General features: G+C 36.2%; 5 protein-coding genes across 9 annotated transcripts; all 5 read right to left on the reverse strand.

Annotated features, from left to right (window-relative positions):
• Positions 1 to 10,950: 10,950 nt before the first annotated feature.
• Positions 10,951 to 11,724, reverse strand: LOC121259625. The gene has a single exon (XM_041161262.1). The coding sequence runs from the start codon at positions 11,722 to 11,724 to the stop codon at positions 10,951 to 10,953; it is 774 nt and encodes a 257-aa protein (XP_041017196.1).
• A 1,185-nt stretch (positions 11,725 to 12,909) lies between these two features.
• On the reverse strand, positions 12,910 to 15,657 carry LOC121259132 (transcription factor bHLH18-like). Of its 2 annotated transcripts, XM_041160630.1 has the most exons (6): positions 15,385 to 15,657; positions 15,063 to 15,190; positions 14,300 to 14,935; positions 13,810 to 14,181; positions 13,509 to 13,617; positions 12,910 to 13,473 (listed from the first exon to the last, which is right to left on the reverse strand). In XM_041160630.1, exons 2-5 carry the CDS (start codon positions 15,096 to 15,098, stop codon positions 13,555 to 13,557), a joined length of 1,107 nt encoding a protein of 368 aa, XP_041016564.1. In that variant the 5' UTR covers positions 15,099 to 15,190; positions 15,385 to 15,657; the 3' UTR covers positions 12,910 to 13,473; positions 13,509 to 13,554. The 2 variants fall into 2 exon arrangements, with proteins under 2 accessions (XP_041016564.1, XP_041016565.1); XM_041160631.1 differs by lacking the exon at positions 15,385 to 15,657 and having other exon boundaries at positions 15,063 to 15,376.
• Positions 15,658 to 26,278: 10,621 nt separating this feature from the next.
• Positions 26,279 to 30,313, reverse strand: LOC121260591 (COMPASS-like H3K4 histone methylase component WDR5A). Its single transcript, XM_041162532.1, has 2 exons — positions 29,560 to 30,313; positions 26,279 to 26,829 (listed from the first exon to the last, which is right to left on the reverse strand). The coding sequence occupies exons 1-2, from the start codon at positions 30,232 to 30,234 to the stop codon at positions 26,536 to 26,538; spliced, it is 969 nt and encodes a 322-aa protein (XP_041018466.1). The 5' UTR covers positions 30,235 to 30,313; the 3' UTR covers positions 26,279 to 26,535.
• A 1,109-nt stretch (positions 30,314 to 31,422) lies between these two features.
• LOC121259752 (kinesin-like protein KIN-8B) lies at positions 31,423 to 43,458 on the reverse strand. 2 transcript variants are annotated; one of them, XM_041161481.1, is made up of 15 exons: positions 38,340 to 38,660; positions 38,170 to 38,241; positions 37,935 to 38,051; positions 37,483 to 37,571; positions 36,423 to 36,567; positions 36,234 to 36,329; positions 35,732 to 35,823; positions 35,042 to 35,290; positions 34,824 to 34,974; positions 34,298 to 34,360; positions 33,981 to 34,217; positions 33,551 to 33,655; positions 33,356 to 33,469; positions 32,384 to 32,968; positions 31,423 to 31,872 (listed from the first exon to the last, which is right to left on the reverse strand). In XM_041161481.1, exons 1-15 carry the CDS (start codon positions 38,385 to 38,387, stop codon positions 31,849 to 31,851), a joined length of 2,187 nt encoding a protein of 728 aa, XP_041017415.1. In that variant the 5' UTR covers positions 38,388 to 38,660; the 3' UTR covers positions 31,423 to 31,848. The 2 variants fall into 2 exon arrangements, with proteins under 2 accessions (XP_041017415.1, XP_041017416.1); XM_041161482.1 differs by lacking the exons at positions 38,170 to 38,241; positions 38,340 to 38,660 and adding an exon at positions 43,335 to 43,458 and having other exon boundaries at positions 37,935 to 37,984.
• On the reverse strand, positions 43,061 to 60,678 carry LOC121259754 (probable sphingolipid transporter spinster homolog 2). Of its 3 annotated transcripts, XM_041161485.1 has the most exons (16): positions 60,470 to 60,678; positions 59,390 to 59,521; positions 57,860 to 57,961; positions 57,580 to 57,684; positions 57,399 to 57,474; positions 57,203 to 57,277; positions 56,396 to 56,498; positions 56,157 to 56,222; positions 52,935 to 53,016; positions 52,628 to 52,725; positions 52,278 to 52,354; positions 52,004 to 52,117; positions 46,597 to 46,716; positions 45,122 to 45,250; positions 44,010 to 44,088; positions 43,061 to 43,611 (listed from the first exon to the last, which is right to left on the reverse strand). In XM_041161485.1, exons 1-16 carry the CDS (start codon positions 60,526 to 60,528, stop codon positions 43,475 to 43,477), a joined length of 1,554 nt encoding a protein of 517 aa, XP_041017419.1. In that variant the 5' UTR covers positions 60,529 to 60,678; the 3' UTR covers positions 43,061 to 43,474. The 3 variants fall into 3 exon arrangements, with proteins under 3 accessions (XP_041017419.1, XP_041017421.1, XP_041017420.1); XM_041161487.1 differs by lacking the exon at positions 44,010 to 44,088; XM_041161486.1 differs by lacking the exons at positions 59,390 to 59,521; positions 60,470 to 60,678 and adding an exon at positions 58,250 to 58,437.
• Between the last annotated feature and the right edge of the window lie 4,010 nt (positions 60,679 to 64,688).

Raw genomic sequence — 64,688 nt, forward strand, 5'->3', positions numbered from 1 at the left:
ATGAAAACATGGATTTTTCCACAAAACATCATTTTCCCCGAAAATGATAAATTTCCAACACACACCAAAATCCCATTTGGTCCAAATTATTCGTAAAACATTTTCCCAGAAAATGATTTACCCAAAAAAATCAACTCGCACTATTTTCCCAGAAAATAGTGCATTAATCCCAAATGCACCATGCATTATTTCCATATGCACCATGGTCTCCCCTATGGACCATCCGCACGTCCTGGCTTCGCAGCGGTGCTCAGTTCCGCGCCCAGCGCGTACGTGGCCAAGCACTCACACTACGCAACGAGCGATGCCCAGTTCCGCGCCCAGCGCGTACGTGGCCAGACATCCTCTAGTCCCCGCCAGCAGAAGGACCACGGAGTCGGCACGAGACCATCTCGTCCGATCCCATTGTCGCCCGGCGACAACCCAGGGGACGTTACTCAGTATATTCCGCTCCCGAGTAACCAGAGGAGCTCCACCGAGTTAATGCCCCATCTCGGCTTGGGGTCGTGATACACACGCACCAAAAATATCATCACATAAAATCATAGCTTTTCAAAGCACATGAACATGAATGCAATACACGAAACCCAGTTTTCTTTTACAAACATGATCATGCATGAAATGATGAAATGCACATGTACCAACACAATATCCAAACAACCCATCAACAACAAATATCCAATCAACCAAATCAACCAAACAACTCCAATCACAAATCCATCCGACCCCCGAACTCCTCGGACTCAGTCCGGCATGCCAAAAACACAGTGAAATGGGTTAGTGCAAAAATACATTTAAATTACGAAAGTTCTTTGGAGAAATACTTACAGTGCAATATAATAATTTTCCGAGAATTGCGAAGTTGAAAAAAGCGACGTTTGAGCAACACCACAGTGTAAAATACACTGTGGCCGTGGGTCACAATTACCAACTTTCCAACGAGGACAAACGAAGACCCAAGATTGATAGGGTAGGGCCTAGGGAGGTCGGTGAAGCTAGTGGTGGTGGTGGTTTGCCGTGGGTGGCGGCGCAAGGGGCGGTTTTAGGCCCGAAAAGTGCAAATCGGAGATGGACTTGGTGGGGCTTCACCGGTGACGGATCGGAGCTGGGGTTGGGTCCAATGGGTTGCCAAGAGGCCGGGGATGAAGTGGTAGGAAGATGGTGGCCGGAGGTGGCGCGACGGCGGCGCAATGGAGGAAAACGTGCCGCGGCGTCGTGGGTTTCGTGGGCTTCGTGGAGGCTAACGGCGGCACGAACGGCGGTGATACTGGTGGGGTAGGACGGCCGGCGGCTGGGGAGTCTAATGGGCTGGGCGGTGACGACCACCGCCGGCGGACGGCGGCGCTGGGAGTGGATAAGGGAAACGGGCGGAGGAGAGGGGAGGAGAGAGAGGGATCGCGCGGGAGAGGAAAGAATAAGGAGAAAAGAAAAAAGAAAAAAAAGAGGAAAAGAAAAGGAGAGGAAAGAAAAAGAGGGAAAAAGAAATGAGGTCCAATCCTCATAACTTGGGTCACAAAAATGATCCAACGGAAACGATTTTAAAACCACAAGTTAAATAAAATAATTTAAACGTAATGGTAAAGTCAAATTGAAATAATTAAATCCCACGGTAATTAATTTAAATATTAAAAGCAATTTAAATGCACAACAATAAATAAATATTAAGAAAGCACATAAAAATTAATTTTCACCAAATAAAAATCATAGAAATAAACTCACAAAAATCCAACCAATTTAAAATAAGAGAAATTATTTTAATTACATAAAAATAATTCCTTCAGTAAAAATACACTAAAATACGGGGTGTTACACGCACCTTAGCATAGATAGCATATTCATGCAAGCACTTGGTGAATCCATTCTCCTGAAAACAAACATTTGTCAATTCGACTATTCCATGCCTTTGGAGCTTGTTTTAAGCCGTATAAGGCTATCTTTAACTTCAGCACTTTATCTTCTTGCCCTTTAACCACATAATCCATAGGTTGCTCTACATAAACTTCTTCCTCAAGGATTCCATTCAGGAAAGCCAATTTGACATCCATTTGATAAATCCTACACTTCTTTTGAGCTGCAAGAGAAATAATCATCTGGATCGTCTCTAACCGTTCAACAGGGGCAATGACTTCTCCATAATCAATACCGGGACGTTGGCTATATCCATATCCCTTAGCCACTAATATTGCCTTGAATCTTTCTACCTCTCATTTGGCATTCTTCTTTACTTTGAAAATCCACTTCACACCAATGGGCTTTTGTCCCTCTAGTAAAGTCGCCAATTCTCAAGTATCATTCTTCTTGATTGATTTGATCTTCTCATCCATGACAATTCTCTACCTTTTCTCTCGTACCGCTTCTTCAAAACCTATTAGTTCACAGTCGGCAAAGTGACAAAAAAGAGTTAGACCATCATTTAAATTCTTCGTTACCTCATAAAGATCTTGGAGACTTCTCATTCGGGATTGTCTTTTATTAGAACTTCCTTCATAAGAAGATGATAAAAGAGTACTAGGAATTATTTGTGATTGAGGAGGTGTCGTGAGTTCTTGTATATCATTTCCTGATCTTCATCTTCAGGGAACAGAAAGAAATCATATCTTTCATTTTCTTGATCACTCCAATCTCATAAACCTTCTTCGTCAAATTTCACATCTCTACTAACGATTATTTTCTTAGTTTGGATTATAAAGTTTATAGCCTTTGGATCTTTGATCATAGCTGATGAAGATGTGTTTCTTGCTTTTATCATCAAGCTTGGATCTTTCTTGATTGGGCAATACACATAGCCAATACTTCCAAAAACTCTCAAATGGGAAACATTTGGCTTTCTTCCACTCCATGTTTCTTGGGGAGTTGAGTTTTATACACTTTTTGTAAGATAATGATTTGACAAGTAAACAACACAATCAACCGCTTCTGCCCAAAACTTTTTAGGCATCATCTTCGTCTTTAACATGCTTTGAGCCATATTGAGAAACGTTCTATTCTTTCTTTCAACCACCCCATTTTATTGAGTTGATCTCAGAACCATTAAAGCCTGATAGATCCCATGTGCTTTTCAAAACTCATTAAATTCATTAGATATAAACTCACCCCCTCTATCTAATCTCAAAACCTTAATCTCATTGACACTTTGCTTTTCAACAAGTGTTTTGAATTTTTTAAAAGCACCAAACACTTTAGATTTTTCTTTCAAAAAATATACCCACATTTTTCTGCTAAAGTCATTAATAAAGAGGAGGAAATATCGATTTTTATACCAAATGAAGAAGGCTTGATCGGTCTACAAACATCGATATGAACAAATTGGAGTGGCTTACTTGCTCTTGTAAATGATTGTTTTGGAAAGCTCTTCCAAAATTGTTTATCAATAAGACACCTTTCACAAAGTTGATCGGATTGATCAATAGGCGATAAGTCTTTCACCATCTCTTTTTGAGCCAACAACTTCAATCTACCAAAATTTACATTCCCAAGCCTCAAATGCCAAAGCCAAGACGTATCTTTTAGACAAGCTTTGAGGCACTTAGCCACACCAGTTTGAATATCAAGCAAAAATATCATGTTGCTTGTCATAGACACTTTAGTAATCAAATTTTTCTTCTCATCTCTTAGAAAAATACTACGATTTTTCATTTCACTCTCATAGTCTTTTTCCAAGAGTTGCCCTAAACTCAAAATGTTGATTTTCATACTTGGAACATAATAAACATTTGACATAAATTGATAGCTCCCATTTTTTAACCGAATTAGAATCGTACATTTTCCTTTGTTGAGAACTTTTGACAAATCTCCGAAAGTGACATTCCCACTCACCAATTTGTCAAGCTCCACGAACTTGCTTTTGTCTCCGCACATATGATTGCTTGCAGCATTATCAGATACCATAAATTCAATTTGCTAGTTTCTTCTCCTTTGTAGGCTAGTAGCAAAGTGGGCTATGCTTCCTCATTTTCAACGTGATTCGCCTTCTCTTCAGCATTGCTAGGAGAACTGCAGCACCCCGAAGCATAGTGGCCATACTTTTGACAATTGTAGCATTTGATTTTGGACTTGTCATATTGTTGCCCATTTTGTCTTGAATAATTTCCTCTGCCACGACTTCTTGAGGATTGACCTATCTCTTCATAGTTGACGTTTTGATTGTTTTATCCACCTCTTCCTCGTCTTCTTCCCCGTTGACTTTTATCATGCTCTCCTTCCTTCTCTTTTATAGAGAGCGTTGTGGTGAGAACCTACTCAATAGGCTATTTCTTCTTCTTCTTGAGTCTCTCTTCATGGGTTTGGAGAGATCCTAAGAGTTGATCAACAGTCATCATCTCCAAGTCTTTCGACTCTTCGATAGCCACCTCAATATAATCAAACTTTGAATGCAACAAACGAAGAATCTTCTCAACCACCCAGACATCCTCTAGCGGTTCTCCATATCTCCTTATTTGATTCACAATAGCCAACAATTTTGAAAAATAATCCGCAATCGACTCAGATTATTGCATACGAAGAACTTCGAACTCACCTCATAGCGTTTGGAGCCGCACTTTCTTCACTTTATCAACTCCTTGACAGGAGATTTGTAAGATATTTCATGCTTGCTCGGAAGTAGTGGCATTGGTCACTTTCTCGAATATTGCTTCATCCAAACATTGATGGATGAGCGTGAGAGCTGTTGGTATTTCTTCCGCAACCTTTGTAGACCTCCTTTTGATTAAGACTCAACGAAGCTTCATCTCTAGACTCCTCATAGCCTTTCTCTACAATCTCTCATGCATCTTGAGATCCAAGCAAAGCCCTCACTCGAATGCACCAATTCTCATAATTCTCCTTTGTCAAATGTGAAAATTGAAACGAAAACGTTAAGTTGGTTATCTTCAAGATCTAGAAAATTGTGACTCCGATACCAGTTTGTTGGAAGAGAAAAATAGATATTCTATTCTAGAGGGAAGAAAGGAGAGACTATTTCTGAAATTTCTCTAACTAAATTACTTCTCAAGTGGCTTACTTTGTGCCAATGCACATATGGGTTTTTATAGGCTTGTAGATTCACCTAGCATTTACTCTAATACATGAACTTTTTTAATACACAAACACCCAAGTACATGAATACCCCAAATACATGAATTACTTCTTTCAAGATGAACCTTCACTCTAGTTCATGAATCTTCCACAAGACAACTCTTCATCTAACATTTACTAAATTAAGTTATTATTCAATAGTATAGCAGTATAGTTTCTTCTTTTGGCAAGTAGTGTGCATGCACTACAAGAGAAGTGCCCTTCTGTTGCGAAATTCAATCGTCATGTAAAGCCCAAAAGCTGTGGCAAAAATTCATTTACTGCGTGTTATAATCGCTAACAAATCGCTGATGTAAAAGCGTTACAGTTGCTCTATTAACCGCAGTAACGGTTACGCCGCAAAATGGACTGAGTTTTCATGGCAATTGAGACGCCAGGAAAAGCTCTTAAACACTCTACCGCAAATGGAATCCATCTAGTTGTTGTAATCGTTGCAAACAACAGTGGACTACCTATGGGGTTGAATCGTCGGAAACAACTCAGTACCAGCAGCGGGGTTGAATCGTCTCAAACAACCCATAACTATGATGGTTTGTTTTGTCGTAAATTACTTCAGTTTCGACGCTTCTAGATTCGCTGGAAAAATTTGGCACGGTTTGTAATCACCGTTGATTATCGAAATTTGTTTGTGAAAAATACCAATATTGGCCATGTTAATTCCGTCAAACAATACCCCAAGATCAGGATCAGATGAATGGCGAGGTGTTATGTCGCCACAATGGATTCGTGGCAATAAGGGATATTGCAAAAGCTGCACACTGCAAAAGTTCTTATAGGAATTGTTTGGCACTAACTGCTCATCGGTCTTGTCCATTTGCAGCGAATTGTAAGCAACTAATCTCAAATTTCAAGAGCATCAATTTGGAGCATTTTTTTTTTCCATGTGGCAATAGGCTGGCCTGTTTTTGTTTTTCTTATTTTCATTAAAAAAAAAAAAAGCTCTCAAATTGTACAATGTATCTCCCAAAATTCCATTGGATTTTCACTAAATTACCATTTTTTTCATATTTTATTCATGCTTGACATTTGTTATAATGATGTACTTTATTATCCTACATGTGCTAATAAACTATATAAAGGTTTTCATGCATCCAATGACTAATAATAACACTTGTCCAAGTTAAGGAATTTACCTATAGAGTATAAATAAACTTTTGACCAAGTCATACATGTATATAGTAACTTCAAGAACAAGATTCAAGCATTCATAAGTTTCTTACATTTTCCCACAATACATATATACTTGCTATTTCAACATGCTAGCAATCCTACAATTCCTATCAATGTCTGCACAGAAGTATTTCTACATTTGTTACTAGGATCTTGGCTAGCACAACCAAGTCAGCAAGCAATGGATGGTTGTTTTACCTAGTGCAAAAATAGAGCAAGGGGATAAAGTCAGCCTTTTAACATTGATTTTATCTTCCTATAGGTACTAGAGAATCATTAAAGTATCTTATCATGGAATAAAGTATATAGCACAACATTTTTATCTTCCTGCAACTGTTCATAACACGGCAGACATGTACTTAACATGACATTTTTATTGCGTACATATATCAATGGAAAATGTCTCTTATTACGGTAAATTGTGGTCTGTGGAAAAATAAACTGTGGCAAAAAGCCACTAATGTTGTAGTGATGATATATAATGCTAAAGATGAATAGAGTAAGTAGTGAATTTGAATACAGAATATACACAGAGAACCTTTTTCCTCTACTTTCTTTTCTTCCTTCCTTGTTCTATACTTTCTTGCACATGGTAGTTTACAAGTAACTGCAGATTGGGCAGCAAATCAATAGCACAGGTGGGCAAAGTAGCAGCAGCACTACACAACAGCAAGACAATTGCGGCCTTGGTCAGCAAAACCTGTTGATAGTTAGCAGAAAAGGGAATGCAGAGGAAAGGCTTAGAAGAAGATGCGAGAAACAGAATGCAAAAGTTGTGTATAACATAATTGTATTTGATAATCAATCAATTTTTTACAAATGTGTATCGCTATTTATAGATTACAAATTGTAATAAAATGAATAAAAGAATGTATTGACAGCACATGGCATCTAACAGAATTACATTTCTCATTTTACTACTTTATCCTTATCAGGAGGAACCATAGGCATCTTGGGTCCAATTCCATCTTGTAGCTTCATCAGCCCCCCGTAAGATGGAAAGTAGATGTTGATCACTTCCATCTTGGACAGTAACCTATTGAAGGCAGGAGAATGAATTTGTTTGGTGAGTAAGTCTGCTAACTAGTCTAATGAAGAGATATGTGCAGTGAAGACTTGCCCAGTTGAGACTTTATCTCGAACTAGACAGCAATCTAGTTCGATGTGCTTCGTGCGTTTATGAAACACAGGGTTCTCGGCGACGTGCAATGCTGCTAAATTGTCACAATATAAAGTTGCGACAGCAGGAATGTTGATGCCGAAATCTTTAAGTAAATACCTAAGCCATGTAAGCTCACATACAAAAGTGGCCATGACCCTGTATTTAGACTAAGCGGAAGAGCGTAAAACCGTATTTTGTTTCTTAGATTTCCATGCAACAAGGGACTTGCCAATGAAGATGTAAAATCCAGTAGTTGATTGCCACGTATCTAGGCAATTCACCCAATTGGCATCTGAGTAAGCCACGAGTTGGAGCTGGGATGTGTTGGAAAAAAAAAATTTCCTTGGCCTGGTGTACCTTTAATATACCGAATGACTTTGATTATGGCATCATAGTGAGGTACTCGTGGATTCTCCATGAATTGACTCAGCAAATTCACACTGTAACTTAGGTTCAGACGTGTGTTTGTGAGATAGAGTAGCTTGCCAACTAACTTCCTGTACAGAACAGGATCATGAAAGGGTGCTCATTCATCCTTTTGAAGCTTGAGATTAGGCTCCATTGGGAGAGGAGATGATTTGGCCGCAAGAAGTCCAATCTTAGATAAGATATCCAATGCGTACTTTCGTTGACAGATTTGAATTCTAACCTTTGATCGAGCCACTTCCATGCCAAGGAAGTATTTGAGTGACCCTAGGGTTTTGATTTTGAATTTGGTGGATAAAAAATGTTTAACGGCATTGTTGGAGGCAGTGTCTGAGCTCATCAAAATAATATTGTCGACATAGACGAGGAGAGCAATGAAGGATGCTCCTGTTTGCTTAATAAACAAGCTGTAATCCACTTTGGATTGTGCAAAACCAAATTCAGCAAGTGGTGACGAAAGTTTAGTGTTCCATTGCCGAGAGGCTTGGCGTAAACCATAGATGCTTTTCTGTAATTTGCAGACTTTGTCGGTGTGAACAGAGGAAAGACCAGATGGGAGCTTCATATACAATTCTTCATCGACTTTCCCATATAGAAATGCGTTATTCACATCCAATTGTTGCAAGTCCCAGCCCTTGATGGCAACTATGGCAAGTAAAGAAGTTAATTTGGCAACTGGAGAGAATGTGTCATTAAAGTCAATTCCTTCTCGTTGGGTAAAACCCTTTGCAACCAATCGAGCCTTGGCACGTTCAATCGATCCATCAGCTTTGAACTTATATCGATAAATCCATTTGCAGTCAATCGGCTCCTTGCTAGGAGGTAAATCAATGATGGACCATGTCTCATTGAACTCAAGAGTAGTGAGCTCTTATTCCATTACCTCACGCCATACTGGTTCTTTGAGTGCTTGAGTGTATGTAGTAGGCTCAGTGTATATAGATATTGATGCAGTGAAAGCATGAAAAGATGGAGACAAAGAATGATAGGATAAAACAAAAGACAATGGAAAAGAGATTTTTAAACCTGTGATGAAGGAAGATTTAGTAACTTTCGGCTTGGATGCTGACTGTAGTGGAAGCAATGCATAGTAATGAAAGTCTTTGAGGTAGGCAGGAGCTGTTCTGTTCCTTGTGGATCGACGAGGCATGGGTGTAGGAGGGGTAATGGTCTGGGTGAGATGTGTAGGTGGAGGTGATTCGGTGTTGATGTTTTCTAAGGAATGTGAAGTCTGGGTGAGGTGTGTAGGTGGAGGAAATTATGTTGTGGTGTTTTCTAAGGGATGAGAAGGAATGTGTGAAATAGAATCCTGTAGAGTTGGGGTGAGAATGGAGACATTAGGGTTAAAAAAATTATGGTCATAGTGAGGGAAAGAATGAGGGTTATCTGTATGTTTGAGAGGGAATATTTGTTCGTGGAACACAACATCACGGGATAAAAAAAATAAAAAAATAAAATGGTTTGTGGTGATTTCGAGAAGTTTGTAGCCCTTAATCCCGTATGGGTATCTAAGGAAGAGACATTTTCGGGCTTTATGATCGAATTTAGATCGAGTATGACTGAAGGTAGAGGTAAAACATAAGCACTCAAAAATTCTAAGATGAGAGTAAAAGGGTTTTTTGTTGTAGAGTAGTTCAAATGGTGATTTATTGTGAAGGTTTGGGGTGGGTGTTCTGTTTATTAAATATACAGCAGTGGTGATGAAACAAGTCCAATATTTTGATGGAAGTCCTGACTGAAATTTCAAGGCTATGGCAACGTTTAGAATGTGCTCATGTTTGCGCTCAACCAAGGCATTTTGTTGAGGTGTTGCAACGCATGTACGTTGATGCAACACTCCTTTGGACTGATAGAAACAAGGCATGTGAAACTCGACACCGTTGTCTGATCGAATTGTTTTTATTTGGCTGCCAAATTGAGTGGAAACAATGGGAAAAAAATTTTGAATGGAGGTACGTACTTCGGATTTGGTTTAGAGTAAATAGATCCATGTGCAGCGAGTGTATTGGTCGACAATTGTAAGAAAATACTTGGTGCCATTGTAAGATTGGACTTAGTTAGGGCATCAAATATCAACAACAATAAGGTTAAATGGTTTGGAAACCATAGTTTCTGATTGAGTAAGTGGCATCTTGTGCTGTTTTGCAAGTGGACAGATTTCAGAAGGAAGATTTGAAGGGTTTGTAGGCTTAGAATTTCCCTTTTGCATGTCATTTAATATATGTTGTGTCATTGAACTGTAGCCGAGTCTATAATGCCAAAGTGTAAATTCATCTAACTTTAAAACATTTATTGTATTAGCATAACTGAAATGTAAGGCAGGAAAAAAAAGAATGTAACTTTGTGAGGCTTGGTCTTGAAATTTACAGATGATATAGGCCGTTATGCACCTTCCCCACTCCAATTGTTATCCAAGATGAAAGATCCTAAATATAGCAAGAGTTAAAGAAAAACATTAGTCAACAATTGGAATATGCAGTTAGTGATTTAGCCGAAATCAAATTGAAAGAAAATTCTGGCACACATAGAACATTTTTAGAACCAAATAATTAGAAATATGCATGTCACCAACATGAGTTGCTAATGTGGTTGTGCCATTAAGAAGCTTGATGGTGTGTGAAACCATGGTGACATTATGTGTAAAGAAGCATGGGCTACAAATCATATGATTTGTAGTTCCCATATTGATTATCCAAAAAACAACAGCATTAGTGACGTGATTCAATGAATGTGTGAAATTGCAAGATAAAATACCAGACATAGGGGATTCAAATGCCGAGAGATTGGCATGAACGTGATTGGCAGTAGGAGAATGAGAAGATTGGAGTAAGGCAAGAAGATGGTTATATTGCTCCTGAGTAATAGGTGGTCCATTGCCGACTTGTTGCTGCTCAAGAGAAGACTGATCAGCATGTGATTTATATTTGGCATTATTTTTGTGCCCGGGAGGAAATCTATTGAGTTTGTAACACTTCTCTTTGGTGTGCCCTGGTATACAGCAGTGAGAACACACAGGTAAATTTGGATTTGCTTTGAAACATTGCTGCAACGAATGTCCCGAGATGTTGCAATGAGAACAAAATAATCAATCTATGTGAGAAGAAGATGGATTGCGATAGTCAGGTCCCCATTCCAATAGGTGCTGGTGAGGAGTGGAGTTGTCTGTGCCTCTCCTCTTGTTGAACAAGAGATAGAACACAATTTAAAGTAGGGAGGGGATCATTAAGTAGAATCTGAGCTCGCATTGAATCATAAGAATCATTTAGTCCCATGAGGAACTGCATGACCTTGCGTCTATGAGTATAATCCGTTAATGTCTTCACTGCTCCACACGTACATGATGGCATAGGCTCATATATTTCAAGTTCATCCCAAAAACTCTTACTTTTATTATAATACTGACTTATCGAATCATCATCTTGTGTGAGTGAGGAGATAGATTTGGTGAGATGAATTGAGAATTTCAAGATTTGGTGAAATATTCTTGGAGCATTTTGAATTGAGAATCGTTCACAAAGATCATTCCACACACTAGCAGCAGTTTCTACACGCACAATACCCGATCGATGTTCAAGGCTAACTAAGTGTTGTATCCAAGCAATCACCATATCATTACAGCGTTCCCAAGGAGCATACAAAGGATCTGCAGAATTGGAAGGTTTGAGAATTATGCTATCAATAAATCCGAGTTTGTTTTTTATATTAAGAGCTCGACGCATGACTCTTGCCCAAGTCACATAGTTTTCAGTGGTGAGTAAATCTAGAACCAGTGGGAAAGAAGCTCCTTCACCAGGCTGGATGTAATTGGGACTAGCAGGATTGTGAGGGTTAGTCTCAAGATTGGAAAGCATATTTGAATCAATGGTTTCAGTGTTTGGAGGTGTCTCTGTCATGGCTCTGGTACCATGTTGATAGTTACGCAAAGAAGGGAATGCAGAGGAAAGGCTTGGAAGAAGATGCGAGAAACAGAATGTAAAAGTTGTGTATAACATAATTGTATTCGATAATCAATCAATTGTTTATAAATGTGTATCGCTATTTATAGATTACAAATTGTAATAAAATGAATAAAAGAATGTATTGACAGCACATGGCATCTAACAGAATTACATTTCTCATTTTACTACTTTATCCTTATCAGGAGGAACCGTAGGCATCTTGGGTCCAATTCCATCTTGTAGTTTCATCAAAACCATCACCACTTCGGACTACAGATAACAGCAAATATTTAACCCTCCCAGCAGGTGACACAGCCACTCATGAGTACAGCAGCAAATTCGACAGCACCACATGTCTGGCATCAACCAAGCAGCACAAACCTGGAAACCAGCAATACAAAGCAGCAAGCAGTACCAGCACCCATGAATTAATTTATATATAGTAGATAAGCAATCCTCAAGATGCCCCATGCCCTCAAAAGCCTCCTGTTTTGTATTGAGGTTCGGTAGCTTCTTAAGGAAAACAACTTGGTTTTAATTCATAAGGTAAATTAATTACGAGGTAATTTAGATGTTTATGAAGCCTGCCTGATGCATCACAGGGGCGAGGTCAACATTAGTTCAAGCTGTGTGCTTGCTTGCGCGAAGGCTTAAAGTGCTTTTCGCTAGGTCCAAGTTGTACGTCGACCCTACAAACATTTCTATACACTTTGTGGCAACTAGGCAGAGAACTTATGATCATGCATAAAATGATGGGGTCAGGTTTCTCATTCAACAACGATGTCCCCGTATTGATGGTTTGTATTCCTTCAAGAATAATATAATCTTAATTAGAGCCCTCCACTTTCCTTCTCGATGACCGCTTTTGCTTTATCAATCCAATGATGGCCTCGACTCGTGAATAGAATACTTCTAAAGTTAGAACAATCAGCTGGCCCTCAATAATCAATGCCTGTTCGAATTGTAAATAACAACATGCAATATCGGCACAGATATACTTCAAAAGGCTGATCAGCTATATATCTAGTCTAAATCATTCAAAAGAATAGACGTTGCATGTGAAATTTTGTACCGTTCCTCAAGAGCTAGCATGAGCCTTAACATTTAAGATAGGTATACTTGCAGAGATGTATCAACAAGTTATGTATTATGTAATTTGGTGATCAGAGCTTACATTGACTTGAAAAAATCCAGCTGAAAAATACAGTTATAGAAGTACATTTTACAGAGGGAACATTTAATATAAACGCCCTGGAGACATTCCCCCTACAAAAAACTGGATCTAACTCCTAAGAGACTTCCTGCTTTTCTCTGCAGTAAAAGAACACAGGCTACAATTCTGCCTTCTCTAAAAGTACCATGCCAGGAAAACAAAAAGGGAAGATCAAAGAGATTTGATTAGGAATATAAGCCTAATGAAGGCTCAAACCTCGAAATATTCCCGGTTATGATAAACTATAGCCTTGAGGTTTCTGTTTACAGAGAGCGGATGATTCAACGTGGTCAATGAGTCAACCAAGAACAAGAAAGAACCATCCGGAAAATTAGAACCCTCACGAGAAGCTATAAGCTTTGGTAATGGCAAATGGTCCCAAAAAGAATGAAAAATAAATAAAGGAGAGGTCCACATGGCCTGATTTCTCTTGAGAGATAGAACGTGGATTATTTTTGCAAAGATCTTGATGTTAAAAGAAAGAAGTCTTCTGCTATCAAAAAAAAGAAAGAAGAAAGAAGTCTTTAGTGCACGAGCTGCTTTTGGTCTACCATGTTGAATTTACATCTAATTTATAAAGCCACACGTAGGGTTTTCACCAAGTCCTTTGCGGTCAAGTCGAATTCATTGTCCATCTGCAAAAGAATCTGGATTAGACTAATGTGCTGGGCTTTCACCAAGTCTTTTCAGTTTAGCTTTGCAAATAAGAGTACGTTTTTTTTATTTAAAAAAATCCCTGAAGAAATGAAAAAGTTGTAACAGCATAAAAAAATGCTTGTATATTTTGACCCTATAATGAAAAGATGGAGATTAGAACCTGAAATTACCTGAGCAATTACGGTTATGTCAAGTGTGGAATTCCCAAATGGCAAGACACTGCTATTGACAACAGATAGATGAAGGTTCTCTATTTCGCCTAGTATTTTCACAACAACTCCTCTGTTTTTCTCGCAGTGAATTCGGATGAGTACATCCTTGTCTGAAATTCTTGCTTCTATTTCTGGGAGTGCTTCGTCAGAGCGACCTTCAAAGTTCTCGTCACATGAAGAGGTGTCATCATTCGCAGAAAGCTGAGACTTCTTCACAAAAACAACTGATTCCACAGTCCTCTTCTTGGTCTGTTCCTCAAGCAAGTTTACACGTTCTTGAAGCTCTTTAACGTACTTGATAGCATCTCCAAGGACTGAAGCTTTGTCCATCTATATAAGTAAAAGGTATTAATGCAGTGTTAGTTAAAAAGCATACACTTCAAAAAAAAAATCTTAATTACCTTGAAGCTAAAATGAGTTATTTAATGGAAGAGAAACATATATATACCTTCTTAAGCCCAGGAACAATGGCTGAAAGAGCTATGAACCGTAGGCTGAGCTTTTCTCTACGCTTTCTCTCTGCCATTATGTGATCTTGAGCGTTTGAATGTGTTGATCTAGTCACTGAGCTGGCCCCCTTAGTACCCTGCCTGGCTTTTGGAGCATGGTTTTGGTTCTCTATGGAACCCCTGGAAATCATAGGTACGTGTATATTTACTGGAGACACAACCTCATGCTTCGGCTTCAAAGAAGAATCAAGATTGCTACAGAACTGCTTAGGCCGGTTGTCTGGAAGCGAATTCGGATTCCCAAATGAAAGAATATGGGGGGAGGAAGAAGGTTTTGGTGATTCATGCTGTGTGATGCCAGAGACGTTCCAAGTACTGTCAATCTTTGTTTGTTTGGCTGGCCTCTGAAAGCTGACGTTCCGAGACGTTTCAATGGAAGAATTACTAAGGGTGGTGGTTGTGGTGGTGATATTGGTGTTTTTGGTACTGAAGGCAGGGTAAGAAGAATAGCTTTCTGAAGAGAGAGATTGCTGAAAGTTCTGTTGCATTGCAGTGGCGATGTCGTTCGTGGTAAATTCATCATCAAGAGTACTGTTCATGTGGCATTGGTGGATGTACTCGTAATCATCCATTTCCTATAGAAGTGAGACACCCCAAAAACGATTAATTGGGAAATTTTCAAAGATAACAAAGCCATGGGAAATTCGAAGTTGATAGTGCTATCATTCTTCTGATATAGATTCATATATATGACAATCTCACCAATTCGGAAAGCCATTTCCCGGATGAGAGTTCCATTAATGCGACTCCTTTATTTGCTCAAGATGTGGAAAGGTTGATCCTCGAAAGAGTAGGATAGGCGCGAGAATCTTAGATATGAAGGCACTAATCTTTGAATGAGCAAAAGTAAAAAGGGTTTCAGATTCCAAATATCTTGATTAGGCACAGAAAGAAAGAAAAAGAGAACCCTTGTCAATAAAAATAAATAAAAAACTTTCATGATTTTTGCAGAGAAATAGTGAAGAAAATTAAGAAAATGGAGGCCTTTATGAATAGAAGAGGAGATATTGAAGCTTCTGCTTACCTTTCTTCTGGAAAGGCTACCGCTAAGAGTTGTAGTTTTCCAAGTGGCCCATGATAACGTTCTCCATCTCCTTCACCTTTTATACTGGTAGATGTTGTACTTTGACCCATGTGCACGACATCCTTGTTCATTCAAACTAAGGCTGGCTCTCTCTCTCTCTCTCTCTCTCTCTCTCAGAGTGAGGTGGAATCATAGACATGACTAATAAAAATGGCAACTTGATCTACGAAGAGATATATAGTGGATGCCGAAATTAGAAAGAACAAAAAAATACTGAATATTTCCCCACAAGTGGAGGCCGAAAGAACTCAATTATTTAGACGTTCTGAATTCAAAAACATGAATCCTGATCTTCTAATTATTACGTGTGCAAAAACACAAAGTTTGCTGATATGTTTTCTCGATCCTCTGAAGTTCACAGCTCAATATTACTGGCCGTACGTATGCCTTCTGGCGTTGCTGTTTTCTTGACCTTGTTAATCAAGGTAGGGTTGGCATTATAAGCAAACTCCTCTCTTTTTTTTAATCTGTGGTACTGTAAATAACCGCGGCTATGGTCTGAACCACCATTAATATTGCGTAGGAAAATTAGAAACGCATGCAGTACAGAAAAAGCTCATCTGAGAATTAATACTCATGTTAATTATAATGCAATACACCAAGTTTAATGATCCTATATATATTAAAACTAGTCCATTTTTTTGCTCGATTGAGGGCAAGTAAATCCTTTGTAATTTATAGAAGCAAGTGATCAATATATATATGTAGAGTCCTATTCAAACAAAGTTAATATAACTTGAAGTACGTACATGATTATTATCTAAGGATATATTATGCTGGCCGGATTGGGGTCAGAATTTCGGTTGCTTTGCACTGCAAAAGTACTAGTACTTTGTCAGAATTTTTAGCGGATCGAAGGCAAATCTAACACTCAAATTCGCACGCATATGGTTTATATATGTTTATTTATGCTTTCAGGGTGATATTGATCACATGCATGGTTTATTTTTGTTCATGTTTTTCTGGGGAATAAATAATTATATATAATTAAGTGCATGCATGCAATATAATAATCGTATATATATATTTCCTCCCTTTCCTAAGTCGTTGCCTTTATTCTTACTACTGTTTATGGTCTAACTCTCATGAATTCAAAGTACGGTATCATGGGATGAAGAAGATAATTCAGAGCAACCCGTCACACACGAAAATATGGAGGCCGTTTCAAATTTAATGATGCTGATCTCCATAACTTACGTGCATAAATATATATTGTAAGCTGGCTAGCTACTTGCTATATTTAGTTAGTAATTAATAAATTAGTATATATATATATAGCTGTACGTATAGTGTATGATCCTTTATATATATATATATATATATATATATATATATATATCTTCGATCGCTTCTATATATTGCATGTTTTTAAAGTCTGGTTTAGAAATTCTTTTGTAGGATCTTTAAAGTTGGAGGGATGATGCCTTCTCGAAATGATGAAATATGGATAAATTAAACAGTTCTTTAATAGGTTAATATCTGTCGCATATAACGACAAACAACATGTTCCTTAACCTACGTTAAATTGGGGCTCCCAAGTTGTTGTGGCATCAAAATCAGTTGCTCTCTGTACTAATCTCGCATAAGCAATTAGTGAGATTTGTTTTACATTAAGATTTTAATACGATCGAGAGGTCGGACTCCAGACTAACAATTGGGTACAACCTTGGATCAAGCTGTCTTCTCATGCAAGTTCTAATTTGAATGTATAATAGACATGAGAGATGCTTGGGGCCCCCATTTTGGGTCCGAGCATTTCTACGGATATCTTTTTTTTTTTTAACTTAATGATTAAGTAAATATTTTTTTAATGATGTTGTGAATTTTTATTTTTATTTTTAAAATTTTAAAGAGATTAAAAAATACATGAAAAAAATGAAAGAAAAAAAATAAAATAACCTTCTCGACAGTGTCAGAAGCCACTCTCGGTGGCTCTAGCAGTACTGCTCATGCAATAGACATATGAAGTAGGCCGCAAAATTTTTTTTTTTTTTTAATATATTGCTCATTTAATATCTGTGAGAAATATTTACATGGACAACAACTAATTAATGTTGTAGCTAGGGCTCAATTAATTTTGCTTTCTCTCTTGATCTACTTGACAATTTCGAGTTCTTGTTCGAGTTTAAGAGGATTTTTTCCATACCCCACCCAACTAAAAGAAGTTTAATTAGTTAAGTTGTTTTTATATATAATTGGTAATCCAACCGTTTGGGAATCCTTTTGTCAACAGAAGATGATAAAGACGTAAGCCGCTGGCAGCTAAAGAAAATGAAAAAAAAAAATACAAATTAGTTGCTTGGAAATAAAAAATATGAATTTTCTTTTTGGTCAAGTTGCTTTATAGTTAATTATTGCGAGGTTTAGAGAAAGTAGTCCACTGAATTAGGTATAGGAAGATCATGAGTTCTAATTAAGCTGCGATCTCAAAAGCTGGTGCCTCGTGAAAATATTGATGATCCAGACTGCATTATGGCCGGCAACCACTAACCAGTACCATTAATGAATGCACAAGTTGGCTTGTTAATTTGTTGACATTGAGGAGCTTTGGAGCTTTTTATAATGGCATGCAGTTTTCTGGGTTTCGGCTGAATCATGCAGGCCAGCATTGTCCTCGGCCATGATCTCTGGACTATATTTTTATGTTGGTGTAATCCATCACATGATCTTAATTAATTTCATGGTCAACCTAATTCATAGGAATGACAGCGAAATATATCTCTGCAAACAGAAAAACTTGCTGTCATTAATCCGATGTTATTCCTGAACAGGACGTTGTATCGGCCTATCCCAATAGAGAAATACTTTTTATTATTGTTTTTTCTTACAATGCAGGGAAAAAAAAAAGGAGACAGAAAATCAAAATTTAAACGTGGACGTAACGGTGCATTAACCTATCTCCAAAGAATCGATCAAGATCCATTCATTTTATTTATAAAGAAGTAAATCCAAAATATACCATCGATTACTACAGTAAGCTGATACTAAGAATATGGAAATTAAAAATATTTTAATCACGAAAGAATTACATAAAAAATAAATATACAAATTGACATAGTTGCGCTTCATGTGATACGTTAGATTATAAAATTACTTTTATCGTAAAGTATATCTAACGAATCACATGTATATATATATATATATATATATATATATAGAGAGAGAGAGAGAGAGAGAGAGAGTTTTTGTTAAATATGCATGTTGATCATCAATGTGGACGTTCGTAGTGTACAGGATAGTATTATTTTCATCGTAATCAAGCGAACGCATGGTGGGAATCCAGGAAAATTTAGTACGCCAGGCAATAAAAACAAAATTTCCGACTGTACTGATTGGCTCTATATTAAATTATATTTAGGTTCAATTATCGCATGTGCAGCCCATATATATAAATATAAATATATATATATATATATATATATATATATATATTATATGCGTGTGCATGGGAAAATGTTTCCTGGCTGGTTCCAATATTGACCGAGTACACATGGGAAGTGAGGACAATGATCCCATTGGACAGTGTAGGTCAGATCCATATATATGTATATGATCTCTGGTTATGCATAATTGGCAAATTAATAGTCTTATTAATCCCCACGATTAGAGCACTAAACCTGGCGAATCTGGCAAACCTGGAGAATCCAATAAATTAAGAAAATACAAATACTGTTCTCATGGCAAATTACTTTTTGGGTGACTATTTTTGCCTCATTTGGAGTCCGATCCACAGCACTGTACCCTCCCTTTTTTAGGGCATCTTGTAGTTATTGTTGAGTGCACACCACTCATGCATGTGTAAGTTATTGCATCAGTTTTTTGTTGCAACAAATAAGCTGGGGAATGAAACCCATGTCTTGAGATCTAAGTCTGGATATGTATGGCATATTATTGTATCAGTAGTGCTACATATACTTATAATTTTTACTTATATTTTTATTTACAAGACTCATTTTATCAGTTTTGTTTTCAAATTCAAATTTTAAATTTTAAATTTCATAATTTTCAGCATATCAATAACTGATATTTAGAGAAGTAAGTTTTTTATAAGTTTTTCTTAAGTACAAATAGCATTTTCTTGTTGTATATATGGCTGCTAGCACTTGTTGGAAATGAGGTTCAACATGCATCAGTTTTCTACAACAATTTGATGATCTTGTGTATCTTATATCAGATTGGGTTGACACCAGCTATATATATGTAAGTTGTTTCACTTTGAATAAACGTTATTGTTTTCCTTACTGAGTACTTTCTTTTATTTTTCATCTATGGCTATTTTTATTTACCTTCAGTATCTGGTCCTTGCTTTTATTTTTTATTAATACCAATTATCTAGTCCTGCTTTGTGACTAGAGGAAAATAAAAAGATTGCTGAACAATTGTTTAGTAAATTATTATAGTCAAAGATCAGTAATTTTAACAAAAAACTTATTGATAATATTTGTTCTAATATTTCAAATGTTTTTTGGCATATAAAGAAGCATGTTACTTTACATTATATTAAAGATTTTTCTGAGAAAAATATTTCCACCAAAGTTCGACCTATTCAAATTAATAGTGAGACTATAGAATTTTGCAAAACTGAAATATGGGATTTGATTGCTAAGAATATTATTAAGCATAGTAAGTCTCATTGGTCTTGTGTTGCATTTTATGTCCAAGAAAAATGTAAAAATTGAGAGAAAGACACCTCGTCTAGTTATTAATTATAAACCACTAAACAAATTCTTAGAGTGGATTAGGTATCCTATCCCAATAAAAATGATTTGATACATAGGTTTAGTAACGCAGTAGTGTTCTCCAAATTTGACCTGAAATCAAAATTGTGGCAAATCCAGATCAGTGATTCAGATAGATATAAGACTGTCTTTACTACCCTATTTGAACATTATGAGTGGAATGTAATGTCTTTTAGACTCAAAAATGTCTCTAGTGAATTCCAAAACATTATGAATAATATTTTCAATTCATTCACCCATTTCACTATTGTTTACATTGATGATGTCCTTATTTACTCAAAATCTATTGATAAACATTGGGCTTTTCTAGGTAACATTAGGCAAAATGGTCTTGTTGTCTCTACTAAGAAGATCAAATTGTTCAAAACTAAGATTAGATTCCTTGGTTATGATATTTTTGAAAGTAAAATTCTACCTATTAGACATACTATTGAATTTTAGACAAATTTCCTAATGTTATTCTTGATAAAACCCAGTTGCAAAGATTTCTTGGTTCTCTCAACTATGTTTCAGAATTTTACAAGGACATGAGGAAACAATGTCGTCAACTCTTTGAGAGACTACACTCAAACCCTCCACCTTGAATTGAAATTCATTCTACTCTTGTTAAACAAGTCAAAGCACATGATAAAACTCTATCATTCATTGGAATTCCTACTTCTGGTTACTTTAAAATTGTTGAAACAAATGCCTCTGACATTGGTTATAGTGGCATTCTAAAATAAATTGTTTCACCAAACTCATCTGAACAAATTGTTCTCTTCCATTCTAGAGTCTAGAATACTACACAGCTTAACTATACTACTATCAAGAAAGAGATATTATCCATAGTATTATCTATTTCTAAGTTAACACCATCAGGGATGCCCCTTCCTATGGTTGTGTCAAAAATAGGTAAACCTTCATCATTATGCTTAACTACATTTCGAATGGTTTAGTATAAATTCCAGTCCAAGGTAAAGGGTTTGAGTGTAGTTTGGATTTTCTGGTGTGCTTCGATATTAGTGAGATAAGTCTCTATAATGATGAAGATTTACCTATTTTTTACACAACCATAAGAAGGGGCATTTCTGATGGTGATAATATTTTGATTTATACTATTATTAAACATTTTGTTGGAACTCCCTCTAAAATTACTAATCGTATTAGCGATTATTTAAATAATTTAAGATGCCATCAAATGTATTAATATAGATGGTTTCAAGATGTTCGTATTTCTAGAGTTATGCTTAGAAACGATAGTCATAAGCCTTACTGGAAAGAAAAATTTATTGATAGATTACCTCATTTATTTGCTCATAAAGCTAAGGATAAACTTACTGATATCTCGGAACTCCTTAATTATGATAATTATACTTATAATGATAGTATCAACACAATTAAGAAGCTTGGTATTAGTATGTGTAATGATCAAAAATTGTTTCGTCAAAAAATGAAGAATAGTAAGAAAACCAAATAAGAAATGAGAAATTTCTGTGAACAATTTGGCCTTCCTTCTATTTCTCCTTCTAGACAAAAGCATAAATACTCTGATAAATTTGTTAAACCTCACGCCAAGAAAAGTAGTAACCGTGATGATTTTTATAAAATTAAAAAAAAAAAACTTATAATTTTTACAAGAACAAATATTTTGGTAAGAAAAAAAGTTTTCAAAATCCTTCAAAAGAAAAATGTTTTAATTGTGGCAAGTCTGGACATTTTGCTAATAAATGTATCAAAAGGTCCAATAAGTTTAAAAACAAGCTTAGTCAGTTAAATATTAATGATAATGATCAAGAAGATCTGTTTCGACTCTTAGAAACAAAATCATACGCATCATCCGACATTAATGAATTCAGTTTAAGTGATTCTGAGTATCACTTAAAAACTGAATTATGTAATTCTCCCAATATTATGTTTGGTTGTAATGATTCTTGTTGCAAACCTTTGGGTAAAGCAATCAATGTTTAACCAAAGCTGAAGAACAAGAAAAAGTTTTATTAACCTTGACTGTTCAAACTACTAATTCTGAACTCAAAGAAGAATATCTTCATAAGCTCAAGAAGACGATGGTTTGCCAAGAACCTGAAACTCCTAAATCAAAAATTATTTTTCAAGAAACTTTAGGAAGATTTGAAAAGAAAAAAAGGCCAAAAAACTTTCTACTATTAATTTACAACGTGAAGTTATTTTTGTTTAAAAAAAAAATTGAACTTAAAACTGGAATTAACAATCTCAAATCTAAAAATGATTCTTTTAAGCAAGAATTATTGTGTTTAAAAATTGATAAACAGTTTGATAAACACATTCCTTCTGATAATAATAAGCAAATAAATTATTCGGATTCAAGTAAAAGGAGGAAAAAAATTTTCCTTCTGACAACAATCAAATTTGCTTGATCCATCATATTATTCCTTCCAAGTGATTTTTTAAAGTTACTATCATTGTTTGTCATGAATATGAATTTACTGTGATTGTTATGATTGATTCTGGATCAGATATTAATTGTATCTAGGAATGAATTACCTAGTAAATATTATGAAAAATCTACTGAAAAACTATTATCGACTAATGGATCTCAGATGAAGATCAATAATGAGCTCAGCTAATAAAGTTTTTAAAATTCCTTTTATTTCTTCTTTATACTTATTCTTTCGAAAAATGATGGTATTACTACTAATCCTTTTGGTCAGAAAGTAAAGTTTAAATTTGTTTCAAAATTTGATATTAATATTGATAAAAGTTTGAAATCTTTAATGATCTCTACTAAAACAAAACATTTGACTTTCCTTCAATAGGAAATCAAATATAAAAAGATTGCTGAACAATTGACTGGTAAATTATTACAGTCAAAGATCAATGATTTTAACAAAAAATTTTATAATTTTTACAAGAAAAAATCTTTTGGTAAGAAAAATCTTTTGCTCCTATTCATCACAACTAGCTTACTATGATTAATAGAGCTTTTGAAATTGATTTAATTGCTTTATATAATGAATACAGTTCTGCTTAAAATAGTAATAAGAGAAAATTTTATCATGCTACTTTTTCTGATTATGAAAAATTATGTGTTAAAAAGAAATGGAAAAAAAAATGAATGCCCTACAGAAGCATATACTTTTATTTAATTTCTTTGAAAATTATTATGTTTCTAAACATAGTTTAAATATTGTTAAAATCAATTTTGTCAATGAAAAAAGAAAACAATGGTTAAATCTAGCCACCCTCCTTTAAAGAAAATTATTATTTCTCATAAGGAAGCAAAAATAAATGATTCTCCATTTAAAGTACTCAATGTTAATCCTAAAGCTACCACTTTTATTGGAAAAAAAAAATGATTGAACAAAATAATCTTGTTAATCAAACTCTTCATGTTATAGGTTAGCAATATATATATATAATATATAATATACTTTCTCAAAAGAAGTCTCAGTACGTGAGTTGAGGAGCCTGAGGGGCCAAATACTATTTCTTAATGAGCTTCAAAATATTAAAAGATTATAACGTGTGCAAAATCAATTTTGAAGATTTTGGGGGCCACAAGTTTCAACAACCTTTCTCCATGCACCAAATTATATATCTCATACTTTGCCTACAGGAAAGGAGGGAATTAGACTGACTTACACCTCTATCCTTCCTAATAAGATGAATTATCGAAGACTAATCTATCGAATTGATCTAACCTCTTTAATTCAAGCAACATGCATCATCTTAATAAATTCTCAACTATCTATTTAGAAGAGAGAGTAGCGATCGATGTTCGTTTTAAATTAGTGTATGAGTTTCATGCATCATCTATGTTGTAAGTGAGTCTCACTCATTGTCCTTGTGAAGGGGGTTATTCCCTGGGTAAGACCCACGCCAGGCCCAAGCCTAGACCAGACATAGGATATGAGTCGGGTCGTGTATACATAGAAAGCCTAGATCAAGGGGATGGGTAGATAGAAAATCATAGCAAAACGTGTGGCAAGGAAGACAGCTTAGAAACCCACTAACCAACGGACAGATGTGCTCGCCGACTAAAAATATCTCCACGCAGACATGACAGACAGAGAAACTTAAAGAGGAAGACACGACACATTAATGAGGGAAATGAAGCTTAGAGAGGAAGGCACGCCGCATTAATGAGATGAGAGAAACTTGGAGAAAAAAACATACCGCATTCAATGCATCCCAAAGCTCGAAGCACTCACGTCAAACCTAAGTGCCTTATAGCACAGCGAGTAGGCGGCATGAATATCCGATCTCCTATAGAGCAACACCCCACCATCATGGAGACTAGACTGGCAGGTATAAATAGAATCCTCCCGCAACCGGCGATGAGGTTAACATCTACATACATTTCAACTACTTTCTCTTTATCTACCACATTGAAACTAACTTAAGCGTCAGAGGTACCATGAGCCCCAAGGTCTCCATCTCCTCATTGTAGGGAAGAATCCAAGCACTGTCAAGGTAGAATCGTCCAGGCCCACAAAACACGACATCAACAATCCTATTTCAGTGCCACTTGCATGTACGCTTCAATGGCTTTTCTAATTTCAATGTCTTTTATATTAATACAATCAATTACGAGAGAGAGAGAGAGATTTGGAGCAGGCCAGGTGCTGGAGTACTATTGTAGGTATGCAGATGTCGAAAAGAATAAACAAGATAGAATAATATTAATTTCTAAGTTTGTGAACCTTGTTTTATTTTACAAGGGGACGGTACTACTGGTGCATAGTTCAGAAAATTTGTCCTTAGCTGTTGAATGCCCTATATTATTAATTAATCAATTGAAGATATATAATTGCAGTACTAAATAAAACTACATTTTTCCTTTTGAAGTTGTGAAAAATATTTGAGAAAAAAAATAGAAAAGATTATGATAAGAAGTACGTATATATATATATATATATATATATATATATGTCTTGGCAGAGACATTGGGCATCACAAGGTAATTCGTTAGGCTTTGGGCGTGTTAAATGCGTACGTAGTTGATGCTCTGGGCTTAATTGATTCATTCTTGAGTCTCGATATCTCATCACAATGAACGCTCCTCCAGTTTTATTTAAGTCCAGAATAAAAAATGAAAAAAAAAAAAAAAATGTCTTCCTTGATTCCTGGCTTCATGGTCGAACGAGGGCGATCAAGATGTTTATTCATTTGTATTAAACTTCTCATAATTCGGGGTTTTGATCTTTCGAACCCAATGCCCAAGTTTGACGAGTTTAAGTTCTCTAGGATTTACAAAAATCCTCCGGTGCGGGTCCTTGGCTTATAACCTTATTTCTCTAAGGATTCTGCTACTTTGAGAATCAGCCACCATGTCCTGTTTCTTCAATCTTGATGGATCAAATTTTCTAACCAACAGTAAATCCTATATGCATCACATTAGTCATCAATGATCCTATCTGGTCAGGCGCGCGCGCACACATCCAACTAGATTTTCTTTGCAAATTTTTGGATACAAATGTGAAATGAAACCATCTCAGCTTATCCCATCACATTTCATCTAATTTTAATTAATAATTTTACATTTATTCACAAATCATCTCATCTCACTATTCAAATGAACTTAGCCTTTCCAACTTATAGTTCTCTAGTACTTAAGTACTTCGGTATGAACTTTCCAAGAACTCTAAAAAGGAACTCCGCATTACATAATTTGGATCGCAAGGCATTCCCTGCGTCAGCTCCTTTACCTTTCTTTTGATGTCCATTTATTGCATAGCTCAAGAACCAGCCCGTAATCCATTATTCATTATCTTGGAAATATTCTTATCATAAAGATTAAAGCAAAATCCTGAATGATTACAAGCAATCGATATAAACGAAGGGCAGGTATATCACTGAGTTTGGCACACAAAACATTACTTGATGTATCCTGTTAAATATGGCCAATTTCGTGGATTGAAAAATTCCAACTGTACTGAAAAAACTTATAAAAGAAAAAAACTTATATCTCCACATGTCAGTTATTAATATGCTGAAAATTATTAAATTTATTTTGAATTTCAAAACAAAAATAACAAAATGAGTTTTATAAGTAAAATTGTCAGTACATGTGGTACTACTCTTGTGGATTTTGTTCCTAGACATTCATTTCGCAGAAGCACTCCAGTGATTTGTGGGCATTCGCATGCTTAGTTATCTAGCAAGTTATCAACAACATTTTTCACAAGATTATACTGCCCTGGTTATATTGAATAACAGTTTGGACAATAGCATTCGATCCGATCCTAACTAAGCTAGGTTCTTGCAGACATTGACTGAATAAGGCTACAATTAAGTGTTTCAGGCAGCATGATGGGTCTGGCTCACGCTCATAAAAATAAAGCCACAAGACAGATGCAATCTGACTTGCAGACTTGATCCAACAGGCAAATCAATCTTTATCCTGAGTCCAGATCTTCACAGTTTTGTCATTGCCAAGTGCACCAGAGGCAATCATATTCTGAGTGGGGTGACATGATACGGATATAGCAGTGTCCGTGTGACCTTCCAATTTCTGAACTATTTTCCTGGTCTGCAGCTCCCACAAGTATAGACAATTATCTTCAGAACCACTAACAATATACTTCCCATTTGTTATAGAAAAGGCAGACGAAATGCAGTATTTGGAGTTCACATGACCAGTGTAGGTCTTCAAAAATTTCCCAGTCGAATAATTCCAAAGCCTCTGCAGAACACAACATAGACAATACCGATGAGCCTACAAAAGGAATGGTACCCAAAGGAGACAGGATAATGAAAACATCTAAATCTAAATGTAATAACAAATTTCGTTGGACACTGGAATTCAATGGCAGGGAAGAGTCATCTCTTACCCCAGTGTGGATGACATTGTTGGATCTGCCTATTCACTTAATCCCAGTGGACTTTCTGAGTATTTTTGGGAAGATTCTTGAAGGCAGATAAGGCAAAGTAAAGCTAAATGTGGATGGTTGATATTTAGGCAACCCATCGGTGATGGGAGGGGTAGGGATGGTGAGAAACACGAAAGGGCAAGTTGTGGTTGCTTTTTTGGCATACTATGAGGAAGAGAAACAACATGGCTGAAGCTAAGGCATCCTTGATGGCCTGATAAAATGCTGAGAGAGGAATTTAGTAACATTGGAGCTGGAACCCGACTCGAAAGCGGTAGTTGCATGGTTGAAAGGAAAGGGAGAGGTTCCCCGGTCTTTGAGAGATTTATGGGATCAACTCTACACTATTCTGCAGAAGTGAGTTGTCAATCTCCCATGTCTACCAAGAAGTCAATAAGTTAGCTGACTCCTTGGCCAAACTTGGGGCCAAAGGAGTTACTCAGCAGTTTTCAAAGTGGGTTGAAATGCCTTGGGATGTCAGAGGACTTTTGGCTATTACTAAAACATGCTTACCACAGATATGGATCAAAAGAAAGGAGTAATTTTTGTTTTTGTAGGCTTGATTGAAATGTTGTTTTTGCACCTTTGTTTTGGGGCCTTTGGGACATGTGACCCCCAAGGTGTTTGCAATTTTGTTACCATGGTATTCCTCCACTATAAGTGAGGGTATTTTTTAATATAATTGTGATTTCGTCCCCTTCCAAAAAAAGATTCTGTTTGAAGCCCTTGCCATATTGTAGATAAAACCCATGAAGTAAGTGATCAAATAAGTCATTTGATAGTTTCAGTTCCCCATAAAGGTGTTTTTTCTTTGAAGTTTTTACCTATCAATGACGTGTGTGTATGTTAAATAGGAAAAGTGACCAGAAAGTTGAAGATTCTACAGGGAGGCTTCATTTCAACAGAAATGGATGCTACCTGCCAAAAGTCATTGAGGGCATGTTCTCTGGATGGATAGAACAAACTAATTGATAAAAATAATGTACACAAACTGTGGTGATCATTCAAAATGTGCAAGAACATTAAAGATTATGGATTATGTTGTCTTGCTTATAGGGAGCATAGGAAATCCCTTCCTAATGCTAAAAAGGATTCCAAATCAGAAATCCTTTGACTCTCTACGAATATAGATTGTCAAGTTAGGAGTAAGCAGCATTTGAAGTACAACATCACAGACTAACAGTCCTCAACCTGAAAGTTAATAAACTTCTCTAGTTACACAGGAAGGCACATCCAAGACCCACAATCCAGTCTAAAGCGATGCCTTCTATTGACATTGTGCCATATTACATCATCCACAAGTATGCTTGAACGCCCAAATCATGAAAGATGGTTGAGACCGGCTAGAAAAGATTGACTTCACTTTTTTCACTAGCCCAATTCAAACTGAGCAAACAAATAAATATAAATGATATCTTTAATTAAATTTCCATGTTATTGTATATAAATTAACTTGTTACTAATAAATTTAAGGAAAAGATATTGGATTTTCGATTTTGTTCTTGCCATATTCTAGATAAAGCCCATGAGTAAGTGATCAAATAAGTCATTCGAAGGTTTCATTTCCCCATAAAGACGTTTTTTTCTTTTCAGTTTTCACCTATCAATGACTTGTGTGTATGATAAATCGGAAAAGTGACCAAAGAGTAAAAGATTCTGTTATGATCCTGAGGGTTATAGGTTTAACCAAATCAGTATCCAACAGTCTTAAGATTTTTGGATCAATGGTCGGGTCTTTAACAATTGGTATTAGAGCAGAGATCACGTCACTGATTCAAGTCACGGAGGGGGTGACCTATAGGCTGGATTAAAATGTCTTGGTACTTTGTATGGGCATAGTGTTAAGTCATTGAATACTGATAAATGAGTGAAGCAACCAAAAGGAAAATGGCTACTACCAGGTCAGTGTCGATAGAGTGGGCTGCTATGAACACCGGATTTGGAAACGTAGTGGAATGTTATGATCCTGAAGGTTAAAAGTTTAACCAAATTAAGATCCAACAGTTTTAGAACTTTTGGATCAATAGTTGGGTCTTTAACAGATTCCTCTACATGGACGGCTTCATTACAACAACAATTGATGCTATTTGCCATATATGTCATTGAGGTCGTGTTCTCCGGATAGTTAAAACAAACTAATTGATAAAAACTGTGTACGCAAACTGTGGTGATCATTGGCAAAAGTGAAAAACTTGTTGATAAAAACTATGTAAGCAAACTGTGGTGGTCATTCGAAACGTAGAAAAGAAAGATTTTGAGGATCAATTCTAAACAGAGAGAGGTTCTGAAAAGGAAGTGAAGGAAACAAGGCTAAAAAAAAGTTAATTTTATTTGGGCCGAGGCAGCAACCCCGTTTTGCCACGAATCATATAGGCCTCTGTCTGTTCCCAACGACATTTAAACAAACAAGTAGAAGCAACACCTCCCATATACTAAGAATTAAGAATCACTAGCACCTCAAATAACCCACAAGGACAGCAATGCCATTGAACCAAGACCGAAACTTTAAGGTAACCCACATCGCTCGAGTAAGAAAGACTTACCAAAGTGTTATCCAGAGTGCCAACAAGAAGAAACTTGCCATTGGGCGAGAACTTGACGAAGGAGACCGGCGGGTTCTCATCGTCGATCAAGGTCTTCATACAATGGCCGGTCCCAGCGTCCCAAATCCGACACAAGCCGTCATAGCTGCTGGAGACGATCAAGGAGCCGTCGCGGTTGAAATCCACGGAGGTGACGGGGTCGGAGTGCGCGGGTAAGACCTTGAGGCACTTGGCGGACTTGACGTCCCAGACGCGGACCGTCTCGTCGAAGGAGCCAGAGACGATCATGTTGGACTGTGGATTAAAGTTGACGCAAAAGACGTAGTTGGTGTGGCCAGCGAGGGTCTTGACGAGGGACCCCGTCTGGACATCCCAGAGCCGGAGAGTCTTGTCGTCGGAGGCCGAGACGAGGAAACGCGAATCAGATGAGAAGGCGAGGTCGGAGACGCCCTGCTCGTGGCCGAGGAATTCTTGGAGGGGAGAGACGGTGGGATCGGCATTGGAGTCGGAGTTGGATAAGCAGTAGGTGCGGAGGGTTTTGTCGGCGGACGAGGAGGCAAGGAGGCGACCGCTGGATGAGAATTTGACGGACGAGATGGCGCGCTTGTGGCCGGTCAGGGTTTGGGTGAGGCTGTAGGGTTTAAAGGGCAGGGAGGGTTCAGAATCAGTGGCCATTGTTGTTGGATGGTGGTTAGACTGACTGATTCGGGAACACGAGAAGCGGCGAGGGCCCAAGTCAGGACTTATAAGAAATAATCTAACGTGATTAAAATTTTGTTTATATTTCCCTAAAATAATCGTTTATATAAAGAAAAGTTTTTCTTCATTATCAACACACAACACATTATACATAATTTTTTTATTTTTTATTTTTTCTCACTAAATGTACGATGTACAAATAATGAGTAGAAGAACTTAATTAGTTAAAAAAGAATAAAAAAATTAAAAATTAAAAAATTAAAAATAAATATAATATGAGGTATGATGAATAACAAAACTCTTATATAAATATTAATTTTTAATAACACATAATGAAAATATGAATATACCAAAAAGGTGTAGAAGTCCAGCGCATTTAATTTAATATGAAAAATTTACTTTTTAACCGTGGTCTCATTAACTTTTAAAATGAGTGTACAAAACTTGCATATTATGTGACTGTATCTAGTATTACTCTAAAAATATTATAAATTACTTACTAAAAAAGAAGATTTAAATATCAAAGTTGGTTTTAGGGTTTTTTATTTTAATGAACAAATCAGGCTTCAGATTGGTTGAAACTTGAAATTATGGTTTAGGTTAGATGATAGTTAAAGGATAGTAAATAATATTTTTCCAATCAAGAATAGAGAGTTTTTAAGGACGGGTCAAGCTTGAGGCAGAGGTTTTTTTTTTTTTTTTGTACAAATAATATATATTATCTATAAGAATAAAAAGTTATGGCAGATCATAACCTGTATGAGACCAACACACGAAATTATGATTAGTCTAGAAATGCACTATCACTACAAAAAGTGACAAACAATTCTCTGAGCAAACTCATCTGTAGATGTGATTACACTGCATAGAACTAGTTGAGATAGCAATTCTGCCTAGTGATCAGGAATATATCTCCCCAATTTAGGTCTCCCAAAATTCTCCGCTCGTATTCTATGGATTAATTTTAGAGAGACATAGGCATAACATGTATATCTAGAATATCTTTAAGTTTCTGTTCTTGGAATTTAATCAGTTTATAATCCGAAATCTGCAAGAAAACTTGCTGTGTGTCCTTACTCATATGAGAGTGCCCATTTTGTCTTTGGAGACCACCCGACTAAAAATTTCAATCAATCAAGTTCTCAATTAGCACCAAATTGGAAAGATAAGAACTGCTGTTTTCAATATAAGGTAAATGTACACAAATATATACAGGCAAAGCATAGTCTACAATTGATGTTGGCTAGTTCTATACTATATTCCCAGCTACACCCTCGTTTAGTCTCCTCCCTCTTTTTCTTCCCCTTCAGGCTTCAGATATGTATATTAGCACTAAAAAAATGAAAAAATGGGAAGGGGAAGGGGGGAAAAAGATGATCTAGCATTCAAGAATATCATACAAAATTGAAATGGGACCTTCAGTATTGGGATTATGGTAACCAAATGGAATGAGCCCCATAGAAGAAAGTGGGATGTGGGACAGATCTGAGTAGTCTGAGGATTTAGTTTTCTGCAAAATACAATTTCCTTCCTACAAGTCTTAGCTGCTACTCATTGCAACATATGAGGACTCTCGATTTTAATGTTTCCTCATGGTAGTATTCCATGCATCCTGTGTGAAAAATAACCATGGGTCAAAAGAGAGTAATCATGCAATTAGTACATAAAAAACATTGCAGACTTACAAAAGCAAATGGAAATATGTAGGATATTGTTGAAACACAATAGTAACCTCACGATTGGAGGAAAAATTACTAAGGGTAGAGAGTATTTCTGGGAGTTTAACAAAACTCTCAAAATGATCTAATCATAGCTCATCCAATTTGAACATTTCTCCAACAGACTATTTAGGCAGAAGCAGATCAATTCTGATGAACCATATAATATTTTCTTATCCCCTTTAAAAAGAAAAAATATAAAAGGAAAGCAAAGCGATACCAGGGTAAGTGGGTCAGTGACATAGTCCATTAGCTCAGATGTGTAAGAGGAAACAGAAGAAATGATCGTCTAAGACCTTAACAAGTAGATTAACAAAACTCATGGCGAATAAGGACTAGAACAACACACTAACAGCTGCATGACAAACTCCAGGAAGCAAATATACCATAATAATTATTAGCTTACATACCTGCCGAGTGTCAAGATCAGCACTGTGACGTGAAGAGGAGATGCAGCTTTCACCATGCGGTGAAGAATGAGTTCGTATCCCTGGATAAGAACGGCGCAAGTTTTGAGGAAGCTTCATTAGAGTGCCAAACCATGAACTTGGCCTGCCACCAACCAAATTTTCACTACTCTTACTCAACCTCGGACATGCTGATGAAGGGTGATCATGTGACAGGACGCAGTAGGAGTTAAGATGCTCCTCTCTGCAAAATGTAGCAGCTGAATCCCAGTACCCTCTCAAAAATGAAGTTGAACCAAAGTGTTGAGAATGCTGGAAGATGCAAGATGCTGAAGAATATCGCAAGGGTGCAAATCTTCCATCCACTAGATTTGGTGACTGTTTCCTGTCAGAAATCCCAAGATAGGCTGTCGATGTCCAATCTTCAATTGTTATTCCCTGTTTGGCTGCAAGGTCAAATATCTTTCTTTCCTCAAGCCCTAATCCCACGAGCAAGTTCCACAGATTTCTTAGTGCTTCCCTTTGGTCATGTATGACTTGATCCCTCATTGCCATTTCAAACTGAAGCTCAGTATTAGCCATCCCCTACATTAGTGCAGTATAACCGTCAGGTCAGGCTCTGAAGGCATGTTTATAAAACATCATATAAAGCCTTAGATTCTTCCTGAACCAATGTTTTAGTACGGCAATGCCCAGTCATCATTTTTTACAGAAAGGAACCAACATGAGCTTAAGACAAATGATCATGTTGTGACAAGAGTAAACTTGTTCAGAATAGATTCCAGGTTGAGGTGATTAATAGTCATGGGAGCATTTTATACATAGAGATCCCCTCACCAAGTGTTGTTTGGAAAGCGAGGACTTCTTGTAATAATATAAGCTAAGCTCATCCAGTTACAAGTATCAGACTTTCTACAATCGTAACAGCCAATTCCAAGACAAGTAGATTGAGTCCTACTTATATCTACTCACCAGGATCCTGTATTGACTGAGAATGCTCAAGTAAGTTTTGTTACCATTGTTACTTATGGCTTCCTCAATCATATTTTGCAATTGGCATCGATGCTTCTCGTTTGCTTCAATTTCCTGCAAAAGATAATTGGTAATATGGTACAAAAGCATTAAAGACTGTAAATCTTATGATCACCAGTACGTGGAGAGCACTACCTTTTGGTAATTGACACCAGCTTCATCATTGTCACGGATGTTATCTAGAATGACTTGCCGTCTTGCTCTCAAAGCCTCCACAACTGCTCCATCATTTCCAGTAACCTGCGACAGTAATAGAAAAAAGGTACTTTATCGTTGGTATAAACTACATAAAAATTTGGTCCTGGTATGGTAAGCAGAGAAAGAAAATATTGGGAGGGAGATGTGACAGTAAAGCAGACATTCAGACCTCTATCTTGCCCTTTTTTTGGTACTGCAATCTTGGTGGACAATTTAGAAATGCAACGTGCAAGAATCTAAATTCTAAGGAATTTCTTCAGGTATCAGATTTCCGAGAGAAATGAACACTTTGTTACATTTATCTATTTCTTAGACGATGTAGAATAGGCAAAATGCAGTCTGCATGATAAAAGTGGCACTATCTAACCTGTTTTTTTGCAATAGCATCATCAAGATGTTGGAGTTCAGTTCGGTTCCGAAGGTTAGTTTCCTCAAGCTCAAATAATGCCTTCTGCAAATTTATCCGTTCCTGAACATTTTCACTTATTTCATGGCTCAATGTATTCAACCAAGAGAGCTCATCGTCTGCAGCCTTTTCAGCAGGTTTGACACTTTTGAGTGATTCTTTTGTAGCCAGTTCTTTCTTCAGTCTGCCAACCTCAACCTGTGAAATCAAATATGTTATATTCCAAGACATGCTACGCTACCTCAAAAAAACAGATAAAGCTCCATTTAATAGCTTACCTGAAGACTGTCAATCATCAGTTGGTAATCTGATACGTGTGTATCTACTGTGCCTATGTTTTTCTGTTGAGAAACAAGAGCATGATGAAAACTCGTTACCAAGAAATGATGCTTGATGTGGTGTGAGTGTACAGCGACTGATAACTGAATTAAGCCTGGTAAACCATGTAGATACTAAACAGAAGCATATACAAAAGATACGCTTTTACTGTGACAGAATAGAAACTGAATACTGGCAATTCAATTAGCAAACAACATGACCTTACTCTGACACCAAAAGGGAAGCTGCCCCAAACTATAATAGAAGAAAAAAGTAGTGTTTATTGAGAGCTATAATATAAAAAGAGCTGAGTATTAGCCTTCCAGCAGAATTGTGTTCATCCAAAAAGAATATCAAGTAAAGCACTGCAAGCCATAAATAACTTTACAGTGCTCATGCTTTCAAGAATGATAATTTTTTTTATAGGTAAAAAGAAAAAAAAAAAGTGATAATTAGATGTATCCCATATTAATTTTTGAGTCCCACCTGAATGTGTGTCTTTATTTCCTTTGCTCGGTCAGCATACTTCAAGGTATTCACAGTGTGAGGATACTGACTGTCCACAGGGCACACTGTAGCAACCATGACTGTTTGAGAATTACCACTCAGACCATCTTTAAGTATTCGTGTCAATTTGCTGCAAGAAATGTATATTAGCTATCAAGCAGGGACAACTTCAGATTATAATAAGTAGCATCTGTCACCTGTTGCGATAAGGAACATAAGCAAGACCCTTTTTTTGTTGTTTCCCCAAAGCATTTATGCAGTTTGCTAAAGCAAGAAGTGACCGGTTGATATTAGCTCCATCTCTTAGCTTTTGGCCTCCGCTATTTGTTTCAGAAGCTCGTTCACTGCCAGCAAGATCTACAAGTGCAAGTTTTCCTCGCATTATTTGATTTCGATACTTATTTTTTTGTTTCCTTTTCACAGTAATCTCCAGAACTGCATGTGATCTGGTTACATGGAAACAACTTCACATGAGATCATGCAAAAAGGTTGCACTACATAGAGATGGCTCCATGCTAGAAATATCTCAAAAAGATGATAGTGGGATAATGATCACAGCTGTAGTGAAGTGACAAGTGAGAAATTTCTTAACATGATGATGTGGTGCTTATAATTATTATAGTATCAGGAAAGTTTGAGTATCATTCATGTGGAGAGTGCAGCAGCATGTGTAGTCCCTGTTCCTTATTGGATATTTGTTGGTTACAAAGAGCCTGTAAGAGACGGGGGAGGAGTGTGTGTTGGCATAGGGTTGGAGTGGTAGCACCTGTTCCTTAGTTGGCTATTTATGAATAGTGTATGAGAAAAGGGATTCTATACACAGCTAATGATGACAGCAATGATGATATGTTTTGGGCAAGTAAGAAATCCAACTAATGCATGCTCACCGTGAAGAAGTTGCATTGACCTCTGTGCTTTCTGTTTTCCGTCGACTATTCCCCAAATTCAGAAGTTCAAGGATTTTATCAGCTGAGTGAACCTGAATTAGAAGCATAACTAATCACTAATAGGTTGTTAACCATAGTACATAATTGATGCATCAAAGACCCAGAATGCACATTGATAAAGGAAAATAAAATAGAGTAACTGGTTAATTATGTCAAAAAAAGAAAACATGGCGGATGAGAAAAGAATTAACCAAACCATAAGTGGCCATAAGGTCAGACGAGCCCATAGAATCTATTTTGATTGCTTTATTGATTTTCAGCTAAGGCCCAAATACCTATTCATTTTTTTTATTAACACAGAATAAGGTTAACAAGCCACAGACAGATCAGCCATGATTCAGTGATGTGGTCAAGGCTTGCATCTTGCATGTCAAGCAGACAGACACCACCCAGATGAAACATATAATTGGGGGGGAGGGAGAGTGAGGGGGCAATAACGAACCTTGATACATCTCAGCCCAACAACAATTATTCCTTGCTCGGGATCCTCTCTAAGTTCCAAATGACATGATGATTTTTCAAGCAAATCGTAGATAACCTAAGTTCATATGAGATCAAACATTAAGAGATAAAGAACGTGAGCAATATTTATGTATATATATCAATATCTTAATCAAAACGCAAACCTTACTTCATTGTAGACTTCAAGGTAGGAGCAAGTAACTTCAAATTCATCAGAGCTCTTGTTTGATTTGATCAGATCAAAAACAGTATGCAGACTGAGAACCATGAGTCCAGGATCATCTTTAGTCCCAACCATTGTATAGGTTTTACCACTGGATATGTATTAAAAAAAAAATAGGTAGATTCCATTACTAAGAGAACTAACAGATGGAAAATGAGAGCACAAATCAAAATACATAAAGATATAAGATCAAATTTTTGAATGAATACTAGTTGATTTAACAAACTTTTTAATTATTCACAGTGCCCATTAATGATGATGATGAGCTTTACAACCAATGCGCATCCCTGGACGGCATATAGGCTCACAAGTGGAATTACCATTACCACATATAAATAAAGTATAATTAAGAATATGATATGGAGAAATACAACATCTGTGAGTACAGACCAGGAGACTAAAATCTAATTGTTTTAATAAATTAAACCTACTCTTGATCTCAATTGCTGGCAAAAGAAGGAAAATTATGCAGCCAATTGACCTGCTTCATGAAATGATATTCATATCTCGACTAACTGCAAACTTCTATGGTTTAACCACGAAGAGTAGTTGAAGTGCACCACCAGCCTTATAAAATCTTACATACCATGAAAAATTAGAAGATATTCTTAGGTGAATGCTCCACTTTTGATTTTAAAATTGTTAAGATTCTAGAAACTAGTATAGCGCTTTTTGTATAGGTATTTTTTTATACCATTCATATAGATGGATGGTTAAAAAACTTTTATTCTAGTACTCGAAAAAATTCAGAGTTACAACCAAACAAATACGTTATAGGCTGAGGTTAATGATCAAATTCTTTACTAGCTTTCCATTTAGCCACTATGCTTTGATGCCATTCCTAAATCATGCCATAGAAATCAATAAAGCAAAAGTCACCCAAAATCTCAGATATATAATGACCAAGGAAAGGAAGTTGCCTTATCCAGTACGGAGATAAAAGCAGGCAAAAGATTAAGAGACGATAAAAAAAAAAACAACTACACTAATAGATCTCGTTAGTTACCTTCCAGTTGAACCGTATGCAAACACAGTTGCATTCAGACCTTGAACAACCCCTGAGATTACAGAGGATATACATTTTCTGTAGACATCCTGGATAGATGAGTATAAGCAGAATGATAGGTTATAATAACATTAAAAAAGCAAATATATTTTTATACCGAAGATGGTTAGGCCTATGCATTGAGTAGAGTTTTTTAGTAAATGTTGGTGGACTATGAACAAGCAAAATGCAAGTGAACAGACTGCAGCGACCACAATCTATCCGAAATTAGACTATTTTACACGATACGTGTGCCTAAGTAACCATCACAGATGAGGGGACCTAACCATAGAGAAAAGTCAATATTTATGTCTTTCTGTGCAGTACTGCATCATTTTGCCAAAAAGGTTACATAATTTTAATCATAATGGATAAAAGAACATAACTCCACTACGTTAAAAAATGCAGCGTACCACATTTGTACATCCAGGACCAAATGCGTGATCGAAACCATATCTCTTATCTTTTGTTCGATTCTGTATGCGTTCAAGGTAATCCTTGGATGGGTCGGGATCCAACACAACCACCTCCTATAAAACGAATTACAGCATTAGCATACTCACAAAAATCAGTAATAGAACTACTTAACATAATATGAAGCGAAGCCAAGATTTATAGGTTTAAAGAAGAAATCTATCACCGACACACCTTACTGTCAATTACTCGGACAATGTTGCGACCCCGTTCTCTCTCCGTAAAGGGCCTACATTTTACGGCAACCTGTGGCCAAAATCGAACAGAAAATATCAAGCAAGAAAGTGGTAACAAAAATAAGGCAAGTAATGATTTCTGGAGTGGTATAGAAAGGAAAGATTCACCGTAAGTGTGGTGGCTTTCTTTGCGGCAGGAGCTCTAATGCTCGGCATGATTCTCCAACATCGATTTCCAAAGTATCACAAGGGCTTTAGCTGTAGCTACCAATTCGGATCGGGTTTTGAAATCTTGAAAAGAAAAAAAAACGATTGTTCATACCATTTTTACAGGCCTAAACTAAATCCAACAGCGGGAGAGTCGCTTTCTTTCTGTTTCCACAGAAATGCACTTCATTTTGATTTGCAAAACGAGCCCTGATTCATTTTGATAAGTCCCTACCCTTCGCAGAGTGAACGGGCAGTAGCAGAAAATTTAAAAAGACAAAAAAAGGGGGGGGGGGGGGGGGGGGGGGGGGGGGGGGGGGGGGGGGAGAAGATCAAAGGAAAAGAGGCTTTCATCAGTACAAAGTTCTTTCCTTAAAAAAACCACAAGTAGCAACCAAACCACTGATTTTCTCGAACCACATTGTGTTGCGAGAAATTTGGAAAGCGTACATATCAGCCATTCCCTGAAGAACAAGAACTTCAAAAAAAAGTAGAAAGATCCAAAGATTGCATGCAGAACCCGAGAGGAAACATGCGATGCCAGAGCTCAACAAAGGGCTCCCGTGGAAGCGCGTGGCAATGGGAGGTAGTGGACGAATAAAAAAGAAAAGGCAAGAAAGATTCTGTGTTCTACGGTGTATCGTACTGTGATGTACTGTTGCAGGCAGCTGTTAAATTGCGCAGGTGTGGGTGGAACCGTGGAAGAAAGAGCAGCGAGTGAATTCCAACTTATCATTGAATGTTACATTATTAATTTCAACGAGTAATGTTGGTTATAATTTCTAAATTAAGTCTTATATAAATTTTTTGTAAAAAATGGAGGCTATCAAGAAAAAGTGAGTTTTTCTTATTTTGTTACGATGGAATCATCTATTTTATAAAGAATTTACTCAAAACTTGTGCATTTAAAATTTATATGTATCATTTATCTAATTTTAATATCATGACATGTTCCGTTACGATAAAAGTATCAAATTATCCATAACAACAACTAATGTTATTTGAATAATATTAGGTATAAATTTTAAATAGATAAATTTTATATATATATTTTTGTAAAAAAAGTGAGTTCCATTAAAAAGAACAATTTTTTACAGTTTTATAATATGAAATCTACATTTTTACAAAGACTTATACAAAATTTATCTATTTAGAACTTATACAAATCATTTATCATGTTATTACATCCATAATTTATACAGTTTACTTTATCCCATCGTGGCACCACAAATATTACGTGATTTATTAAAAAAATTAAAAAAATATATATTAAAAAAATGGTTCTCAGATATAAGATTGAAAACTAAAGTTATAGATTCTACTACCTTTTTGGTTGTGTTTGAATGTTGAACTAAATTGAGTTAAGTTGAGATAATAAAATATTATTAGAATATTATTTTTTAATATTATTATTATTTTAAAATTTAAAAATTTTGAATTGTTTATTATATTTTGTATTGAAATTTAAAAAAATTGTAATAATGAATTGAGATGAATTGATATGAGTTAACATTCCAAACGATCTTATCATGTGCAAAGTGAGTTATATAACTTAGGGGTACAGTAGCATTAATAATTTTTTTACTATTCAAAATTTTTAATTTATTGAATTTCAAATAATATTTGTTGTAACAAGTTTTTATAATTAAGAAAGTTAAACACGCATTTAATCTTATTAAACATTTGGTTGTAGAATATTTGTTTGAAAGCTCTTTTTGTTGTTTGATGCTAAAAATAATTAGGAAACGAGCACTCAGGAGTCACCGATCAAGATTGAAAAACTGGTTATCTAAGTTTTTTAGTTGAAACTAATTTTGATAAAGGAATACTTGAACATTTATTTATCAAAATCGTTTTTGTTGACTTGCTTTTTGAAACACATTAAAATACTAGAAAACTATTAAAAAAAAAAAACTATTTACTAAATCGTTTTACCACGACATAAAATGGATGAATGTGAATTTCTCGATATTAGATGTTGCCTAATGTTGTGGATTAATTTTATGTTTATTGATTTAAGAAATATGTAAGACATAATCTATATTGAAAAATTATACATAGCAGCTCTATACCACACATCTGCAAAGCAAAAATAAATAAATAGTTCTTTTTATTCAGAAAGTGTGTGGTGTTGGACTGTTAAGTAGAATAATTCTTTCTATCTTCTAGAGTTTTTGTTCCAATTCTAGACCTTAGAATAGGAGAGCCATATATACATAAAGTGATCTCACGAGAATACTGTAAAATATGTTTTATATGTCTATTTTTCTACTGTTGATGTGTCTTAAAGTTCGGACAACATTTTTGAAAGGAGAAATTACTTATATCAGTCGTTATAGTCGCAGTACACCGTGTTAAAAAAAAAATTATATATACAGTACACGGAAAGTGCGACTGATATATAGTCGTGATCGTTTGAAAGACCAAAGTCTGGAATGAGCCAGTAGGATAATGTGGCTGATAGGTGTCTGATTTGGGAGGTTTTTTTGGAATATTGGGGAGAATGGAGTGTAATTGTTAACGACAAGGTTGGTTGGATGGTGGTTGGGTTGGTGATTTTGGGTTATGATTTGATTTGTTTTCTTTTACTTTTTTTAGGTTGGCAATGATTTCCGGTGATTCGGACATAGTGATGGGCTTTTTTTGTGTGTATTATTTCCGGTGATCTGTGTAGTCTAGCTTGTTTGAAGAGAAATGCTTGAAAGATGTTTGGATGAATTTGAGAAAAAATACAAATAAAAAAAAAAAAGAAAAATAATGGGAAACAAACACATAATTCCTTTGAGATAGAGATCAAGTAATGTTATATGCAGTCGTAGAGTGTGCAAGTACCGTGCAGTTATGTATTTATTCACTTTTTCGAAATGATTGTAAAGCATTTGTACATTCACAACCACAACTATCATTTCTCAATCCAAAAACATCTATAGAAAAGAGTTATGTTATTTGGCTCCATTATACTTAAGAGTAATGTCAGAGTTGTGCAACTACCGCACACTTTTTTTGAAATAAGTGCACGATGGTTATGTATTCTATAACTGTAAATATTATTTCTCTTATATTTATAAAATAGTTAGAAGTTGTAAAATAATTTTTTATATAAATTAATGTGGAAGACTTTTATATTTGTTTGACGTGTCAATAAAAAAGTTTGTAAATAGATTAATACATGGTATTTGATGACCACCCTATAATTTAATTATTACATAAACATTGTATTTGTCGAAACCAGATGATGTAACACAATCCAATCCAAAAGGTTAGGATTTCCAAATTTCCTAAAACCTCATTATATCAGACCGCGATGGATTAATTTCGCCTCTCACCGGATTGGGTACCCAACCCGACATTTTCTACAATGTATTATAGACAGAGCTTTCTCCACCAACTAATCTTGACTGAAATTATACGAGAGTTTTTCATTTTTTTTCTGAAAAGTCTTAAAATCAGGATTATTATTTTTAATAATTTTTTTTCAAAAGCTTTCTATAATTTAGACAGTGATAGAACAAAAAATAAGCCCAAACTATTGAATGTTAAGGCATACACTAATTATCTCTATGTTTTTATCTTTTTTGAAAGAGTTATTTTATTTTTAAGTCGATGTGTAGAGTATATTATCGTCACTTAAATGGTAATATTTGATCTGTAAGATTTAAATTTTAAAATTTATCTTCTAAATAAAATTATGACATATAAACAATTTATTAAAGTATTATCATTTATGGCTTAAAAATAGAAATTTTATTTTTCAAAATAAAAATATATATTTTAGATAAAAAATGGTAAAAGTATGAAACTATATGACTTATCTACTAAAAAAATACCTATTCAAAAAAAAAAAAAAAAATCTACTAAAAAAATACTATTTTTTTTCCTCTTCAGATTGCTGACAGATAAGGAAACAGGAATCTATATTGCTGACAAACGCATTCCCAAAGTTGAGTTAGGGTCAGAGGCCATAACACTGTAAAATCTATCTGGAATGATCAGGATGGATCCTTGAATGAGTAGGACGCCCATCTCTGAAGATGATAGTGCATTGGCATTGGAATTCGCTGTGAATGAAAGAGAGCCGAAGTCCCCTTCACAGAAACACTCAAAATTGAATACAATATATATATATATTTATATTAAAACATGTCAGTTTGGTGGTTGACACATAAATGGTCAATTTATTAGTCAAGAAGAAGACGACGGCCTATTCCCCCCCAATTACCATCTCATTTGTCTTTCTACAACTTGTCATACGGTCCAAAGGTGGGGTTTGCCATTTGTATATCATGTGCTGAAGGAAGTCTCCATTCTTTGCTTCTTGTTTTTTTTCTCCCACCCTTTTTTTTTTTGTCTTGTTTAACAAATCAGGCCAAGTCGCTTGCAAAACTTATTTACAGAGTTTAAAGAATAGAGAAATGATAGTATGTTATTTGAGTTTGCCCTTCACTTTAATCGCTCATATTTTTTTAAAAAATTTTTTTTAACTTAATGATTAAAAAAGTGACTTTTTGTGTATTGATGTATTTTTTATTTTTTTAAAAATATTTAAATATGTTAAAAAAATATGAAAAAAATAATAAAATAAAATAAAAAAATAAATTTGTGCTAGGCGGCACGCCCAGCGGTCATTGCTGGGCAGCAGCCTACCACTACTCAAGAACACAATACACACCGTAGTACAAGCATTTTATAAAGCTGTCAGCAATAATTTATCTTTACATAAATGGAAAGACTATACGGCTGAAAATCGGACTGCAAGCAATGCAAATATTCTGATTATATGCTTTTTCTTATCTACAAGTTGTCTGTGAAACAAATAGCAATGCACAACCTCGACACTGAGCTGCTTGTGTTCTGACTGACTCGAAGGGGAAATATTCTTTTCATGTTCTCTTACAAATCTTCAACACACAAGCTTGGACAACAATTTTTACCCCAAGTGGGAACCTAACACTTTACACTCATATGACATGTTAGGGCACCAGAACTGTACAGATTAACATAAGTATGGTTTCACATATACTCTTGAAAAGTTTGTTGTCGGAGTTCCTTCTTCTCAAGTCTATTTCTTGAGGTACTTCAGGCTTTGCATATAGAACTTATGCTTCGACAGAGTCATCTAGCATCTCATTTCTGTTTCCTCCCAGCAAAGGCTTTGTGCTAGCCGCCTTCTCAACCGTGGAGCCTTTATTTTCATCTTCTTCGTTGGACATGTCCACACTGTTCAGGAAGATCCCTGTAAAAGTAAATACAATTTGCATTGTAACTCACTTTTTTGAATATTTCATCAACAAAACAAGCAACTTGTATGGACTTCCATTTCAACCCGAGTTCACATCTTATTTTTAGTAGTTCAGCAGCGTGATTTGTGAATGAAGCCACAAAACTTTTTGTCTCTATATCCTTGGTGAAATGAGTAATGGAGATGTTTCATAAAGAACCAGTGTGTTGAAAGTTAAGGAAGCCGTGCTGAAGGAGAATTAAACAAAAAAGCATGGTAGCACCTGATAGGTAGTCAATCAAAGCTTGAAAGAGCCGCTCTGAATACATTGGTTACACTCTAGTACCTTTCTCTCATTAAAATAATTTATCGTCACATCTATCAAGCTATTTATCTGATTCTAGGTCACTCACCTATAAACCATATTCCAGCAGCAAGAAACAGAACGGATGTTAAAATAAGTGCTGTTTCCCTCCAATTGTTAGCATGATCCTGTGAGTGACATTTACCAAAGCCAAAAAAACATTGTCAAAAAATTAGATAAGTAAAAAGAAAGGGATCGAGACTAAGGATCCAAAGCAGTTAAGGAAACCAAATTAGATTTTTTTTTTTTTTTTGAGTGAAATTAAATTAGAAATTTTACCATCACAAGCTGGAAAAGGTATTGCGAGTGCATTTTCAAACATTGAACATAATGATTTTAGTCATTACTTCAGCATATAAATAAAAAGCACACAAATCCGAGTTATTATCATTTAACTGCGCAATGATACTGGCAATCAATACTGTAGATTTAACAGAGAAAACTCCACAACCTTTTGCTTTGAAATTAAAAAAAAAAAAAAAATGTGCATTTAATTTTCCTGACCAACGTTAATAAAAGCACAAATTTGTTTGGAGTGGGGTCCACCACATCCTGCTTCAACAGGATTATAGGCCAACGAGTTTCTTCAATGCAGCCATTTCTAGCCCCATAATCTCTAAAACCTCCACTTGGCCATCTCTTCTTCACTACTTTTCCCACACATGCATGGCCCGTGGGACAGTACTCTGAAAGTCACTTTTCATGATTTTGAAAGAACTGCAGATTTTATATAAATAATCAACCTAATGCTCTTGCTGCTAATTCTATATCTGGCCCACAACAAATTTTGTTACACACAAGGAAAATATGTAGCAAGATTATTCGTCCACAGCGAAACATGCTATACTTTGCCAAAAGCAACTTTTCATGATTTTGAAAGAACAACAGATTTGACATAAATTACTAACCAAATGCACTTACAGCTAATACCATATAACTGGAAACTGCTTTTGCCACAATAACTTCTGTTAAAGGACAAAATGGAGTAACAAGATTATTTTTCCACAGTGGAACATGACATACTTGCAGCAAAATAAATAAAAAACGTAAATTCGTGTATGTTGGATTAGCATATACATGTGAAGGAAACACAACGTAATATCAACTATATTTCTCTCCACTTCCTCAAAGATATAAATCAAGAGAGTTTCAAAGCCACACCTGAAGAACCCCAACAAGAGGTGACGAAGGCACATCGCCAAAGATGTGGATTGAAACGGTGGATATAGCCATAGACAGAGGCCTCATACTAGGTTTGACACAATGGAGACACACGTAATTAACAGGAGCCTGCAAAAGCAAATTGATACTGTGAAGGAAATATGAGTGGATCAAATTTCTGGATGTTATTTGAGAATAAAGTAGTTCAGAAATTAATGTCAATGTGCAGAAGTGCATCAACATGCAAGGATATAGTCAGTTGAATTGAAACCCAAAGCATTTACAAATAAAGTAGAAAATTGTGTTTAAGTTCTTAAAATTGATGGTAACATGTCATTTATATTATACATGAGTCATATATTCAACCATTCTGATGAGCATCCAAAATCAAAAGCATTTTTTTTCCGACAAGGCCAACCTTACATTTTCAATGACTATAGCAATAACCTTCAGCAAATCCTTAAGCTAACAAAAGTCTACAGAATATCGTTATGCTAACAAAAAGTTTCAAGGACTATAGCAATAACCTTCAGCAAATCCTTAACAAACTACCAAAAATCTACAGAATATCGCTAAGGTAACAAAAGGTTTAAAAACACATAAAACAAAGAAAGTTTTTTTCTATAAGTAGAAAATAAAGAAAGAAATGACTTGTAAGAAAATATATTATTCTAATAAAAGCTCAACAAATACCTATACATCAGTATATCATTTGCCTACATGCACCCAAAAGAGGGAAAAAATATTTTAACCAAGAAAAAGGGATTCACCTTACAATTTTTAAAACTTCTGTCATTCTTTTTTTTTTATAAGTAAGAATAAAAATAAATAAAGTTCCGTCACTCTAACATTGGATAAAGGATTTCTGAACTATAAAAGTCTCCTCAAGATTTCTAGGCCTTTTCATATGTAATTTAAAGACTAAAAAAAAACAAGGTGAAGAAAGGATTCTTTTTTAAGCAAGACACAAAATACAACAGAAAGTTTGTACAAATCAACAAGTTTTCTAACGATATCACTTCTCATTGCAATGACAGGATGATATCAACATATATCGAATGACATGGTCAAATGCTGAAAGGATTCCTCAGCGTCCCTAATATAAATTGGAGCAGTTTAAAATAGAATAATACAAAGTTAATAACATAGGTATTTGCCCCCATCCAAATGCGTCCATCATCATATAATCCATGTTAAGTTATATTTACAGGTTACCATGATTTTTTTATGGAATGTCATGTGCCAGACAACTGCTTTAATATTGCTGGCAGCTCGGAACCATTCGAGTCCTATACATCACACAATGCAACTGTTTCCAACAGTAATGCCCCATTTATCAACTATCCATCCACAGACACACTCTCTCCCTCTCTCTCTCTCTCTCTCTCTCTCTCTCTCGCTCTCATGCACATTATTAAAAAGAACAGCCATGGATAATCAAATTTTTAACCCAACTCAGACAGTTACGAATTTACCTGTGTAGCAAAGACTAGTATCTCGCCCACTGAGAAAAGAGCTATGAAACCATACAAGCTTTTAAGGCAGAAGGCACTGAAGCAAAACATTGCACCTAGTAATGTTGCTCCAGAAAGAAGCTGTAACACGAGTAGAGAAATTTAGAATACAATTAAGAGCATACAAGTTATTGTCCGACAACTCAGAAATTAAGAATACGAAACAAATTCAAAATTTCAAATCAACAGCAGATGATAAGTTCTCCACCAATGCCAGCATACAAACATGGAAAGAAGTCAGAAAAACTCATTTCAATGTAAAACTCAGCCTCTTCAAAGAGTAGTATGACTACTACGGTGATTACAAATAGATAAATTGCAGAAGGTAAAGTTAATTAAAAAAAAAAAAAACTCATTATTGAAAAATAACAGGAAATGCTGAGTAAGAAACCAGCAAAATTTAGCTGCTCCAAATATTTTTTTTTTTTTGATAGGTAAACGATAGTATTAAAAAAGAATAGGCAAAGCCCAAGTATACAAGAAGTTATACTAGAGGTAAGACCTATCTAAGTTTGCTATAAAAGAAACAAGAAAATCATGTACATTTAAGCCATTAAAATCTACAGCCATAGCCCAAAAAAGTAAGGTGCGGAAAAATAAAGCTCGAAGCTCCTCTAAAGTCCGCTCCTTGTCTTCAAATGTCCGCTCGTTACGCTCTCGCCAAATACACCACATAATGCAGCTAGAAACCATCTTCCACACAGCTTTGATTTGTGGAACTCCCCCCGGTATCACCCAACTAGCCAATAAATCCACCACTGTAGCAGGCATCACCCAGTTTAACCCTATCCGACTGAATACTTTGCTCCACATGGCTCTAACTGTCTCACAATGTAGCAGAAGATGATCCACTGTCTCCCCATCTTTCTTGCACATACAACACCAATCAGGAATAATTACCCTATGCTTTTGTAGATTGTCGGTAGTCAAAATCTTACCCAGGGCCGCTGTCCAAGTGAAGAAGAGTGCCTTAGGAGGTGCCTTATTGCTCCACAACTTTCTCCAAGGGAAATGAGCATTTGGAAGTAAGGTAAGGGACTTATAGAAGGAACACACCGAGAAAGTACCCTTACCTGCTGGTATCCACCACAGCTTATCCCCACCCCTTCCATTCATCTTCGTTGTATACACTAAACTGAAAAAAGCCTCAAAACTGTCAAGTTCCCAATCTTGGGCTGCTCTATTAAAAATTATATTCCATTGGATTTGGTCCCCTGAACGCACCATGAGATTCGCCACCGAGGCTTCTTGGTCACGTGCCACTCGGAAGACCAAAGGGAACAAGTCCATGAGCGCCTCTTCCCCACACCAAATATCCCTCCAAAATTTTATAGGAGTACCCTCCCCCAACATAAGTTTAGTATATCGCGAAAACACCCCCCACCCTCGTCTTATGTATTTCCAGACCCCCACACCATAAGAACCATTCCCTTCACTAGAACACCAACCCCCCCATACCCTGCCATATTTGCAATCAACTACAAGTTTCCAGAGAGCTTCTGATTCCATATTGTATCTCCAAAGCCATTTCCCAAGAAGTGCCCGGTTAAATTTTCTCAAATTCTTTTAACCCCAACCCACCTGAGGAAATTGGTCTGCACACATTATCCCAACTGACTAGATGAAACTTGAATTCATCTCCCAGTCCACCCCATAGAAAGTCGCGATAAAGTTTTTCAATCCTTGCCACCACACAAGCTGGAATTGAAAATAACGACAAAAAATATGTTGGTAAGTTAGAAAGAGGGCTCTTAATCAGAGTCACCCGGCCACCCTTCGACAAATACAATCTCTTCCACTCTGCCAATCTTCGTTCTATTTTCTCAGTAACTATATCCCAAATGGCTGAAGCCCGTGATTTAGCCCCCAAAGGTAGCCCCAAATATGTCATAGGCAACGCTGCAACCTTACACCCAAGTATATTAGCCAACTGCCGAGAATTACTGACGTTCCCAACTGCCACTAACTCTGTTTTATCAAAATTCACTCTCAGTCCTGACGCTGCTTCAAAACAAAAGAGGAGCGCCTTCAAAACACGAAGCTGGTCTTGTTCTGCTTCGCAGAAGATTAGTGTATCATCTGCAAATAATAGGTGTGAAACTGAGATGAAGTCCCTATTCAGATCGCCCATTGAGAATCTGGACACCAACCCATGACTAACCACTACAGATAACATCCTACTCAGAGCCTTCATGATGATAACAAATAAAAGAGGGGACAGGAGATCTCCCTGTCTTAGGCCTCGTGAGCTGCTGAAGAAGCCCTCTGGATTGCCATTGATTAAAACTGAAAATTTTGCCGTTGAAATGCACCATTTGATCCACCTACACCATTTCTCCTCAAAGCCACATCTCTTTAATAAATACAAGAGAAATTTCCAGTTTACATGATCAGATGCCTTCTCCATATCTAGTTTACAGATAATCCCTGCAATACCAGACTTTAACCTACTATCCAGACATTCATTGGCAATTAGGATAGAATCTAGAATTTATCGACTCTTAACAAAAGCATTCTGTGGCTTTGAGATTATCTTACCAATGGCCATCCCTAGCCTGTTTGCAAGCACCTTGGAGATAATTTTGTAAACCCCATTTATGAGGCTAATGGGCCTAAAGTCCTTTACTTCCGATGCACCAGACTTCTTCGGAATCAAAACAAGAAATGTAGTATTCAGACTTTTCTTGAACTTCCCTGCCATAACTAATTCCTGGAACACATTCATAATGTCTTCTTTCACGACCTCCCAACAAGTTTGGAAGAAACCCAATGAGAATCCGTCTGGACCTGGTGCTTTATCTTTTGACATTCCTCTGACCACTTCATACACCTCCTTTTCCTCCAAAGATCTTTCCAACCAAGACGTTATCTGTGGCTCAATAGTATCAAACCCAAGTCCATCTAACTTTGGCCTCCACCCCTCGCCTTCTCTAAACAAATCTTCATAAAGAGTCACCGCATGTTCCCGGATCTCGGAAGCCTCCGTGTTTTCACTACCATTGATTTTAAGCATTTCAATGATATTATTTCTCCTATGGGAGTTAGCCACTCTATGAAAAAATTTTGTGTTTTGATCCCCTTCTTTTAACCAAAGTGCTCTTGACTTCTGACGCCATGATATTTCCTCCAGGGATACAACTCTTTTCAACTCTGAGACAAGTTCTGCCTTAAGAGAGACTTCCTCTGCAGTGAGAACTCTATCTTCAGTGATCCTCTCTATGTTCTGTAATTCCTCCATCCTGGATCTCTTTTGTACCCCTATATCGCCGAAAGAATGGAGATTCCAAAGCTTTAAATCATTCTTTAAAGCTTTTAGTTTGCTTGCAAGTATATGAGAAGGGGTACCAAAAAGCTGATAAGAGGACCACCACTGCCTTACCCTTTCCACTAAGCCTTCATTTTTTAGCCACATGTTTTTGAACTTGAAATAGCGACGACCTCCTTGGATACCACCTCCATCCAATAAAATGGGAAGTGATCTGAAACTAGTCGCGGTAATCTCTTCTGACATACCTCCAAATAATGAATTTCCCAACCCGGCGATACTAAGAATCTACCCAGTCGAGACCACGTCTAACTATTCGACCAGGTGAAAGGCCCACCCATCAGTGGGAGATCCACCAGATTCAAATAAATAATGCACTCTGAAAATTCTGTCATGGCTGAACAAATCCGACTATTCCCAGACCTCTCACGAGGAAATCTAACCACATTAAAATCTCCACCTATGCACTAGGGGAGGTCCCACCAACTGTACCCTCCCGCAAGTTCTTCCCGCAAACAATGTATGATATTGTCAGCATTTGGACCATATATACCTGCAAACGCCCATAAAAAATTATCCTCTACCATCTTAATGGAGCAAGCCACTATGTAATCCCCTACAAACTCTACCATCTTAAAGGAGCAAGCCACTATGTAATCCCCTACAAACTCTTCCATTTTTTCCACCACCCTTTTATCCCACATCACTAGAATCCCACCCGATGCCCCATTTGAAGCCAAATATACCCAATCCGCATATGGACAACACCACACACTTCTCACTATTCTTCTAGACACCAACTTCAACTTGGTTTCTTGTAAACACACAATATCCGCTTTCCAATCCCGTAGCAAATTCTTCATACGAAGGCGCTTATTAACCTCATTCAACCCACGTACATTCCAAGACACAATTTTTGGCTTCATAAAGAAACATGCATACCCTTCCCTTTACTTCTATCACGACTTGAGCTACCCTCATTCAAAGACCATTTAAGTCTGTTAAGTTCCCTCTGCTTCTTGGAACCAGTTTTCTTGGACTGAGAATGGCCTGCCTCAATGGCCGTGAGAAGGGCCATAAACTGCTCTTCATAACCCACACACTCCATTCCCACCACATGTTGAATATCCTTAACCATTTTGAATACCCATTCGGAAATTTCAAACTCATTAGGAAACAAACAAGTTAACAGGAATGGCTCTCTATCACCTGTTTCTCCCACCCCTCCAAACAGATTCCGTCCTTCCCATTCAATACCATTACCCAAATTGACCACCATATTTTCAGTAGGGAAAGTGCTCACCTGAGTTTCAGGCACCGCGACTATGTCAGCCCATCCCCCTGTGAAACTCTGCGATAGCCCCTCTACACTGTCATCCCCAAGTTCTACTATTCTCGACGTCCCTCCTTCCAGGACCTTCTCATTGAGCCCTGTAGACCTCTGTGAAAACCCCTCAGACTCTGCCGATAATACAACCAAGTCCTCTATCGGACTGTACTGTGTACCGAGAAAACCTTCCTCAGGAAAAAAATTTAGTGACTGCATTGCTTTTTCCGGTTCACGCGGAGGGAGGATCTGCTCCACCACCTTCGTCGGCACTGTTTGGAACACCAGCAGAGGACCCACCGTGATCCTTGATGCGGGGAAGGGCTCCGCTCTACCGCGAACCACACTTTCTCCGTGACCCACCCTTTAAGTTTCTTTTTCCAATTCACGCGAAGGGAGGATCTGCTCCACCACTATAATGTGTATGTTTTCATGTGCTAAAGAAATAATAGGATGTGAAACAGAAACAATTCAGTGAGATTCAGGGTGAAATTGTGAGGTTTTTTTCAAAACTCTTTCCGCAATTATTTACATGAATGAAATGGTTCAAGTAAATCATATCGAAGTCTCTCAAACAGAAAGTTCTTGCATTTATGCAACATCAACAAACGCTCATATCTATACAAGTGAAATTATGTAAAAGTTTAATAATGTCTTGTTTAATAGTACAAACTTGATATTAAAGTATATTCAGCGCCTGGGATAATGATGAGTGAATGATTATGCACTGAAAGAGCCATCTGCCTCACGTGTCCCCCAGACGCAACAGAACTCACCTTAAATGCATTTGAGATCGTGGCACTCATGTAATCCAGGATAAGGCCACCAGATAACGTCCCAAAAATTCCGCAAACAATTGTGATCCCTCCAAACAACAAATCTGCATTATTCTGCCCAAAGACCCAAGTAACAAGAGGGTAACTATCATTACTGAAGAGATGGTATTCTCATTATAAAAGAAATGAGGATTTGAATCAAAGAAAATGTGTATTTTAACAGGAAAAAATTCAAGATAAAAAGTTAACAGATGGAAGTTAAAAGGTGTCATACCATGTGATAGATGTTATAACCAGCCTTTGGCCCCCAGTATGAGTATGCTCCACTGACAAAGTTGTACGATGTGTAACCTGCCAACCAAACAAAAACAAAAATAAAACCCCATATTTACCATATGTGCCAAGTAACCTGAAAGTCACCACTCCATTAGAAACTCTGGAATAACACTAACAAAAACTATGATCGACCATAATTTCATACCATATCATAAGAATTCAGAATATTCTTGTACTAATCTTCTCCAGTTTGTATATAAACGAATAAAAAACTGTAGCCTTGTGCAGAAATGAGGGTTGATAAAGTACCGAAAACATTCATTTACTTATAAAAAAAAAAAAAAGTACCTAAAACATTCACAACATAGACTTTATCAAGCAAAAGCACTTTCATCTCTCTCGAAAATCTAGAGAACTGATCCAAAATTTTGAATGCACCCCTTGACCTGAAATACAAAAGGAAACAAGACAGTCGTACCCAGAATAAAGGAATTTCACAAAATGATAGTATTCATTTCTTTCCAATTCACTATCTATAAATGTCATAAAAGAAGGCATTATTTTATTTTTCTCAACATTAGCAATCACCAATACATGTAAAAGCATATGTAAACATAAAGAGACATGGAGAAGGACAGCCGCAAGAGCCACTTACTTGGAAGCTTTATTAGAGGCTTGAGCACCAAAACCTTCATCTTCAACCACAACATAGCCATTTACACTTGGAACCTTTGAATCTATAATTGGGAACTAATAAGTGAAAGAACCCTCAAATCAAAAGAAGAATATAAAGAACAATTACTACAATAAGAAATTTTAAGGCCCAAGTCAAAATCGGTCACATCAAGTTCATGTGTGCTGTAAGTTTGATACCTCTATTTTTAATTGAACAATGCTACTCTTCATCCTAGATTTTGTCACTTTAGTCAGGCCTGCTGATATGACATATTTTAAGTAGCTTAATATGTCAACCATTAACTCGACAGCCACTTAAAATGTGCCCATCAACAAGGGTGATTGATGCTGAAAAAATCTAGGATGAAAAAGAATCTCACTTTTTTATTTGAACAATTTACTCATTGAACACCTAAATTGCATTCAATGTAATCATTCCATTCAATTCTAATAATGTGAATCCTGTTAATTCACATGAGACCACGCATTGCCCCTAGACAATGACAAACTCTGGGTGAAAAAAACAGGTGAGTGTAAGATGGAGCATGTCCGGTCCAAGAGCAACATAGTCTATAACTCCTCTTCCACACATCTAAAATCCAGCTCCTCATTCTACAGCCAACAACCAACACAAACAAAGAATGGGATGAGTTGTCGGCCTCCAGCTTCCAATGGCAATCATGGAGGTCAGATCACCTCAATCTCCTAATCTCTTCTCATGGCTCTCAAGCACCAAGCCTCAACAAAATAGACCAAAACCAAGCCTAACCATAAACAAAAATACCAAGAGACCCCTTATCTTAGCTTCTTTATGAGAGTAAAAATTGCTAGAATTGGGGTTCAAATAATCACTCAGATTTTGGGCATGCAACAGTTGCATGATGAACCTTAGCAAGAATTGGACTTGGTATAAGGCAAGTTGAGGGGAGCTTTGGATCACAAGATGGGAACTTTGTGTGGTTGGATACATGGATTTTAGTAAGGGAGTGTGTTTGCATGAACAATCAATGATGGTAGTTTGGCTCACAAAATGGGAAGCTTAGTGTGTTCGGCCTCCATGGAGTTAAGGGAGTATGCTTGGATGATGAAAAAGAAATTATTTTTGACAAGTAATAATCTTTATTGATTTGAAGGAGGAAGTGATGCAGATTTTTCATGCTTTTCATTCTAGTCAAAAGTTTGAGAAGTCACTAAACGCCACCTTCATTGCTCTCATTCCGAAAATAGTTGGTGCATATGAATTGAAAGACTTCTGGCCTATTAGTTTGGTAGGTGGGATATCTAAAATCATATCAAAGGTGTTAGCTAATCGTATGAGTTTGGTGATGGACAAACTCATTTCCAAACCTCAAAATGCATTTGTAAGGGGTCGGCAAATCCTGGATTCAGTTTTGATAGCAAATGAGTGCTTGGATAATCGGTTGAGAGAAGGCACCCCGGTGGTTCTTTGCAAGCTCGACATGGAAAAAGCCTATGACCATGTGTGTTGGGATTTTCTCCTCTATATGCTTAGAAGATGTGGTTTCGGGGATAGGTGGTGTGAATGGATTAAACATTGCGTCTCGACCGCTCGGTTCTCGGTCCTAGTCAATGGAAGACCATGTGGTTTTTTTCAATCTTCTAGGGGTTTGAGACAAGGGGACCCGCTATCTCCTTTCCTTTATGTTATTGTAATAGAGGCATTGAGTCGTATGGTGGAGACCGCCGTAAGGGGGGGATTTCTTGCTGGTTTTTCAGTGGGCAGCAATAGTAATTCCAGCTCCATTTCTCACTTACTATTTGCAGATGATACGCTCATTTTTTGTGATGCTGTCAGTGGGCAGATTCAAGCTTTTAGGGCAGGTGAACTTAGAGAAGTCGGAGTTGGTTCCGGTGGAGGAGGTGAATAATATAGCCTCTTTAGCGGAGTTACTAGGTTGTAAAATTGCCCCTCCCTATGAAATATCTTGGACTCCCCTTGGGAGCGTCTTTCAAAGCAAAGAGTATTTGGGATGGAGTGGTAGAGAAGGTTGAGCAACGACTATCGGGCTGAAAGCAGCTATATCTATCGAAAGAGGGGAGATTAACCCTCGTCAAAAGCACTCTTTCCAACCTTCCCACTTACTATCTTTGTCTATTTCCATTACCGGTGGGTGTAGCAAAACCGGATAGAAAAGTTGTTTAGAGCTTTCTTGTGGGGTGGCATGGGGGAGGAATCCAAACTTCACCTTGTGAGTTGGCAAAGGGTGAGCTGTCCATTTGCAAATGGGGGGTTATGGGTGCGAAATTTGTGTGTATTTAACAAGGCACTATTAGGGAAGTGGTTGTGGAGGTACCAAATGGAAGGGAACTCGCTGTGGAGAGAGGTTATTGATAATAAGTATGGTTGTGTGTGGGGGGGATGGTGCTCTAAGGAGGGTAGGGGGTCTTATGGAGTAAGCATGTGGAAATTCATAAGGAAGGGGTGGAACACCTTTGAAAAACATCTCAAGTTTGAGGTGGGTGATGGAACACGTACCAGCTTTTGGTTCAATGTATGGAGTGGGGAGAGTCCTTTTTGCATGGCTTTCCCAGTTGTTTTTAACTTGGCTGGAAATCAGCAAGCTCCAGTTTCAGAAGTTCTATGTTGTGCCAATGGGATGGTCACTTGGAATGTCACTTTTACAAGAAATGCTCAGGACTGGGAACTAGAAGAGCTGGCAGATTTTTACAGTTACTTGTATTCAGCAAAGCTAGGGGCCAATGGGGGTGACCGTATGTTGTGAACTCACACGAGGAAAGAAAAGTTTACTGTTAAATCCTTCTACAAGATCTTGACAGTCCTACAGCCCAGTTTCTTTCCATGGAAGAGTATATGGAAGGTATTAGTTCCATCTAAAGTTGCTTTTTTTACTTGGACAGCTGCTCATGGGAAGATTTTGACGGTTGATAATTTAAGAAAGCGAGGTATGATGATCACGGAGTGGTGCTACATGTGTAAAAAGAGTGGGGAATCGCTTTAAAGACTTTAAGACTGTGAGAAGATGCTGGTGGAACTTTAGGCCTTCTTCAACTCACTTTACCTCTAGATGGCTAATCATAAATGCTTTTCCATTTCTAGCTTCCAAGCTTATCTTGCTCTTTTTTACTCTTCATTATGCATATGCCTTGTTAATTCGTGTATACTTGGGTAAAGCCCCTTTTTGCATTTTAATTTCACTTATAAAAAATGAAAAAATAGTACCTTCAATGGCACAAGCAACGGCGTCAATAGATGTCAAATCTTTTTTTGGCTCAACAGGGGCAAAACCTGTAGTTATAATAAGTTCAATGCCAGATTAAGGAAATATAAATTAATAATGTGGGATAAAAAACAATCAAAACCTTTTTTCTTTTTTGGTAAGTAAGACTACCCAATTGTGGTGAGTGTGGATGGAACAATCAACCTTAGTAAGAAAAAATTATGCATTCCAAAACAAGTACCTTTTAATTGCAAAGGCTTCATCACAAAACCCAAAACAGCAAATGGAAGCATAAAAAATGCCTCCCCAAAGAATGCATAACGCCAATTCAAATTGTTTCCAACCTAAAAAGGGGAAAAAAAAACAAGTACTTTTTTTTTTTTGATAAGTAAGAAATTATATTAATCCACGTAAAAAGGCAATGCCCAAGTACACGGAGAGTGTACAAGAAAAAACCTGATTACAAACAAATACTGAAGTCTGTTATGGTGAGTAAAATCAAAAAAGAATGCCACTAACTCAGCTAATACATAATTTTTTTTTTTTTTATAAGTAACTCAATTAATACATAAATTGAGTGACCATAGGAGATGATTTAACACATCCAAAGAGATAAGGACAAGCAGACTCTTGGAGCATTATAATATTGATTCTAAACCAAATCATGCTAATTAATGAAGCTTCTCTGGTTTAATATGTCACAATGAAATCAGTCACACTAACTGACCAAATAGCAGAGAACAACCCCTCATCCTAAAAGGGATGGTATAGGAAATTTCATCATAAACCCAAGAGGCCTAAATCCAATTTACAGTTTTTGGGGAAACTTTTGTCAGAATGAAGAAAATTATATACACACCACATGGGATAGAATGTCTCGATGGAATGGGTGTAAGAAACGTTAAAAAACACGAATAATGTAAGCGAACTACAAACAACCAAATCCACCTTCATATAAGAAAACAACAAAGTTGCTATTTTAACCAAAAAGAGAATCGAAGCTGACAAATATAATCCGAAGATTAACTATCCCGATTCGAGAACTTACAAGTCCACCATAAACATAGCCTAGAGCGACTCCAGTTGGAATACACATGTAAAATGTTGCAAGCCATGCTGTTTTCTGGAACCATCACAAAGACTCATACAGCGTAATTTGCAAAATCAGCACTATATTCACATAGCAAATTCCAAAATTCTAATTATAAACTAACAAGAGAAAAAATAAGCAAAAAGAAACTAACCTGAGCGGCAGGGGCATTGTCATCTATAAATGGAGCAGCAAGACTTATGAAAGAAGCCTCTCCAACACCAACCAGCCTAGACAGACAACATCCACAATAAAACTCGCAGCCTAGTACAAGAAGATGATAAAAGCACTGAACAAAACCGCATTGTTGAAAGCAACAACTTTGTTGAACTTACATGCGACATATCGCAATGGACCAAAAGTCTAATGAACTACCACACCCAGCCGCAGCAAATGTCCAAACAGATAACCCAACTCCAATAAGCCTAAAAGGATTGTGGCTGCAAGAGGAATAATGTATTATATATAAGCACATGGATACCATAAGGGTAAAGGATAAGATACTAATCCATCGTATGACAAAAATATCTTAATCAAAGATCTATCATCATGACATCATTGTCCAACCTTAAATTATGAACTGGTAAGCAACTAGTGAGTAAAGAAGATGTTCACCTCCTTGCCAAGGATGCAAAGATTGGAGAAGCTACAAGAAGTCCGACCATAAAGGCAGAAGATAGAACACCATCTTGGAAATTGTTCAAGTTAAAATCCCCCCTGCAAGAATCATGATATGAGAAGCCAATGAAAAAGACCCAAGATTATTAATAAACGGATGCTCTAGCATATCATGCTCAACTACTAGTCAAAATTCCATAATATGATAATTGAAATTTTTCAACCAATATTTTAAGAAAAGCAACATCTTCAGAAATAAATGTATAGAGCATGTCACTGTGGTATGTGCGTAAGGGAAGGAGTGATCATAGTGTGTGTGCATGGTGGTTGTGTATATGAAGGCTGCCAGCCTGGCCATGTCACCATCTAAGACAAATCATGATTTACTGGTGGTCAATAGCCAAATAATTGATGTTTGCTTGTGCCGGTATGTATTTGTCAAGCACGCGTGTAGCAAGCACAAATCCAACAAGAAGCCCTACAAACACACGAGCACCCCACACGTGCATATAGAATTTATCAAGAAAACTAAGATTGATCAACAAATTAGTTGGCACCATTTAGATCACACCAAAAGACAATCTTGTGTTTTGGCATATGAAGATTTTTTTTATTAGTGTTTTGGCTTTAAGAAGATGCATACCTAATACCTAATTTAAATAATTTTATACAAACACACACATATAAAGTTCTATAAGACTTGAACAAATTTCCTATCTTCAAATTTTATATAGACAGTACAATAGAATGTACCAATGTGCACACCAATTTATATATATATATATATATATATACATACATATATATATAAGTGTGAGCACACCAACTAGTTAATGTGTAATCTAAAAAGTTTGATGCATTGGCATTGCAGTTGATGTATAGTATTGGAGTCCCTTGCTTGTTCCATGGAACATAAATCCATGCAAGTATGAGCAAGAGACGAGAAATAACACAACACGGATCAGAGAGAGAGAAGGGGGGGGGGGGGGGGGATGTGGCACGAGAAGGAAAAGCACATTCATGAGCCACATGACCTTCTTTCTTTTTTTTTTTTTTTTTTTTTTTACTTTCAAATGAATAAGTTGAACACCTAGTTGATCTTGAACTCATGACTATACCCTCCACCCCTTTCTTACGGGTAGAAAAGGTGCAATGAAGTTAGAGCTCATCGGTTTCATGACCTAAATATCCATGCAATAGCATTGGATGAATATAACTCCCAAAAATATCATTCAACAATCATTTCAAGCATATTCATTTACAAATTCATTTCATAGCCATCTAGGAATATAAAATCCTCTAGTGTCACAATGACGCTTGATCAAATACAAAGCTTCAAGTGTTGGTGATGATAAGAGAAGGTACAATATAAGAAAATAGCATGACACGGAAAGAGACTTTGAATTTCTTTGTATTCAATTCACATAAGAGGCACTCTTACTAAGCATGAGAAATATCGTGTAGCATATTAGATTCAGGTTGTTAAACTAGTATTTAAATGACATGAAATCATCCAGCAAATCTTACTGAATTCCACTACCCGAAGAACAAATGCCACCATCAGTGCAAGTCCCAAGACTACCATTTACACCATTGCTTGCTATTGCTCCTCGATCCACATAATTTATCGTGTTAATGACACAAAAGATCATAAGTAACCTGCAAATAATAAATAAATCCTTTATAATAAGCAAAAGCCAGGAACTAGGAAATTTAATTTCATTTTTACAATTAAAGAGCATGAAGCACGTCAGACTTCCATTCAGTAAACAATACAATTCAAGCTGAGCTTTAAACATGACCACTATCAAAACGGAAATCAACATTAATTCGAGGTCGGAGAAGTATAACTTCAGAATATCCAAATCACAGATTTTCTTGTCATGATAAAAATAAGGTGAGAAAAAGTAAATGTTTGCATTAAAATGAATGGCTCCTAACCTTGTAAAGGCCCAACAGTCCTACAACCAACTCACTTCACATGTGCACCTAATTCACTAGAATACCCAACTAATTGCGCAAGATGAAACCGTATCAAAGCAGCCGAAAGCTCCATTTACATTTTTAATTATTAAAATCCAGCTTAGAAGATTATATTTTTTAAAAGATGTAAACTACAAATGCCCATCTACAATAACCCATGTTGGCAGATTGGTTCTCTATCATCTAGAAACTTTGCAGTCATCCTAAGCAAACTCAGTCCAAATGAATTCATCCATCTATTATTCACTCCACTTCCGTTGCTGTGTAATTACAGGAGAAGGGAAAAAGAAATTAAGAAGTTCCCCAACTACCACTCCAAGCTAAAGAGATCATCAACAAACAATATTTTTCCAGTATCCCATGTTTACTCAGAGACCGAATTTGGACTGATATATAGTTTCTCACGAAAAACCCAAGAATTGAATAAAACATAGACGAATCTTCAACCCTACTCCACCACCTCAAAGTACATAAACGAAGCGCAACATCAAAGAAAACCTAGAAATCGATCAGACGCAAGGTCAGAACTTTCAGAAGATAATATTTTGGGAAACATAATTTACAATACAATATTCTCACTGAAAATATCCGGTAAAACGGAGGAATGCGGTGGGATGCGGGTACCTTTTGGGGGTGAACCATGAAGGACTCTGTGCCGAGTCGTCTCTGGGTATCTTCGCCATTTCTTCGTCTTAGATGAATCGATGGGAATAGCTTCACAAGGCTTGAATCTGAATTGTTCGGACTTCTGATAAAAATTTTGGGTTCCTCGTTGGCTCGTTTACTTGTTTTTTCTTTTCTTTTTCTTTTTTTCAACTGTTCTTCGTTTACTTGTTACTGAAGCAATTTTCTAATTTTTTATCACTATCTTTTATTTGTTTTTGAAGTAATAGTTATAATTATAACTATCTGCTCAAAGGTAAAACATATCGTCTTTTTTTTACGGCAATAAATTCATCAAAATTTTTGAATTCATTCGTATAATTTAATATAACGAATACAATTCATAAATATAAATTGTCATTCTTTAGCGATATTGTCGATATAAAAGATTATAATTCATGTTCTTTGTTGACAATTAAGAAATGCATATCATCAATATTATTATTTAATTCTTAGATCATGATATATTGTTCTTTAAACTTTGACAATTAACTTATATGCCGTTTGAATAGTGAATTAAGATGAGATGAGTTAAGATAACAGTTTAAAATTAAATAAAATATCGTTAAAATATTATTATTATTTTGAAATTTGAGAAAATTAAATTTTTTATTATATTTTGTGTGAAATTTTAAAAAAATTACAATAATTAAATAATATGAGATTAGATAAGTTAAAATCAACTCTGAATCCAAACAAGACCTTAATATAAAATTTTTTGTCTCGACTAATTTTATCTAGAAGATAAATTGTGAATTATGTTTGAAGTGAATTTTTAAGCATAACACTTAAATGTCATGTAATAAAAATGCCCCATTTTCTTTTTTATCTCTAGAAGAGGAATAAATTGTCAAAGTCATAAAAACCAAATGGACATCCCAAAACTCATCACATAACAAATAAGAAGAAATATTCATCCAAAGATTCCAAACAATTTTTTCCATTGTACTTATTTTTTCACAAAGAAAAAATACAAAACAATACAAAAAAAAACAATTTTTTAGAAAATCAAAAAAAGAAAAGAATTCGCGTAACAAATATAGTTTGAAGGTAATAATACAGATTTATAGCAACTGATAATTGTTTTTCTTATAATTAATTCTTACAAAAGAGTCTTTTTAATATCACCATTTCATTCTCTAGTATTCTAATTCCTCCTTGTTATGTGTCTATTGTTACAAAAAATAAATAAATAAAATTATGAAAATGAAAAAGTATTCTTGCCAACCCCATTTGCTAATTTTTATAGAAACTAATCCAAGCTCTAGTCATTAGAAAACCATTCATTATTATCAACATTAATTGGTATATAGAATATACCAACAATAAATGTTGAAATAAGATTCCTCGTGTTTGTAGGTTTTATTCATGTCATATCAAATCATAGACATTTAACTATATAAATCAATCTAAATATGACCAATTAAGATAAATAGGTTAGATCCTTAGATCCTAACACAACTCATTTAAATAATGAGTCGTACCTTGTCATCTGTTTAATAATTAATTAAAAATAGATAAACATGATGCAACTCATTTCAATCATTTTCATATAAATGAGTTAAACACTCAACAATAATAAATGTGAGCATAGTTCTAAAATTATAATTTCAACAATAAAATATAAGCATATTGAGAAATACCAATATTACAACCAACAACAATTAAATTTTGGTTTTGAAATAAAATTAAATGGGGTACTGCGGGTTGACCAGTTTATTAATCACATCTTAATAGGTCAACTTTTTTTGATCCGAACCCATTAATATCAAATTCAAAATCGCTAATTTCGTATCATATTCATATTGGATTCATAGATAGTGTCACATATTGCCACCCTTAACATAACTTGCAGTAGAGGGATAGGATGTCTTGCACGCCTCCACTACCCAACACAAGTTTTGAGAGATTTTTCAATCTTCCATGTGAGTTTTTCCATCATGTGATGGATGTCTTCAATGAGGTTTATTTTTGTAGATAATGATTTCCTATTTTTTATGCATTTTTTTATGCAGAGACCTCTATAGTACTTGCGTGTCCTTTTCTCTCTTTGTAGTTGTGCTTGGTAGGGGAGAAGGAAAACTCTATTGGTAGTCAAATTCGTGCACCCCTTGCGCACCCCGGATGACATGGACTGGATTTAATGAAACGGTGCGGATTACGCTTTAGATGGGAGATTAAAAATTGAAACGTTGCGGATTGCTTTTGGCGGATTCCTTCTTCCCCAACCCTTCTCCTTCTTTCCCATTCCCCCAGAAGCTCTTCTCCTTTGTCCCATTCCCCATTCCCCCAGTAGCTTATGCAAGTTAAAAATCGCTCTGTCTCTCATCGACGAGACCCACAATTATCAGAGACGTCCGCTCCAGGTTCGTTCGCTTCCTATCTTTGAATTTTATGGCTGAAAAGTAAACGGAGAAAGATGTTAAAAACCCATATCTAGTAATTTCCAACAATTAGAAGTAGAGCTCTTCTCCCCTACCTCCTCGCAATCCCTTAATCTTCAAGCCTCTCAATGTTTTCAAAAACTTTGAAACACCATCAAAACAATTACTCTCATTCTTCTTCCTCGTCAAAATTGTTGACTTTCATGCTTGTTTGAAGCTTCATTGCTCTCTCTAAAAAACAAAATGCCAAGTGCTTCAATTATGCCGAAAACATTTTCATTATATAAAAAAAAAAAAAAAAAAAAAAAAAAAAAAAAAAAAAAAGAACTTTCCTTGAAGTAGGAAAAGATGGTCGTTTTGTATATTTGAGTTAAAACACATAATTATGGGCAAGATCTTGCTCCAATCTGAGTTTTAATAAAAAAAAATGCATGATAAAAAGAATTGACTGTTGATGCTCGGACTTACTGGGTTGAGCGTACTGTGCTCTTTGAAACTCTCCTCAAGAAAAGCAGATTTCTCTTTGGTGAGTCTGAGTTTCTTCTGAGTCGACTCATTTTCATCATCATCGCTAGCTCTTAAGTCTCAACCTCCAAATTTCTCTTCGTTTGTCCACCATTCCTAACACATAAATCCATCTCAAACGATGAAACTGTACTGTTTGGAGAGGATCTCCTTAATTCAACTTCTTTTTATTTTTTTTGTTCAAATTTACTAAATTATCCTACCAGATCAGCAGGGGGTGCGCATGGAGTGCGCAAATTCGACTACCCCTAACAGAATTGAGGGGAGAATGCTCGAAGTATTCATGCATATGCTTAGTGATAATGACTTGAAGAGAGAGAGAGAGAGAGAGAGAAGGATTTACATGGTTAGCCCCTTTCCCAACTCCCTTCCCCTCCATTATTTTCTATTCCTACTTGGGGCTGGTTTAGATTCAGATATGAAATGAGATGATTTTATATGAAAGTTAAAAAAAATATTATTTAAATATTATTTTTTAATATTATTATTATTTTGATATTTAAAAAAGTTGAACTGTTTATTATATTTTATATGAAAATTTAAAAAAATTATAATAATAAGATGAGATGAGATAAAACACTTTCCGAATCCTAACGGAGCTTTATGTTTAATAAAGACCTTGTAATCAGATTCTCAAATTCTCTCTTTCTCTGTCCTTATTCAATCTTTGCACAGTGGGTTTTATTCTTCCAATTAGCCCTTGGATGAGCGTCGTATTTGTACTAATTTCAACCCCGACACCTATACTTCTACTCTAAACATTTTCTGTGGTTCGAACGTTGATATAAACAATATGTCAACTCTATAATATTTAATGTTGTTGGTGGATAATATAAATCATAACCTTAAATATTATGAATCCATATTATATTATATATTTATATATAAATCTCCAAATGATTATATATATATAGAGAGAGAGAGAGATACAAAACCTCGATACTTCTCTTCATCCATTCAAAACATGATACTCAGGTATTTGTACCTCCCAGGTATTTGTACCACCCAAGTATTTGTTGTCTGTAGAGAGAGAGAGAGAGGGACCCACCCAAGTCTGTTACTCGAAAGAATTTGTACCAAAAAAAAAAACACTCTTTAGCAAAGATGGGTTGGTGCACAATCCAACGGAAAATGACCAAAAAATCATTAAGATAATCAGTTTTAAACATAATATGTAAGTCTTGACTCTTAACTCGAAGATTGCTTCATTGAGAATTAGCATTTGGCCCATTGGGAAAAATAAGAATAAAAGTAAAAATCTCATGTCTCCA

This window comes from Juglans microcarpa x Juglans regia, chromosome 4D (genome assembly GCF_004785595.1).
Source record: "Juglans microcarpa x Juglans regia isolate MS1-56 chromosome 4D, Jm3101_v1.0, whole genome shotgun sequence".
Classification (NCBI taxonomy): domain Eukaryota; kingdom Viridiplantae; phylum Streptophyta; class Magnoliopsida; order Fagales; family Juglandaceae; genus Juglans; species Juglans microcarpa x Juglans regia.

Coding starts and splice junctions, on each gene's coding strand:
- LOC121259752 (XM_041161481.1), bottom strand. CDS start 38,387: ATGCCGAGCATTAGAGCTCCTGCCGCAAAGAAAGCCACCACACTTACG. Junction 38,242..38,339: donor AGAAAGCCACCACACTTACG/GTGAATCTTTCC, acceptor TTTTGGCCACAG/GTTGCCGTAAAATGTAGGCC. Junction 34,361..34,823: donor AAATAAAGACACACATTCAG/GTGGGACTCAAA, acceptor GTTTCTCAACAG/AAAAACATAGGCACAGTAGA.
- LOC121260591 (XM_041162532.1), bottom strand. CDS start 30,234: ATGGCCACTGATTCTGAACCCTCCCTGCCCTTTAAACCCTACAGCCTC. Junction 26,830..29,559: donor GCACTCTGGATAACACTTTG/GTAAGTCTTTCT, acceptor TGTGTTCTGCAG/AGGCTTTGGAATTATTCGAC.
- LOC121259132 (XM_041160630.1), bottom strand. CDS start 15,098: ATGGAACTCTCATCCGGGAAATGGCTTTCCGAATTG. Junction 14,182..14,299: donor TTGTTCCTGGGCTTAAGAAG/GTATATATATGT, acceptor TTACTTATATAG/ATGGACAAAGCTTCAGTCCT. Junction 13,618..13,809: donor ACATAACCGTAATTGCTCAG/GTAATTTCAGGT, acceptor ATTCTTTTGCAG/ATGGACAATGAATTCGACTT.
- LOC121259625 (XM_041161262.1), bottom strand. CDS start 11,724: ATGACAGAGACACCTCCAAACACTGAAACCATTGATTCAAATATGCTT.
- LOC121259754 (XM_041161485.1), bottom strand. CDS start 60,528: ATGGCGAAGATACCCAGAGACGACTCGGCACAGAGTCCTTCATGGTTC. Junction 57,685..57,859: donor TTTGCATCCTTGGCAAGGAG/GTGAACATCTTC, acceptor TTCCTCTTGCAG/CCACAATCCTTTTAGGCTTA. Junction 52,726..52,934: donor GCCTCTAATAAAGCTTCCAA/GTAAGTGGCTCT, acceptor TTTGTATTTCAG/GTCAAGGGGTGCATTCAAAA.